At 35.3% G+C, this 72,089-nt stretch overlaps 1 pseudogene; it reads left to right on the forward strand.

Annotated features, from left to right (window-relative positions):
- Window positions 1–12,551: 12,551 nt before the first annotated feature.
- On the forward strand, window positions 12,552–29,672 carry LOC103087917 (serpin B6-like; annotated as a pseudogene).
- Window positions 29,673–72,089: the final 42,417 nt, after the last annotated feature.

Genomic DNA, 72,089 nt, shown 5'->3' on the forward strand with positions numbered 1-72,089 from the left:
TTCACTCAGAAATATTACTTGAGCCACAATTACACAGATGGCAGCCATCATGCTAGACACTAGTGAATTGAACCTGAAATAAACCAGAGATACATGGTGGCTAAATGCTGTAAAGCAGTGCTTTTCTAGATGCCTAGGGCGAATGATGGGATATTTTCCCCTCAATTCATTTCAGACCGATACTGTTACACAATGTAGAACTAGAAAAAATGAAATTAAAAACATAAAAATTACAAACAATTATTACATTCAACAAACATCCAAGCATTCTGTCAAATTGCTGGGCAAGATTCTAAATTCTTATTCTCCATTTTCTCTTCAAGATGGGCAACATGACATTTCTGCACTAGCAAATGAAGAGGACTATGTTTGAGAAGCATTTGTATTAGTCACAAAACACAAACACAGCAGGGACCAATTTCTTCTATTTCCTCTTACCTGTTAGTGTCAAGGATATTTCTTTCACCGACCCCAGGGTTCGCTTTAGAAGATAAGCTTGCTTGTCGTTGTCCTTGGCCATTAGAAGAAAGGATGTATTCAAATGGGGCTCATTAAAGTCTCCTACAAGAGTCTGGCATTCAGCTTCAGGGAGCTCATGGACAATGGAGGCAGATACTTTCAATTAACCGGAAATAATTTTTTTATGTCTTTATTGGTTTATTCATGAATTTTAGCAATTACCTGTGTATTTTCTTATGAAAGTTGAAAATATAACTTGCTAAGCTGTCCTCATCTCCTTTTCCTCAGTGTCCAAATTTTTTACTATATCTCTACCTTTTCTTCTTCTTTTGGCCTCATTATATAACAAACACACTCAGGTAGATTGCACATATATATACTAAAGTTTATGTTTCCTATTCTATCAGTTTTATAATGTCTCAGCTTCTTCCTTTATGAATTGATATATTAACATCCTGACCTGTTTAAAGCCTTCTCATTTTCTGCTTCTACTTGTTTAATTATCATCTGCATTTTTAATGAAATTATTTATATTAAGCTCTGGAATCATAATTACATTTTCTGCCCTTTTTTCTATATTTTGTTTGTAACGTGAAAATCACTATGTGATGAGTTATTGTTAGTTTTATAGCAAGAATGTTCATGATAAAGTCAGAATCCTAGGAATGCACTACCTCTTTTATAAATCCAATGCACAACCCTGTGACAATCAGGGGAGACAATTGCAAGTATTTTAGACTGTCCTTTAACCCCATCAAATATTCAAAATATGATATAGCTTGGTTTGCTTTATTGAGCAAACAACTTTCTTGTGCCTTTCTTTTGCTTATTAGTTAGTTTGCCCCTGACTTTTTTTTAAACTTTATTTCTCTTTGTTAGTTTTTCTTTATTCATCATATCAAGAATATCTTACATTACTGAGGTTATTTACTTTACTGAAACCATTCCATTTTTATCCTGAAAAACATGCTTCACTCGGGTTTGTGAATTTGTATCCTAATTCAGACCAAATAAAATATTTGCCAGGATTATCGACAGTAGCTATCCTGAGATTTCCTCACTAAAATCTGTGATTATAACCCAGGTGTTTCACTTTTGTGACAGTTATCTTGGTTAGCTACATCTTCAAGTATCCTCCTAAGAAAGTGTGTGTGAAACAGAAATGTATTCATTCTTTGCAGTGGCAACATTTTGAATACATATTTTAGGAATGCTTAAGCTGAAGTTCATGATCAAAATTATTTTTCCTCAGAATTTTGTAGACCCGATCTGCTGGTGGTTCACGGGCAGTGGGGACAGAAAGTTTTCACTAACTCTAAATATTATCTTTATTCCTTTATTTTTTACTCAGAAACTTTAGCAATCCCTTCTTATAAAATTTTCTTATAAAATTCAGCTTCCGATGTTATTGATAAGACATCTTATAAAAAGTAGTTCATATTTCTCCTCCATTCTAGAAGTTTTTTAGGACATTATTTTACTGTGTTAAATTTCATAGCAATATGTCTAATTGTGGATCATTACGAAATAACTTATCCTTAGTGGTATTCAGCCCTTTTAATCTAAAGGATCATATCACTTCCCAGTTGAGAAAGAATTATGTATAGTGACATATATATTATTATATCTATATATGAGTTATTTTAACCACTAAGAATTATTATAACTACATATTAATTATTTCCTCTGTGTATTTCCTATTTCCTTCCCCTTTAAATTCATATGTTGGAGTCATTCCCAATTCTTTAGTCTCTCATTTTCTCTCATAGTCTGCCCATTTTCTTTCTTATTTTTTTCTAACTATCTTTACAAAGACTACTCCTTGTTGTGTGTGTTCACAAAAGTCTCTGTTTTTTAGTCCCATGTTCAGCTAAAGTTTTGACAGAGATTTCATTCTGTGCCATGCAGTGCAATGGGTACTGACAAATGCATAATGTCGGATATCCACAATGGTACCATAGAGAATAGTTTCACCTCCTTAAAAATCCCTTGCAGAGTCATGTATTTTAAACTCTTATACTCCCTCAATTTGATCTCTACCCTCTGATACAAGTTCTGTGTCCTTTTATCTTAGCCTTTTCACATTAATGATTTCCTTCAAATGTACTTCAATCATTGTATGTCCACTTATATTATATTTAATTTATTTTATTGAACTAGAGTTGATGTATAGTATTATATAAGTTACAGATGTGTGATATAGTGATTCACAATTTTTAAAGTTTATACTCCATTTATAGTTATTATAAAATATGCTATATTCCCCATGTTGTATAATATGTAGCTTATTTTATACCTAATAGTTTGTATTCTTTATATATGTCTACTTAGATTTTAGAATGAGGGAATAGGAGTCCTACATATAGGAACTGTGGATACAACAGAATGCATAGACCTTATAGATTTGTATTAGTGGCTATGTGCACAGGGATCCTGGAATTGCCAGAAAAAGGCTGTATCTAATTTGGGATTCCAAATCCCACAGCACCTACTTCAATTTAGGTGGGATGGATCAGTTACCTCCTCAGATATAGTCCATTATCAAGTTGGGACTTTTACTTCAAAACTTTGTTGAAATCTCAGTGTGGGGTGGTGGTGTCAAGATGACAGAGTAGGAAGATGAGGAGTTTGCATCTCCTCACAACTATGGTAACCTCCAGGCACTGGTGGGGGACCTTGGACACCTAAGGGGATAGGAGGAACCCCTCATGACTGGGTAGGATGTGGGGGGGAGGGAGGGGAGGAGGAGTGGAGGTGGGACAGGACTGGTACCCCTGAAGGGAATCTGGGGGAGGGGAGGGTTTCCCAAACCCAGAGGGGCACACTCACAGCAAGGGAATCAGAAGGGATAGGGAGAAACCTTCGGGATATTGGGAGTTCAGAGGAGAATGGGGAAAACACTTCCCCCATCCGCTGGGGTCCCAGGCCTAAACCTCTGACCTCTGAGGCCACCTCTGGCCATGCTGATCCTAAGCCCCACACCTGCTACCCGCCCCAGAACCACTTCCAGCTGCACTGGTACTGAGTCTAGGCCTCAACTCCTGCCTAAACCCTGCCCACCTTAGTCGCGCTCACGTCTAGCCCTGCCCCTAACAGCCAAGGCCTTTTCTGGCCCCCCCTTTTTTTTTCCATGCTGTGTGGCTTGTAGAATCTTGATTCCCAGGCAAGGGGTCAGGTCTGAGTTCCTGTAGTGGGAGTACCAAGTCCAAACTGCTGGACTAACAGAGAACCTCAGACCCCAGGGAATATTAATTAGAGTGAGGTCTCCTGGAGGTCCTCATGTTGGCACCAAGACCCAGTTCTACCCATGCCTGTGAACTCCAGTGCTGGATGTGAACTCCAGCCTGTGAACTCCAGTGCTGGATGTCTTAAGCAAACAACGAGTAAGACAGGAACACAGTCCCCCATCAAAAAACAATGAGATGACAAAAAATATGTGACAGATCAAAGAGCAAGGTAAAAACCTACAAGACCAGATAAATGAAGAGGAAATAGTCACCTACCTGAAAAATAATTCAGAGTAATGATAGTAAAGATGATCCAAGATCTTGATAGAATGGAAGCACAGGTAGAGAAAATAAAAGAAATGTTTAACAAGGACCCAGAAGAACTAATGAACAAACAAACAGTGATGAACAACACAATAACTGAAATTAAAAATACAGTAAAAGGAATCAATAGCAGAATAACTGAAGCAGAGGACAAATAAGTGAGCTGGAGGATGGAATATTGGAAATAACTGCCAAGGAGCAGAATAAAGAATGAAAAGAATTGAGGACAGTCTGAGACACCTCTGGGACAACATTAAACATACCAACATTCAAATTATAGGGGTCTCAGAAGAAGAAGAGAAAGAGAAAGGGTCTGAAAAAATATTTGAAAAGATTATAGTTGAAAACTTTGACTATAATGGGAAAGGAAATAGCTACCCAAGTCCAGGAAGCCCAGAGAGTCCCATACAGGATAAGCCCAAGGAGAAACACACCCAGGCACATATTAATCAAACTAACAAAAATTAAATTGAAGGAAAAAAGACCCACAAAAACAAACCCAAAACAATTAAGAAAATGGTAATAGGAACATTCTTTGAATGTAAATGGATTAAATGCTGCAACCAAAAGACACAAACTGTCTCAGTGCATTCAAAAACAAGATCTGGATATATGCTGTCTACAAGAGACCCACTTCAGACCTAGGGACACATACAGACTGAAAGTGAAGGGATGGAAAAAGATATTCCATGCAAATGAAAATCAAAATAAAGCTGGAGTTGCAATACTCATATCAGATAAAAATAGACTTTAAAATAAAGACAGTTATGAGGGATCAGGATGGACACTATATAATGATCAAGGGATCAATCCAAGAAGATATAACAATTATAAATATTTATGCATCCAACATAGGAGTACCTCAATACATAAGGCAAATTCTAACAGCCATAAAGGAGAAATTGACAGTAACACAGTAATAGTGAGGGACCTTAACACCCCACTTACACCAATGGACAGATCACCCACACAGAAAATTAATAAGGAAACACAAGCCTTAAATGACACATTAGACTAGATAGACTTAAATGATATTTAAAGGACATTCCACCTGAAACTGGAAGGATACACTTTCTTCTCAATTGAACAGGGAACATTCTCCAAGACAGGTCACATCATGGGCCACAAATCAAGTCTTGGAAAATTTAAGAAAATTGAAATCATATCAAGCATCTTTTCTGAGCACAACACTATAAGATTATAAATCAATCACAGGAAAAAAAACTGTAGAAAACACAAACACATGGAGGCTAAACAGTGCACTGCTGAATAACTAAGAGAACACTGAAGAAATCAAAGAGGAAATAAAAAATTACATAGAAACAAATGACAATAAAAACACTACAACCCAAAACATATGGCACGCAGCAAAAACATTTCTAAGAGGGAACTTTATAACAATTCAATCTCACCTCAAGAAACAAGAAAAATAAACAATCTAACCTTACACATAAAGCAGCTAGAGAAAGAAGAATAAAAACAAACAAACAAAACAAAGTTAATAGAAAGAAAGAAATCATAAAGATCAGAACATAAATAAATGAAACAGAAACAAAGAAAACAATAGCAAAGATCAATAAAACTAAAAGTTTGTTCTTTGAAAGGATAAACAAAATGGATAAACCTTTAGCCAAACTCATCAAGAAAAAAAAGGAGAGGACTCAAATCAATAAAATTAGAAATGAAAAAGAAGTAATAACTGACACTGCAGAAACACAAAGGATCATGAGCAATTACTACAAACAACTATATGCCAATAAAATGGACAACCTGGAAGAAATGGACAAATCCTTGGAAAGGTACAAATTTCCAAGACTGAACCAGGAAGAAATAAAAAAATATGAACAGTCCAATCACAAGTAATGAAATTGAAACTGTGATTAAAAATCTTCCAAAAAATAAAAGTCCAGGACCAGATGGATTCACAGGCAAATTCTACCAAACATCTATAGAAGACCTAACAGCTATCCTTCTCAAACTCTTCCAAAAAATTGCAGAGGCAGGGACACTCCCAAAAATGTTCTATGAGGCCACCATCACCCTGGTACCAAAACCAGACAAAGATATCACACACACAAAAAAGAAAATTACAGACTGATATCACTGATAACACAGACACAGAAATCTCCACAAAATACTAGCAAACAGAATCCAACAACACATTAAAAGGATCATACACCATGGTCAAGTGAGATTTATCCCAGGGATGCAAGTGTTCTACAATATATGCAAATCAATAAATGTGATACACCTATTAACAAATTAAAGAAAAAAAACATGATCATCTCAATAGACGCAGAAAAAGCTTTTGACAAATTTCAACGCCAATTTATGATAAAAAAAAAAAACCTCTACAGAAAGTGGGCATAGAGGAAAACTACCTCAAATAATAAAGGCCATATATGAAAAACCCACAGCATGCAACATTCTCAATGATGAAAAACTGAAAGCATTTCCTCTAAGATCAGGAAAAAGAAAAGGATGTCCACTCTCATCACTATTATTCAATATAGTTTGGAAGTCCTAGTTATGGCAATCAGAGAAGAAAAAGAAACAAAAGGAATCCAAATTGGAAAAGAAGTAAAACTGTCATTCTTTGCAAATGACTTGGCACTATACATAGAAAATCCTAAAGATGCCACCAGAATACTACTAGAGCTAATCAATAAGTCTGGTAAAGTTGCAGGATACAAAATTAATGCTCAGAAATCTCTTGCATTCCTATACACTAACAACCAAAGCCTGGAAAGAGAAACTAAGGAAACAATCCCATTTACCACTGCAACAAAAAGAATAAAATACCTAGGAATAAACCTACCTACAGAAGAAAAAGACCTGTACTCAGAAAACTATAAAACACTGATGAAGCAGCCGTATAGCACAGGGAGATCAGCTCCGTGCTTTGTGACCACCTAGAGGGGTGGGATAGGGAGGGTGGGAGGGAGACACAAGAGGGAGGAGATGTGGGGATATATGTATATATATAACTGATTCACTTTGTTATAAAGCATAAACTCTCACACCATTATAAAGCAATTATACTCCAATAAAGATGTTAAAAAAAACCAAAAAACAATGATGAAAGAAATCAAAGATAACACAAAAAGGTGGAGAGGTATACCATGTTCTTTGATAGGAAAAATCAATATTGTGAAACTGACTATACTACCCAAAGTAATCTACAGATTGAATGCAATCCTTATCAAATTACCAAGGGCATTTTTCACAGAATTAAAAAAAAAAGATTTTACAATTTGTATGGAAAAACAAAAGACCCCGAATAGCCAAAGCAATCTTGAGAAAGAAAGAGCTGGAGGAATCAGGCTTCCTGACTTCAGACTATAGTACAAAGCTACAGTAATCAAGGCAGTATGGTACTGGCACAAAAACAGAAATATAGATCAATGGAACAGGATAGAAAGCCCAGAGATAAAGCCACACACATATGGTCACTTTATTTTTCATAAAGGTGGCAAGAATATACAAGGGAGAAAAGACAGTTCCTTCAATAATTGGTGCTGGGAAAATTGGACAGCTACATGTAAAAGAATGAAATTAGAACACTCCTTAACACCGTACAAAAAAATAAACTCAAATTAAATTAAAGACCTAAATGTAAGACCAGACACTATAAAACTCTTAGAGGAAAACATAAGAAGAACACTCTTTGACATAAATCACAGCAAGATCTTTTTTGATCCATCTCCTAAAGTAATGGAAATAAAAACAAAAATAAATAAATGGGACCTAATGAAACTTAAAAGCTTTTGCCAACAAACACACGAAAGAATGCTCAACATCACTAATCATCAGAGAAATGCAAATCAAAACTACAGTGAGGTATCACCTCACACAAAGACGATAGACAACCCTCAGAATGGGAGAAAATATTCACAAATGTAGCAATGGACAAAGGATTAATCTCCAAAATATACAACTCATGCAGCTCAATATCAAAAAAAACAACCCAATCAAAACATGGACCAAAGACATAAATAGACATTTCTCCAAAGAAGACATACAGATAGATGGCCAAGAGGCACATGAAAAGATGCTCAATATCACTAAATATTAGATAAATGCAAATCAAAAGTACAATGAGTTTGGGCTTCCCTCGTGGTGCAGTGGTTAAGAATCCACATTCCAATGCAGGGCACACAGGTTGGAACCCTGGTCCAGGAAGATCCCACCTATCTTGGAGCAAGTAAACCTGTGCACAACAACTACTGAGACTGTGCTCTACAACTCGTGAGCCACAACTACTGGGCCTATGTTCCACAACTACTGAAGCCTGCATGCCTAGAGCCTGTGCTCCACAACAAGTGCAGCCACTGTAATGAGAAGCCCGTGAACGGCAACAAAGAGTAGCCCCTGCTTGCCACAACTACAGAAAGCCTGCACACAGCAACAAAGACCCAACACAGCCAAAAATAAATTAATTAATTAATTTTTTTAAAAGTACAATTAGGTATCACCTCACACAAGTCAGAATGGCCATCATCAAAAAATCTACAAACAATAAATGCTGTAGAAGGTGTGCAGAAAAGGGAACCCTCTTGCCCTGTTGGTGGGAATGTAAATTGATACAGCCACTATGGAGAACAGGATGTAGGTTCCTTAAAAAACTAAAAATAGAACTACCATATGACCCAGCCATCCCACTCCTGGGCATATACCCTGAGAATACCATAATTCAAAAAAACACATGTAGCCCAATGTTCATTGCAGCACTATTTACAATAGTCAGGACATGGAAACAACCTAAGTGTCCATCAACAGATGGATGGATAAAGAAGATGTGGTACATATATACAATGGAATATTACTCAGCCATAAAAAGGAACAAAATTGGGTCATTTGTAGAGATGTGGATGGACCTAGAGTCTGTCATACAGAGTGAAGTTATCCAGAAAGATAAAAACAAATATTGTGTATTAACACATGTATGTGGAATCTGGAAAAATGGTACAGATGAACCTAGTTCCAGGACAGGAATAAGGATGTAGATGTAGAGAATGGACATGTGGACACAGTGGGGGAAGGGGAGGGTGGGACGAATTGGGAGATTAGGTCTGACATATATGCACTACCCTGTGTAAAATAGATAGCAAGTGGGAACATTCTGTATAGCACAGGGAGCTCAGCTCAGTGCTCTGTGATGATCTAGATGGGTGAGATGGGGCAGGTGGGAGAGGTCTAAGAGGGAGAGGATACGTGTATACATATAGCTGATTCACTTCATTGTACAGCAGAAACTAACACAACATTGTAAAGCAATTATACTCCAATAAAAAAAGAAAGGACAGAAAAAACCAACGTTGCTGAAATCTTTCATCAAATGAGGGACTACTTGCTCATTAAATTTCACATACATAAATTTATAAATTTTAAATTATTATTCCATTATTTCAATAGTGTCTTGGTAACCATGAAACTCAGTTTTGTGTGCAAGGTCTTCCGTGAGGTAAGTAAAATAATATAGTCTATACCAATTCATACAATACTCAGCACTCACCATATGCAAACCTGTGTTATAAATATTTTTGCTACCATATTCTGTTTCCTACGTGAATTCAAGAGTAAAAGCACTTATAAATTAAGACCTGTGGTTTATGTATTAACATCACATGTGTGTGTCATTTAGTGAAGGTAAGAAAAACACTGAGGGAGTTGTTATCAAGCAACTTTATACTTTGTCATCTAGAAGTATACCTTTATGTGCCATTGCCTTATAATTTCAAATAAATAATTTATTATTAGAATTACTTACCCCCATTTTATATGGGAAAAATAATATAATTATGATGAGATGTCAGCTGTTAGTCTTATCAGGGTTTCTATATACATGATGAGTGATTTTAATCTTGCTACTTTCAAGACTTTCTGTTTGTCCTTCAATGTGTTAACTATAATGTGTCTAGGTGTAGATCTCTTTGGCATTCATAGAGCTCCTTGGATGTGCAGATTGGTTACTTTTGTAAAATGTCAGAACTTTTCAGCCATTACATCTTCAAATATATTTTTGACTTCTTTGCCTTTCTCCTCTCTTTCTGTACCCACATTATGCATATGTGGGTGCACTGGTGGTTTTCACATTCTCTGAGGCTCTGTTCATTTTTCATTTGCTTTTCTCTCAGACTGCTTATTCTTGATCTGCCTTCAAATTTGCAGGCTCTGTCTTCTTCCATCTAAAATCTGCTATTGAGCCCCCCTAGTGAATTTTCCATTTTGATTATTATACTTTTCAACTGAAGAATTTCCACTTGGTTCCCTTTGTGATTTCTACCTCTGTTGCTATTATCCTTTTTATGAGACATTGTCATCACCTTCATTTAATTCCTCAAACAAAGTTTCCTTTAATTCTTTGAATATAGTTCTAAAAGTTGCTTTCATGTCTTTTCTACGTCCTACATTTGACACCCTCAAAGGAATTTTCTATTGCATGTATTTTTTTCCTGTATATGTATCACACTTTCTTATTATTTGCATGTCTCTTTATTTTGGTTGAAAACTGGACATTTTATTTTATTTTTTTATATCTTTATTGGAGTATACTTGCTTTACAATGGTGTGTTAGTTTCTGCTTTATAATGAAGTGAATCATTTATACATATACATATGTTCCCATATCTCTTCCCTCTTGTGTCTCCCTCCCTCCCAACCTCCCTATCCCACCCCTCCAGGCAGTCACAGAGTACTGAGCTGATCTCCCTGTGCTATGCAGCTGCTTCCCACTAGCTATCTACCTTACATTTGGTAGTGTATATATGTCCATGCCTCTCTCTCGCTTTGTCACAGCTTACCCTTCCCACTCCCCATATCCTCAAGTCCATTCTCTAGTAGGTCTGTGTCTTTATTCCTGTCTTACCCCTAGGTTCTTCATGACATTTTTTTTTCTTAAATTCCATATATATGTGTTAGCATATGGTATTTGTCTTTCTCTTTCTGACTTACTTCACTCTGTATGACAGACTCTAGGTCTATCCACCTCATTACAAATAGCTCAATTTCATTTCTTTTTATGGCTGAGTAATATTCCAGTATATATATGTACCACACCTTCTTTATCCATTCATCTGATGATGGACACTTGGGTTGTTTCCATCTCCAGGCTATTGTAAATGGAGCTGCAATGAACATATTGGTACATGACTCTTTTTGAATTATGGTTTTCTCAGGGTATATGTCCAGTAGCAGGATTGCTGGGTCATATGGTAGTTCTATTTGTAGTTTTTTAAGGAACCTCCATACTATTCTCTATAGTGGTTGTACCAATACATATTCCCACCAGGAGTGCAAGAGTGTTCCCTTTTCTCCACATCCTCTCCAGCATTTATTGTTTCTAGATTTTTTGATGATGGCCATTCTGACTGGTGTGAGATGATATCTCATTGTAGTTTTGATTTGCATTTCTCTAATGATTAATGATGTTGAGAATTCTTTCACGTGTTTGTTGACAGTCTGTATATCTTCTTTGGAGAAATGTCTATTTAGGTTTTCTGCCCATTTTTGGATTGGGTTGTTTGGAAAACTGGACATTTTAGATAATGGATTGTAACTACCCTCAATACCATATCCCAGCCCTTACCCCAATCCCCAATGGCCTGTTGTTGTTGTTTTGTTTAGGACCTTGTCTGCAGCAATCCGTGAAGCTTATTTCCCCCACAGTGTGTGGCTTCTGATGGGCTTGTGCACAGTCCTCTGACCATCAGGGATGAGTGTGATCCTAGTCAAGCTCTCTCATGGTCACTCTCTGAACTCCCAGTTAAGCTTTTAGTTGGTCTGCCTCTTTTGGTATCACACCCAGCTATTCCCCTCCACTCCTTGCTGGCTGATTGTTCTATTGTTTTTGACAACACCCTGGGAGCAAATTGTTCCACAATCTAATTCTAAATAAAGTGGCCATTTTGCATGAGTAAGGTGTTGCCTATCTCTAAGACATTCTCAGTCTCAGGAGGGGATTTCTTAGCTGTCTCTTTTCCTAGATCTCTTTGCATAACTTTGAGCCAGTATTTTATATCTTGCTTGTTGCTAATACTATCATGGAGCTACTAACCTTCTCTTCTTTGCTTACCACAAAGATGTTCCTTAGTCAAAAACTTTGCAAGATCTCTTCCAAATAAATTCAGCCCCCTTAGGGAAGGCTGCAGAAATTTCTGTTCTTACAGTATGTTCCATCCAAGGGCAGAATATCTATGCCATTGCACTGGGCCTGGAGCTGGGGACAACGGTCTGTTTTTCCCAGATGTGCATGCTGCTCTATGGGTGGAGTGTTGCATGGTGATGGTAGCCCCTGGCCTTCTTGGTTTGGTCCTGTCATCATGGAACTACAAAGTACAAGCAAGCTGGGACAAAGTGAATGAATTCCCAGTATTCTCAACCTGCTGTACCTGGGTTATAGCTTTTGCCTCATGAATGGGTGTTTGGTGGGCGAGGAAACTCATTCCTTTTGGTCCCACCTACCTGGACTAGAACTACAGTAAGTCCCTCGCATACGAACCTTCAAGTTGTGAACTTTCAAAGATGCAAATGTGTATTCGCATGTCCGATCACGTAAGTTAGTTCATGTGTTTGGCATACATTGTCATGTATGTGCATCCTCTACATGTGGTTGTGCTTTTGTGTATTTTACTGTACAGGACTGTATAGTGTACAGTAGTACAGTATCTTTATTTCAAGCCCAGGGTGTCCTGAAGCAAGCATAAAAGCAGTGGTGATGTACCTAGTACTACTGTACTTTTCAAGGTACTGTACTGTGAGATTAAAAATGTTTTCTTTATTTTTTGTGTTTGTTTGTCATTCATGTATTATTTGTGTGAAAAGTATTCCAAACCTATTACAATACAGTATTATTTAGCTGATTGTGTTAGTTGGGTACCCAGGCTAAGTTTGCTGGACTTATGAACGTGCTCTCAGAATGGAACTTTTTTGCATGTAGGGGACTTGCTGTATTGCAGTATATTGCTGAGGAGGATGAGAGATTCTGGCTGCATACACCTCCTGGAGTAAAACCATGGCTTTAGACTAGGTGCTGGGAGAAGAGGGTCCCCATGGCTTTGGCCATAGTCACCTAGTGAGTAGAGCTTCCTTCATACTGAGTTGGGTATGGCAGCCGGTACCAGAGCAGGTCATGGCTTAAGTCATACACACACACCCCACACACACATTCTTACTGTTCTTACAAATATTTGGTAGATTTTCTTGATTAAACATTTCTTCATTTTCTATGTGTTCCGAGGAAAACTTTCAGATACTTTTAATTTGTACTGTAATTTTTACCAATCAAAGGCTTGTTTCACTGGGAGGAGGGTTTGCTGAACTTCTCACATGGCCATTCTAGAGTGAGAAAGCAAATTTTTGACTGTAGAATTTATCCTAAGGGCAGTAAGATTTTGGAAAAAAAATAAACAGCTGTTTGCAGGCCTTAATAGCAGCAAAATTATTTATGAAGTACTCAGGACTAGAGCACAGTTTTGAAGATGAGATTGATATATACAGACCCCTGTGAAGTCAACACATGTGAATGGTCATTAAAGTCCTGATTAGCTGAGCTCCTAAATATTTGTCTTATTGGAAACCATTTATTTAGTATATATAAAATACCTATAATACATTTATAAGTAATAATTTTAATACCCTTAGAAACTTCAGGAACAAATCAGTTATAATTATTTATCTAGATTGTGAGAAAAAAAGGACATATACTTAAACAATAAGGAATGGATACAGTACACATTTTATTCACACTTGGAGGTTGAGGATGGTTCATTTAAACAAATATAGATGTCCATGTCTGACCACAACTCTGAGTTTGTGAACTGTGTAGAGGGTACAAAAGACAGTGGGTCTCTTGGATAAAAATGTGTACAGATTAATTCATTAATATTTCAAGATTAAATATGTGAAAGGAACTCAATATTTGCTTTCATTTTGATTGCAGTTCTTAGGATATAATCACCAATTATTTCAGTTACACAGGTGCTTTCACAATAGTTTTGTAGTTTGAGTTTGTGATTCTTCAGCTTGGCATTATTATCTTCTTTAAAATTGTGTTGAAGTATAGTTGATTTACAATGTTGTGTTAAGTTCTGCTGTACAGAAAATTGACTCACTTGTACATATATATATGTTCTTTTTTCATATTCTTTTCCATTATGGTTTATCACAGGATATTGAATATAGTTCCCTGTGCTCTACAGTAGAACCTTGTTTATCCATTCTCTATATAATAGTTTGCATCTGCTGACCTCAACCTCCCACTCCAACCGTTCCCCAACCTTCCCCCACACCTTGTCAACCACCAGTCTGTTCTCTATGTCTATGAGTCTGTTTCTGTTTCATAGATAGGTTAATTTGTGTCATCTTTTAGATTCCACACATAAGGTATGTGTCTTTCTCTTTCTGACTTACTTTGCTTAGTATGATACACTCTAGGTCCACCCATGGCATTATCATCTTTATCAGTTTGATAGACTATCTTCCTAAGATTTCTCTTCTTTAGTTATTACTACTAATTTGATGCAAGAAAAGCTGATTTTTCTTACTGTCATGGTTTTTAATTCTTTTTTTCTGGTAGCCCAGCCATTGATACTACTCTCTACGTGACATCTGAAACTGAAAACATTCTCAGGTGAAGAGCATCCAGTTATTTGGATTTGGTTTCCTTGTGGCTAAGTCATGGCATTTTCAGAACACCCACTGTGCTTCTTCCAGCCTGATTCCCTGAGGCAGCCACAGTTACTGATTCCAAAATACCTACTCCTATGGATTGAAATCAACACTTGATTCCTCATCAAAAACTCTGCCTCTCGACTAATTCCTGTGACTACCTTGCTGCCTTCACTTGCCACTGTCTGAACAACAGAAACCTTGCCCTCTTCCAGCTACTTTTGAACACATTGAAAGTAGGATAAATAAATGCATTCTTTTTGTAGTTTCTTTGCCTGCTCTCAATAAAATTCTGTGTCATATTCTAGTTATAACTTGCCTCAATTTATTGAAACTGTGAGATGGAACAACCATAACCTCTCAAAGAACAATTGTCTGCAGATTCATGACAATTGGAGAAAATGCTTCTTTTCCATACTGCAAGATACAAATGACAGATAGGGCTTTAGGTCCCCATAAGTCTCTAATTGATTAGAAGAAAGATTTAAAACCAAGTGGGTCTGAAACATACATTCTGATATGCCATATTAAAATTCATTTTTGTACCTCGAGGAGCTTTTGTCACACATCAGACAGTGAGGTAAATGTAGTGACTAGATTGGTTGGTTATCTCTCTGTATAAACCATATTACTCTAAATTAAAGTAATAACTTTCAGGATAACTCTAGTACTTCAGGTGACCCTCTTCAATAACTAATTTTCCTCCTACACTTCTTGCCCTTTTCCTTGCCTGCATTTCTCCATGATACCATGCTTTCTTTATATTAGAAATATGCAGTGTAACTGTCCTGTTCAAAACTTCCCCAGAAACACCTTGACCCAGTTTTTTCTAATTTTATTTTATCTGCATTTACTGATGAAGGCCTCATTATTTCTTGAAAACTTGGCATATTCAGTCTAAACCTCAGTTTAAAGCAACTCCAGAGGCCTTTAAAATATAAAGATGGATGGACAGAACGAACAAAGATAGCTCTCTTTCTTCAAGCAAGTGAATTTATTTTCCAGTTATATAAATGGGTTCACTAGAAAAAGAAGAAGAAGAAGAAAAAGAAGAAGGGGAAGGAGGAGAAGAATATAAATTTATAGATGCCCTAGTAAAGATCTAACCTCCCAAATATCCTAATCTGACATGGCCTTTGGCAACCTTTGAGACTTAGTCAGCCAACAATCCACTAGACTATACCCATGGGATTAGCCGACTAGGAAGTCTGTTTTAGATTGGTTAATATCCTGGAGAGGTTTTACAATATCCTGCTGGAACCATCCACAATGTAATATAGAAGGTACAACTTCTGTCACGGGTAAGATTCACAACCGCAGCCCCCACCCCCTCACCATCCATGCAAGAGGAGAAAAGCCTCCTGGGCTGGCGTTTGTCCATTCTAAAGAGTTGTGCCTGGGATCACTTCTAACCTCTCTTCTTGGGAACTATATTCATCAACTCAGGCTGAGAATACCACGGAGTTGGTGGCTTAAACAACAGAAATGTATTTCTTACAATTCTGGAAGCTGGAAGTTCAACATCAAGGTGCCGTCAGGGCTGTTTCTGCAAATACCTTCCTGAATTGCAGATGGCCACCTTTTGGGATATCTTAACATGGCCTTTCCTCTGTGCATGAGTGGAGAGACATCTATCTCTTGTGTCTCTTCCTCTTCTTATAAGGACACCAATCCCATCAGATTCTGACCCCACCCATGTGACCTCATTTAACTTTAATTAGCTCTCTCAAGGCCCTATCTTTAAATATAGTCACATTGGAGTTAGGACTTCAATATATGGATTTGGAGGGCACACATTTCAATCTGTAACAAGGTGGTCCTTGGCTGCACAAGGAGGATAGCTCGCTTCCTCCCTTCTCTAGTTCCTAGTCAGACAGAAAATCACTTAAATCCATTTCCTTCGATCAATCAAATAATTAAAGGATCTCTCAAGACTGCCTTAATTCCCTTTCCCAACGTTTATCTTAGTTTCATTTCTAGTGCTGAGTAAGCAGGTAGAAAAGAGCTGGGAGGAGGGGGTTCACCAATTAAAAACAGCATGGTAACCTGTTTAAAATCTATAGCTAAACTCAGCCATGCAGTTATATTTTAAATCACTGTGTGCCAACATTTCAAATTATATTACAAGCAGAGTCCATCTCTTCAACAACACTATGGAATGTGATGGTGAACACATGAAGACTGGAACACTACACAGTGTTGTTTTTGCTTTGGAACGCCTCCCAGAGATCACTAACCATGCACAGTGGTAGGTGCTCCAAAGATGGGTATTGATGAGAATGGAGCCTGGCATTAATATACCTCTGATGAGAGAACATGAACTTCATATACACAGATGGAAGCAATTAAACTTTGGGCATCGAACATTTATTCATTCACATGTTTATTCAACACCTTGGGATTTCATTTCATTCCATTTACTAAATATATCTATTTATTATCATAGAGATGGTAATACAGTTTATCACTTGGGGTCATTTTTTTGTTTGTTTTTTAATTCTATAAATTGTTTTTATCCTCAGTTTTGCATTTTGCTTTAAAATCCACTAGAGTTCAGTGGTTACAGTTGGAAAATATTAGTAATACAAATGCACAAAATTAAAGATGAGAATAAAGTTGATAATTTTACAAACTTGCCACAAGATATTCTAAAGGTACCTTAGACTCATTTATTTGATCAAACTAATTTACTACCTAACTCAGAATATCTCTAGTACTACAAAAACCTGTGCTAGGTGGTGAAGATATAAAGATAATTATGACTAATTATTTTTTAGTGAGAATACATTTATCAAACCTATGTTATTTCTAAGCAAATAAATTATTTTTATTAAATAAAAGAAATATTAAATATAAAATTTTTAATTTAAATATAAAATAAAGAAAATGCTTATTTTTTATTATTTATGAATAAATTTATTTTTTTATTTATAAAAAGAACTCAAAAAGTCAAAAAAGAACTCAAAAAGTCAAGAGCAAAAAAAAAAAAGTCAAGAGCACCTTTTGCCTGTTTGATTAACATTTAGTCTATAGTTTAACATAAGTTTGGATCTGCATAGCAAAACAGCAATTAATGCTTAAATGTATTTCCTGACAATACACGCTCATGGAATAATAAATAACTCAAAGTAGTATTTATAATTAAAAATTATACAGTTTTCCTTTGCAATAAGAATATTAAGAATTTTATTTAAGTGAATTCTATAGAAAAATTATTATTAATATACTTAGCTTAAATGTTATTTATTTATATAACTTTTTGTGACAGGCACTATTTAAAATGCTTTAAAATTTAATAAAATGAATCTACTTAACAATATCATGAGATAGGTACTATTTCATTTCCATTTTAAAGATGAAAAAATAAAGAAAATAAAGGAGAGTTCAAAAAACGTATCCAATTATTTCTGTATCACACAATAATAATTTTATTGTTAAATCCATAAGATATTTATAAATAGAATAAAGCACAGTGAGAAGGGTATTGGAGCCAAAATTATTAGGGAAAAACTGGATTTAGATGATCTCATATACCCATTTAGGCCAGAAAATGTCATGATTAATGGATTCTCTGAACTTCTCAGCTTCAAATAAGATAATGTGGAAAAAAAATTAAGTCTTCAGATATGGCATTCTCTGCTTTCTTCTAGAATGTTAGATACCAGATGACAGGCACCCTGTTTGTAAGAATATGTTTCTGTCCTTTATTTTCAATAGACAGATATTAAATGTGTAAGTACTGTATTTAACTAGAAGGAAGATTTGAGAATTTTCCATAAGGGTAAGGAATAAGGGTCATACTACAGGAAAGTTTAACTCTAATTTGTGAGTACACAGCATCCACAACTAATGAAGGTCCTCACAGTTTAGGTCCAAGAATTAACAATAAAAATAATAACATAATGCACAAAAACAGCCCATACAGAAAAATAGAGATGGTACCTTCCACCACAGGGCAATAATCCAAAGTTTAGATTCTCCACGTCCAGGGAGGGTTGATTTTCCACAAACTATCATCTAGCATCATAATGTTTCAAAAGAGGCACACTTTTACCACAAACAAAACAAAGCAAAGAAAAAGGAAAAAATATTTGAAGTTTTGTTTTGGGCTGTGTTTCATTTAACTAAAAGAAAGCAAACAACATGTATGGCTAATGATGTATAGAATTGGCAGGTATTTTACCAAGTGATGAGATGCTACAAAACTCTGACCATAGTTCTGTTCCTTCCTTTGGTTAACTACTCTTTTGGATATGTTATTTAATTTCACAAAATATACAAAAAAATACCTCTCCACCTTTGGGGGATTTTATTGGACAAAAATTTGAAAATTTTTGCCGTCTTAAAAAATATAGAACAAAACTTAGTAGGTAGTAGCACTAATAAGTAGAAGGACTAATTTCTTTCCAGGCTTATTAGGACAATTTCTGTTTTTATTCTAACTAGTTTGGAAATAGTTTAAATTTGTACAGGGAAATGGACATGTGTTTTTGTTTTGTTTTGTTTTGTTTTGTAGTTGTGTGTGTATAATCAACCACCAGAGCACACGGGATATATATAGGAAATACTTTAAAATTCAAGTCTACAAACATGTTAGTTTCTTTATGTTAGTCTATTTCGAATAAATCTTTAGGATTACCCATTTTGTGCACTATTCTTAGTAAAATCAGAAATTCCCCATCCTCTGGGAACTTACAGTCATGAAGATGAGAAGCACAGAGATAATTCTAAGATAATGCTGACTCTAATATTAGTCAGGGTATGGTAGAAAATATTTGATGTATAGATGGTCTGTATCAGGCAACTGTCCTAATTAGTAATTACATGATGGCTGCAAACATATCCACTGCTCCAAACTCATAGGAAAAGAAACTTAGGGATTTTGAAAATCCTCTTGAAAAAGGTGAACACTGAGCTGTTGAACTGTTTGTTGAAGGATGGGCAGGAGTTAATCAGGCAAATGTTAGAGGGAGTTTACTTCATGCAAAGACAAAGAGAACAGATTTGGGAGCATGAAGACACTGACATACATATAAAATTGTAATGTTACATCATTCTTGAATTTTCTTTTATATAGCTAGGCATCCCGCTCTCTCTGTCTCTGTCTCTGTCTCTGTCTCTGTCTCTCAATGTGTGTGTGCCTATACGGATTTGAATTTTTTGAATTTGTCATAATTCAATCATGTTAGGACATAATTTGTGTTAATGTCCTATATTCCAGTTGACTGTCAAAGCATATGACTCTAGGATTTCCTCTAAATTTCTTTGTCCATCTACTTAAACTCTGTTGCCTATAAACCAGCTTCAAAGGGAACTGTTTCTCTACAAAAAAGATCACCACCATTATTAGTACTCATAAAATACTTTTTGTGAGAAGTGGCAAGAAAGTACAAAATCAGTGACTGGAGTATATGTTAAATATAAATATTTATTTACTATTACATTTTATTTTTATATATAAAAAGTACTCTAGCAATAGGCTTAGTTTTTTAACAATTTAATTCCTGCTCCTTCCAATACACAGGAATGTAGCTGTCAGAAACCAGATAGCATTACAGTCTCTTACCAACATGCATCAATTTATTTTTTGTTTATTGATGCCATGGGTAATATAAATTATTATTTAGGAGTTGCTCATAACATGTAGAAGAGAAATTCTAGAAGTCTTAGGTTTTTCTGAGGAGTTAAAAGTTAATAGCATAGATTTGGGCAAAGATAATCCTGTGTTAAATTTTTGTTCTGATTTGTTCTGATAAATTCTAGCTGAGTGACATTGGGTAACTTTATTTTACTTATCTCAGTTTCCACACTGAATTCCCAACTGAAATGAGAATTTTTGTGAGATTTGAATGGAGTTATAGAGATGTATAAAATAAGATATTTGGCTTAAAATGTGTATAGAGCATGGACTTCAAATGCTGTGGGCTGTGTGTGTGTGTGTGTGTGTGTGTGTGTGTGTTTGCAGGTACATGTATATATATGCTTACCCAGAATATATTAAGGACAGAAAAAAGTTAGGAAAACCTATAGAGAAGAGCATGACGTAGGGCCTAACAAAGAAATCAACAAATATATAAATATGTTTTATGAGTGAAAAATAAATGTAAATCTACAAATACAATAAGTAATTTTAAAAAAATAAATAAATAAATGAATTAGTGTCCCATAGAGGGAAGTAGCAAGAACCCTATCTGTTGTTATTTATGTGTCATCTTCTTTTTTTAACCTTTCCTTTAATCTCTCTAATCAAAACTTCACAATTGACATGTTATCATTCATGCAAGGAAGATCTCACTAAAATTTGCAATCAAGAGGAAGAAGCAGGAAATATATGAGGGGTGGGGAGGGGAATGTAGGTTGTCACCATAAACACTAAGTCCATAAAAATTATCAAACTTTGAGTTGTCTGTGGTTTCTTAGTTGACAGTTGCTACTATATAATTACTATTATTATTATTATTATTATTATTATTAATTATTCCATTAATCAGAATATTTAAGTACGTCTGAGGAATCTGTACTTTTAACGATCCTTCTGAATCATTCAATAAAGTACTACATTTTGAAAAACAATGATGTAAATCTCATACAGAAAATTAATCTACAATGTAAGTCCTATGTGGTACTAAGAAAAACTATTTCCACAGAGCATATCTACCTGTTTGGTTGGCAGACTCTTTGGGTCACCAGACAGAGTTGGTTAGCGTCAAGTTGTAATAAAGGAAATTCACTGATACGTAAATTGATTTGTTACAGTAGAGAGCAATTTAGAAATCCTGAAGCTGAGTGGGGAGAGACTACTTGAAACAGACACATTAACGTACACACAATGACAGAAAATGTTAAATACTATAAACTCACAGTTGAATGAGAATATTCAGTGCCGGGGCAAACCATATAAATAAATGGGACCCTTGAATGTCTTATTAAATATAGATTTGTACAAGTATGCTTTATTTTGAAAAACATGACAACTTTCCAATTTACTGTATTTGCTAAAACTTTATTGGAAAGAGAAAAACTTAAAGGCAGTCTCAGCTTTCAAGATGCTTACAAATTAAGAGGTAGAGGAAGTCACCAACAGTTAATTTGAAAATCAGGCTGCTGATTAGCCATACAGACAGCAAGAGAAGAGATTTCATAAGTAGTAAGTGATTAATTGTCCCTTGAATTACACTGACAGTAATTGATAGAGGACTTAAAAGCAGGGAGAATTTATCTGATGACGCTGAGTCATTCCAAGGTGAACCAATGCCAAGTGCCTCTTGGTTTTAAAAGAAGGCAGAAGGATAAAGCACTGCAAAGTCCTGTGAAAGATTTTACAAGATTAGACAAAGAAAATTGATACTTTCTATGTGATTGGAAATGTGCTATATACATTATAGATCTATATACATTTCTTTAATCTTTACACCCTGAGAATTAGATACTAGCATCTAGTTTACAGATGAAAAAACCAAGATTAACAAACTGAGTAACTAAGTGATCCAAATTCATGGGATGACTGAATACAAGATTTAAATCGTGGTTGATGACTCCAAATCTTGTTCATATTACATTGCACCAAACTAATATCTGCTCTACCTGCTTATTTGGAAGAAATAATGATGTGAAACAGGTGATTATGTCAGACCAATGAATTTTAACTATAATTACTTCCAGTTGGGGCGCATTTTGATGCTACCAATTTCAGGCGTTTAGAAGTTTGGATTTTCCTCTCTCTGTATTCTGTTCTCTGACTCAGTTTTTTTTTTTTTTTTTTTTACCACCAATTTAACTATTGTTGCAATTGCCTGCAATTTCTATGTGACTTTATCCTTGCTAAGATGCTTAAGGACTATTTTCAATTGTGTTAATTTCCCTATCGTGTCATTGTTCACTATATTGTAGGGATTATTTGATATGAGATGAAATAGGAAGATTTACTTAACAGCAGCAACAACAAAGTCTTGACAGAAGAAACAAGAATGCATTTTTCTTATTTTATTTTGTGCTTTTATTCAACTTTTAATACCATAAGTAATACTTTGTTTTAACAGCCAATTTTCTCTCGTGTAAGATAGATGAATATTTGTGGTACTGTTAGGACTATGGATTGTGATCAAAAGTTTGAAATAATGTCTTCTTGTCTCATCCATGTTGAGGACATTATGCTAAATGAAATTAGCAAGTAGGAGAAGGACAAATACTGCATGATTCAGTTATATGAGGTCTTTAAAATAGTCAAAATCGTTAAAAGCAGAAAGTAGAATGGTGGCTTCCCAGGGCTGGGGGGTGAAGGAAATGGGGAGATGCATTTCAGTGATGCAAGATGAAAAGTTCTAGAGGTCCACAGTACAATATTGTAGGTACAGTTAACAATAATTTGCTGTACATTTAATATTTTATTAAGTGAGTGAACCTCATCCTATGTATTTTTACCACAATAAGAAAAAGTTAAAAATAGGAACCCACATCAGAAAAGTATTCCCTTTAAGAACTTCTATGACAAGTTATGGACATGATGAGTATTTGAAAACAAGTTCAAGGAGATGAGCAGAATTCAAGTGCTCGATTTTTTTAACTTAGAAAAATGCCAGTCATGTCTGTGCCTCTAATGTCTCTGATTGCAAAAGGCAAAAACTAATCTGAAACATAAATCCAAAGATAAATAAATAGCATAGATATTTTAGAAATTATAAGTTTGCCTATTTTATTTTTTCTGAAATTTACATTAGAGTACTTCAATATAGAGTTCCACTACTGCTTACAATGTAGGAACCCACAAGAGAACATTGCTCCTACCCTATCCATTAAAAAAAATTACAGTTTTCCTTAATTCCATTAGAGAGTTGAGTCTACAGGGCAACAAATTCCATTAAATTCTAAAGAATGCTAGATCTATACAAGGAGACATGGGACACCAAATTGTTTCCCTGTTGACAGAGCACAAGAGAAAGAGGTGGCTGCTGTAAAAATAGGTAAAAATAAAACAGCCACAATTTTAATGATTTCTTGTAAGTTTAATATGGGCTGGCACGACAGGTTAGAATAACTGAGAACACTGAACCCAAGGGGTGTCTATATTCACACATGAACTATTTTACATCGGCCTCCACTGGCTATTCAAGAGAATGTTTGAGGGCAGAATGGAAGACCTGCTGAGATCCCTCTAGTGACTTACAGAACCCAAATCCCACTATTCCCCATGTCCTTCTCTTATATTAAGCAAAAGACTTAAGCTGGTGGGAAAGGGGCAGGAAACCTTCCAGTTCCCAAGGCCCAAGCAAACATAGATGACTAAAAGAGGAAAAAAAAATCTTTCTGCCACTGGACGTGGACATGAGAAAATCTGTGGAGTACATGATTCTGCATGATACAAAGATAAGTCAACTATCAATTATAAATGCTACTGGGTGAAGGTCAGGAAGCTCATTCCCTTCAAAACCACTCCCCTTCCCAAACACTAGGCAGACTCTGGCTGCAATAAAGGGCAAGAAACACAGAAAAATTCTTACTCCTGTAGTCCAAGATCACAAGACCTCTCTAAGACTGAGATTAGAACTGTAGAACCAAGCAAGAACACTCCCTCTGTATAACTTGATGCAGTTATAAGCAGAAGTAAGCTAGTGCTAGTACAGTGGAAGTAGAGTAAAGGGAACACCCATGAGGTAGGTGTGCAATGGCAGTCGACAGCTGAGGATGGTAATATAATTCTCAAAAGACTGTATTATGGAGCCCCAGGTCCCACTCTAAGCATTACATACTTGCATCCCAATCCTGTAGATGTTTGAAATCTGTGGTGCCCTGAAGGTAGCAAAAACAAGTCCCAAATACAGCTAAAATACTGAAATTCAATTCCCCACATAGAGAGAAGATGGATGAGAAAATTATTTACCTCGGTCTTTACTATTCATCTGAACACAATATCCAGAATTCCATAAAAATGACAAGAAAAAAAATGAAGAGAAAACAAGGCAGACCCAGATGTCACCTAAATTTTGGAACCATCATAGGAGCTTTAAAATACGTATGGTCAATGTTAAAGGATCTAACGTGATGATGGTTCAGCAAACATGAAGACAGATCATATCTGTAATTCAACTTGAAGTATATACAAACCAATGGCTACATTTTTGAAAATAAGGTAAGTTCTAGATTGGGCTATTCTGGGTATCCAGTGGCAGAAACCTTGGGTAGGGTATTTGAAAGGCCTGTGGGGGTGGAAAGTGGGGGCTGGAGATGAGACATACCTTGTGTTCCATGCTGCCTGGTGTTGTTGCAAGAGCAGCAATAATGAAACAGGAAGTCAAGTGGTCTGAGCACAGCACTTAGTTGTGTTTTTGAAGGAACTGTCTTCCTTCTCCCTCTTTTGGAAAATTGTGAAGTCTTTGACTAACTAAATACTGAGATGGATTTCAGTTTATTGTATTCCTGGGAGCTGAAATGCACAGTTTGTTTATTCTTATCTTCAGCTGCTTTTTTGTTTGTTTGTTTAAAGTCATACACAATTTAATAAAAATACCTAATTTCAGAACCTTAGGAAAGTGTTGCCAGGGTGTTTAGTTTAAAATAATAAAACTTACTTGCTCATTACTATAAAGAGAAATACTGATACTTGTTTTACTTTTCAAAATTTGCCCACCTCTATTTTCAGAGCTAACATTAACCTCCAGAAACCATAAGGGCAGCATGGCTCACCACTCAAGATTGATGGAGTTTTTTCGTTTGTTTGTTTGTTTTTAAGTATAGTTGATTTACAATGCTGTGTTAGTTTCAGGTGTACATCAAAGTGATTCAGTTATACATAAATACTTTTTCAGATTCTTTTCCCTTACAGGTTATTACAAAATATTGAGTATAGTTCTCTCTGCTATATAGTAGGTCCTTGTTGGTTATCTACTTTATATATAGTAGTGTGCATATGTTAGTACCAAACTCCTAATTTATCCCTCCTCCCATCCCCCTTCCCCCTGGTAACCATAACTTTGTTTTCTATATCTGTGAGTCTGTTTCTGTTTTGTATATAAGTTAATTTGTGTCATCTATTAGATTCCACATATTAGTGATATCATGTGGTATTTGTCTTTCTCTGTCTGACTTACTTCACTCAGTATGATCTTCTCTAGGTCCATCCATGTTACTGCAAATGGCAGGATTGATGGAGGTTTGAACTGATATAGTCTCAGAACAGGTCTGTAAACCCATTCTATGTTTATCCCCCAGTTCTTAAGCATATATTGATAGTTGGAATAAGTATAGTCATCATCTAGCAGAATGCTTATCTTGGCTGTAACTCATGAGGTGAGGGTACTTAAATTCATAAGACCAAAGCTTAAAATACCGAAGCTTAAGCCTACAGAGCTTTGGCAGCCTACAAAGATATTAAATTAAAGCAAAAAAATTTCATCACTGGGGAAATTAGGGGAAAAAAAGATTGATGTTAAGATCGTGGTAATTCCCAAAGGCTAACTAAGGACTATCATGTAACTAGGAGCTTCAGGAATCTATGTATAACATAATTTCATAGTGCCATAAGGTACCTTGGAAGAGGATTTTCTAGCCCAATCTCCTGACTTTTAATTATAAGAAAATCTATTGAAATTTTTAGCAGAGCCTGGACCCTTTCATAATTACTGATTTTAAGTCCCTGAGACATGAGTTGGTACAGGACATATTTTATGATGTAGGTTCTCCCTAGCTCCATTTTATAGACAAGTATATTAAACCCAGATCACAGATTTAGTAAAGCAGGAAGCTGAGATTCAAACTCAGGTCTCTTTGACTCTAAAATCTGGGCTTATTCCATTGCATCATACAGGGACCTCTTGGAAGTATGGAACAAAATTGAAAGTTTTCCTTTTTTTCCCTCTTAGTCTTGTATTCTTATGGTTGGGGAGCAGGCAAGGATGGAATTCTTCTTGTCTTCAGGTACAGGGATGTACATTAACCCCCTTGTGAATGGGTGAGTGTGGAATCTTTCAGTTGGATTTCTCTGAGTGTAAATGTGAATGGTGGGCTGTTGTTCTGCCAGTATGCAGGTGTGTGTGTTTTGGTGGTGGCATTGGGATAGCCAGCAGGTCTCAATGGGGGAATGGAGGGCAAATAACAATTAATATTCATAATAGCAATGATGACAACTAAAATTTATTGAACATTTCCCATGTGCAAGAGGAGAGAAAATCACCCCCTCTTTATAATCTCTGCACTAGTCCTAGGTTTCATTACTTTTACACTCTCAGAAGATAAAACCATGAGTAAATTTGTGACTCTAATAATATTTTAACAGTACTCAGAGAAAGTGATTGTTGCATTAGTTCAACAGAATTAATGAGTAAGTATGAAAGCAAGGCTTAGAATAAGTATAAAAGGAGCCTTTCCACAAGACCAGGAGAGATGATTTACATTTGTACTTAGTATTTACCTAATAAAATCCCATTTGTCTTGGATGAAGGTCTCTATTAAATAATAGCAGAGAATAAAATGACAGCCATACATCTCTTTTCCCTTATCTGTGCTCAAGAGAGAGGATTAGTATGGAAACAATGCCTAAAAGCATCTAGCTCCTGTTTGATGTAGCAATTTCCCCCCTGCAATAAGTTGCTACAGTAAAGTTAGCTATGATCACCTTTTCTTCTCCTTCTTTGTATTGTTAAATGTTGAAAAAGCACCTCTGCCCCAGTTCCCAGGAGCTAAAGAAAGCCCTTCTTCCTTGTTTCTCCTCTTTGAAGCCAGTGAGAGGTCTTCAGAAAAGAGAAAGAATGAGAGATTTGGCCTCAGATAAAAAACGTAGTCTCAGTGGTTTAGTAACAAAGTTGACAGCTTGAGGGGAAAAAAATCCCATGTGGCAGATCCATATGTGGCAAAGTCTTCCCAGAATGAATGAATGTATTATAAATCATTTCTGGAGTTTTTCCACATGTTGATTTAAAAGGGACTTCATTTCACTTTTATTTTAATATACTTTAGTGTATCTAGTGGATAATTAAAATACAATATGAAACAATGACACTCAGAGAAACACCTGAAGGTAGAATATTTTTCTTCTTGATAAAAAAATGTACTTGGAAAAAAGCTCAAAATCATTACAGTAGTAAACCTTGTTTCGGGGTGGGGGGGATGGCAGGCGGAGGACCCATAAGACCATGATTAGTACACTTTTAAATGAGTTTACCTTTAGGAGGCTTACTGATTTTCTACTGAACCACTTTCCAGAATCTCTTTTTCAATTTTCAATCATGTAAAATAAACATCTTATCCTGGAACATGAACAGCAGGTGGAGGATTTTCTTCTCTGCAGTGTATGCAGGTTTCTAGTTCAAATGATAATATCTGCTTATAAAGATTTTTTTTTCAATAAAGGTAATGATATTCTTGGCAAATATTTGAATACAAAGATTAATTGTATTTAATTATGTGTTGTGATGGCTAAATTTATATGTCAACTTGACTGGGCCACAGGGTGTCCAGAAAATTGGTCAAACATTATTCTGGATGTATCTCTGAAGGTGTTTCCAGATGAGATTAACATTTCAATAATTGCTCTAAGTAAAGGAGATTGGCCTTTCTGCTTTGGGTGAGCCTCTTACTAAGTAACAAGACATGAATAGGACAAAAAGTGTGAGTAAGAAAAACTCCTCCTGCCTGAATGCCTTCACTGGGAAATCAGTCATTTCTTGGCTTTGCCCTGAAACTGAAACATTGGATCCTCTCTTGTGGGATCTCCAGCCTGTTGGCTTTCAGACTGGAGCTACACCATCAGCTCTCCTAGTTCTCTAACTTGGTGACTGCAGATCTTGAGACTTCTCAGTTTCCATAATCATATGAGTCAATTCCTTATTCCAAAAGACATATATATATATATATATATATGTAATTATGTTATACATAAGTATATTATAATATACTTCTGACTTGTATAGATATTGAGAAACATGTTTTTCTACCCCATGAGCATCTTCTCTGCCCTGGTCATAGTTTTCATGGGAGCAAGTGGAATAACCACAGCCCAGGTGTCCCAGGCATTTCTTTAAGTAAAAGCAGAGGCAGAGGTGAAGATGGTCACCAGGGTTTCAAGTTACCCCTCACCAAGCTTAAAAGAACTGGCACACTGTACTAGCTTAGAACAGCCAACAGTCTCCTTGGAGAAAAGGCCTGTGATTTCCTCTCATCTTTCAGAGTTTCCTGTTGCAAATTCTACCAAGCAGAGATGGAAGAGTCGACTTGAGCAACATTTCAGAGGAGTCCAGAAACCACATAAACACCAGGATAGCCAAAAGTTAAAATTATAGAGTTGCTGTCTCCAAATTCAGTTAATTCAGTGACTAATCTGATTCCTGTGAATGCCATCTAATTCAAAGGAAACTGGGATCATCAACTTAACAAAGTGCAGACCAAAGAAAGACAATGGAAACTCAGTAAGAATGAAGACAAGCCTGTGCAAATGATGTTTAAGGAATATACCTATAAAGGAGAACTATTCACCAAAATTTTGGTACTTCCCCATATTGGCAAGTAGCTGAATATGTTCATCATGCTTCCAGATGAAAACATCAGTTGGAAAAGGGTGGAAAAATAACTTACTTATGAGAAAATCATAGAATGGACAAAACTAGACATGATGAATGAAGAAGAGGTGGAAGGTTTCCTCCTGAGATTTAAACTGGTGGAGAAATAGGACAGTCAGGATGCTCTTTGCAGTATGGGAATGACAGATGTCTTGGAGCAGTCCAGGGCAACTCTTCTGGAGTGTCATCCAAGAAAGACTTCTTTCTGCCCAAGGTCCTGCACAGGTCCTTGGTGGATGTCAATGAAGAAGGCATGGAGATAATGGCCACCACTGCTGCCATCATGATGATGCCATCTGTAAGAATGACCCCCAGGTTCTGTGAGGACCACTCCTTCCTTTTGTTTATCCAGCACAACAAAACCAATTTTATTCTTTGTGTGGCTGATTTTCCTCCCTATAAGGAAATGGTTGGTGCAGCTGATAGACATTCTCCTGTCTCCTACTGACCCACTTTTCCTCTGAAACTTCACAGTGTGTCTCCAAGCCAAAATAACTTTGGTGAAAATCGAAAAATAAAGGGTCCAATTTTGAAAAAAACAAATATGTAAATAATTAAATATAAGTGATTCTGTTTCTCTGGAGAGCCCTGACTAATACATGTGTGGATTCACTTAAACATAAAATGGGTGTGTTTAAGTGTATACAGATAATTATTTACCCACATTCATATATACAATATATTATGCATACTGTAATAAATATTTTAACCATATCATATATTATATACAGAGGACAGAAGAATAGAGAAAGGAAGAGGAATTAAAAGGTGATAACTAAAAAGTCATCAGAAGTTACAAGAAAAGTAGAGAAGGAACATTAGTCTGAAAGTCACATTTCTGGATTCCATTCTTAGTTCAACATTTACTAGTAATCAAAACTCAGGTATCTTGTGGGGAGGTTGGACAGGGTGTATAGAGTCATCTCTTTCAATTCTATGTCAAAGTAGGACATTTAAAGGAATTCAAGTTGTTGGAGGATCCCAGCATTGGGAAACTGAATAGTGAGAACATCTTGGGCAGTTAACATTGGTCAGCATTTTCCGCAGATAGTAGAATCCAGGTGGGAATCCATAGAAGAAATAAAGTAGACACAGGAGAAACAAGAGGGCAGGGACTTCCCATCACCAACTGAGGTCAGAATAAGGCTTTGATGCCAGAGGAAACCAAGGAAAGCAGAAAGGTTTCACAACGTAATTATGCTGCTTGGGAAAATATTGAGTCCTGAAGCCTGAATTCAATGTTTAGCTAATTGGGAGAATAGTAAAAAATTGCATAGTTTACTAGATTCCAGATGTGGCCAATTCCAGGTCATGATTTTCACTCATAATTATTATCTTTTTCATGAAGAAATTCTCTTTCTTTCTGGTTAGAATTGACCATTTATTTCTATTTAAGATGCAGCTTCACAACAAATGCTAAGGGAACTTCTCTAGGCAGGAAAGAGAAGAGAAGAAAAAGACCTACAAAAAAAATCCCAAAGCAATTAAGAAAATGGTAATAGGAACATACATATCAATAATTACCTTAAGGGCTTCCCTGGTGGCGTACTGGTTGAGAGTGCCTGCCGATGCAGGGGACACAGGTTTGTGCCGCGGTCAGGGAAGTTCCCACATGCCGCAGAGTGGCTGGGCCCACGAGCCATGGCTGCTGAGCCTGCATGTCCAGAGCATGTGCTCCACAATGGGAGAGGCCACAACAGTGAGAGGCCCGCATACCACAAAAAAAAATAATAAAAATAAATAAATAAATAATTATCTTAAATTTAAATGGATTAAATGCTCCAACCAAAAGACATAGACTGGCTGAATGGATACAAAAACAAGACCCATATATAGGCTGTCTACAACAAACCCACTTCAGACATAGGGACACACACAGACTGAATCTGAGGGCATGGAAAAAGATATTCCATGCAAATGGAAATCAAAAGAGAGCTGAAGTAGCAATTCTCATATCAGACAAAATAGATATTAAAATAAAGACTATTACAGGGGACAAAAAGGGACACTACATAATGATCAAGGGATCAATCCAAGAAGAAGATATAACAATTGTAAATATTTATGCACCCACCATAGGAGCACCACAATACATAAGGCAAATGCTAACGGCCTAAAAAGGGGAAATTGACAGCAACACAATCATAGTAGCGGACTTTTAACATCCCACTTTCACTGGTGGACAGATCACCCAAAATGAAAATAAATAAGGAAACACAATCATTAAGTGACACATTAAACAAGATGGACTTAATTGATATTTATAGGACATTCCATCCAAAACAACAGAATACAATTTCTTCTCAAGTGCTCATGGAACATTCTCCAGGATAGACCATATCTTGGATCACAAATCAAGCTATGAAAAATTTAAGGAAATTGAAATAATATCAAGTACCTTTTCTGATCACAATGCTATGAGACTAGATATCAATTACAAGAAAAAATCTGTAAAAAATGCAAACACATGGAGGCTAAACAATACACTACTAAACAACCAAGAGATAACTGAAGAAATCAAAGAGGAAATCAAAAAATACCTAGAAACAAATGACAATGAAAACACAATAATCCTAAACCTATGTGATGCAGCAAAAGCAGTTCTAAGAGGGAAATTTATAGCAATACAATACTATCTCAAGGAACAAGAAACACCTCAAATAAACAACCTAACTTTACACCTAAAGCAATTAGAGCAAAAAGAACAACAACAACAACAACAACAACAAAACCCAAAGATAGCAGAAGGAAAGAAATCATAAATATCAGATGAGAAATAAATGAAAAAGAAATGAAGAAAACAACAGCAAAGATGAAAAAAACTAAGAGGTGGTTGTTTGAGAAGATACACAAAATTGATAAACCATTAGCCAGACTTATCAAGACAAAAACGGAGAAGACTCAAATCCACAGAATTAGAAATGAAAAAGCAGAAGTAACAACTGACATTGCAGAAATACAAAGAATCATGAGAGATTACTACAAGAAACTATATGCCAATAAAAATGACAACCTGGAAGAAATGCACAAATTTTTAGAAAAACACAAACTGCTGAGACTGAACTAGGAAGAAAGAGAAAATATAAACAGAACAATCCCAAGCACTGAAATTGAGACTGTGATTAAAAATCTTCCAACAAACGCCCAGGACAAGATGGCTTCACAGGTGTATTCTATCAAGAAGAGATAACACTTATCCTTCTCAAACTCTTCCAAAGTATAGCAGAGGGAGGAACACTCCCAAACTAATTCTACATGACCATCATCATCCTGATACCAAAACCAGACAAAGAGGTCACAAAGAAAGAAAACTACAGGCCAATATCACTGATGAACATAGATGCAAAAATCCTCAACAAAATACTAGCAAAGAGAATCCAACACCACATTAAAAGGGTCATACACCATGATCAAGTGGGGTTTATTCCAGGAATGTAAGGATTCTTCAATATAAGCAAATCAATCAATGTGATACACCATATTAACAAATTGAAGGATAAAAACTATATGATCATCTCAATAGATGCAGAAAAAGCTTTTGACGAAATTCAACACCCATTTATCATAAAAACTCTCCAGAAAGTAGGCATAGAGGGAACCTACCTCAACATAATAAAAGCCATATATGACAAACCCACAGCTAACATTGTTCTCAATGGTGAAAAACTTAAGCCATTACCTCTAAGATCAGGAACAAGACAAGTTTGCCCACTCTCACTGCTATTATTCAACATAGTTTTGAAAGTTTTAGCCACAGCAATCAGAGAAGAAAAAGAAATAAAAGAAATCCAAATCAGAAAGGAGTAAAACTGTCATTGTTTGCAGATGACATGATACTCTACATGGAGAACCATAAAGATGCTACAGAAAACTACTACAGCTAATCAATGAATTTGGTAAAGTAGCAGGATGCAAAATTAATGTACAGAAATTTCTGGCATTCCTATACAATAATGATGAATAAAATGAAAGAAAAATTAAGGAAACATTTCTCTTTACCACTACAACAAAAAGAATAAAAAACCTAGGTATAAACCTACTCAATGAGACAAAAGACCTGTATGCAGAAAAATAAGACACTGATGAAAGAAGTTAAAGAAAATACAAACAGATGGAGAGATATACCATGTTCTTGGATTGGAAGAATCAACACTGTGAAGATGACTCTACTACCCAAAGCAATCTACAGATTCAATGCAATCCCTATCAAACTACCAGTGGCATCTTTCACAGAACTAGAACAAAAAATTTCAGTTTTTATGGAAACACAAAAGAACCCAAATAGCCAAAGCAATCTTGAGAAAGAAAAATGTAGCTGGAGGAATCAGGCTCCTGTACTTCAGACTATAATACAAAGCTACAGTAATCAAGACAGTATGGTGCTGGCACAAAAACAGAAATAGAGATCAATCTAACAGCATAGAAAGGACAGAGATAAACCCATGCACATATGGTCACCTTATCTTTGATAAAGAGGCAAGTATATACAATGGAGAAAAGACAGCCTGGGAAAACTGGACAACTACATGTAAAATAATGAAATTACAATGCTACCTAACACCATACACAAAAATAAACTCAAAATGGATTAAAGATCTCAATGTAAAGCCAGACACTATAAAGCTCTTAGAGGAAAACATAGGCAGAACACTCTATGACACAAATCACAGCAAGATCCTTTTCGACCCACCTCCTAGAGAAATGGAAATAAAAACAAAAATAAACAAATGGGAGCTAATGAACCTTAAAAGCTTTTGCACAGCAAAGGAAACCATAAACAAGATGAAAAGACAGCCCTCAGAATGGGATAAAATATTTGCAAATGAAGCAAGTGACAAAAGATTAATCTCCAAAATTTACAAGTAGCTCATGCAGCTCAATATCAAAAAATCAAAACACCCAATCCAAAAATGGGCAGAAGACCTAAACAGACATTTCTCCAAAGAAGATATACAGATTGCCAACAAACACATGAAAGGGTGCTCAACATCACTAATCATTAGAGAAATGCAAATCAAAGCTACATTGAGGTATCACCTCACACGAGTCAGAATGGCCATCATCAAAAAATCTACAAACAATAAATTCTGGAGAGGGTGTGGAGCAAAGGGAACCCTTTTGCACTGTTGGTCGAAATATAAATTGGTACAGCAACTATGGAGAACAGTATGGAAGTTCCTTAAAAACTAAAAATAGAACTTCTATATGACCCAGCAATCCCACTACTGGCCATATACCCTGAGAAAACCATAATTCAAAAACAGACATGTACCACAATGTTCACTGCAGCACTATTTACAATAGCCAGGACAGGGAAGCAATCTGAGTGTCCATCAACAGATGAATGGAGAAAGAAGGTGTGGCACATATATACAATGGAATATTACTCAGCCATAAAAAGAAATGAAATTGAGTTACTTGTAGTGAAGTGGATGGACCTAGTGTCTGTCATACAGAGGGAAGTAAGTCAGATAGAGGGGAAAAAATGCTGTATGGTAACACATATATGTGGAATCTAAAAAGAAAAAATGGTTCTGATGAACCTAAGGGCAGGACAGGAATAAAGATGCTGATGTAGAGACTGAGCTTGAAGACACAGGGAGGGGAAATGGTAACCTGGACAAGTGAGAGAGTAACATTGACATATATACACTATCAAATGTAAAATAGCTAGCTAGTGGGAAGGAGCTGCATAGCACAGGGAGATCAACTGCTGCATTGTGACCACCTAGATGGGTGGTATAGGGAGGGTAAGTGGTAGACGCAAGAGGGAGGGGATATGGGATTACATGTATACATATAGCTGGTTCACTTTGTTATACACACAGAAACTAACACAACATTGTAAAGCAATTATACTCCAATAAATATGTTTAAAAAAGAAAACACAATTCTTGGGATTCTATCAGTTAGAAAGAAACACAATTTTCTGAATTGGCTTTCTCTCCTAATTACCTTTGTAACTGCCTTCTCCTATTATTTTGTATCTTTGTAATAAAATACCCTCTTAACTGGTGTCTCTAACTTTTGTGTCTCCCTTCCCCAGTCTTTATTCCACATAGCAAATAAAAAATTATGTTTGTGAAGCACACACACACACACACACACAAGATATGTATCTTAGAATCCATATGTGTGGATTTTATAACATATAATAGTCTATGTTGTAACAGCATGTACTTATTCTATTACATATTTCATGACTCTCACTCTGGAAATATTTTATTTTTATTTTGCATTAGTTTTCCTTACATTTTCCTACACTTTACTGTAAGTCACAAAGAACAAATATTATCATATATATATATATACATATGTCACCTTCTTTACCCTATCAATGTGCTTCTAAAATTTTATTTTATCCAAGAGTTACATGAATGGCTTAATAAAGCTTAGGTTGCTGGACCCCACCTTCAGAGTTTCTAATTCAGTAGGTATGGGACAAAGGCACTGGAATTTACATTTCTGAAAATTTCCCAGGTCATCTCAGTGACCACACACTGAGAATGACTGTCTGTCAATACCTGACAATTAGTAAGGTCAAAATTATACTCCTAATAAATGCATAGAAAAATGATAATCCCGGTAAAACATGTTCTTTGGATCTAGGCTCAGAAACCAAGGTCAGTGTGTGTTATTGAGTAGAGAACCTTTGAACATTATTTGAAGGAGCTTGAATAGAGCAGAGAAGGGAAATTGGTTAAGGAGTGAAGCAGTGATTGATAATAATATTTTCTTATTATCTATTAATTTTATTAACACCTTGAATTTGTGCTGAACCTTTTTACCAGTGAATCAGTAAATAATTTTTGGAGCACCTGTTCTGAGAAACAACTAGTATTATACCCACTGCAGGGTATGGCTAATTTTCTACTAGTCAGACAACTTTTGTATTGCTTTTCTTGCATGTTAACTTGCTTGCATCTTCTAACATTGAGTCCTCTGGTTATACACTACTGCAAATAAGAATGATCATACTTTTTAAATCTTTCTGATTAATGCAGTGGCTGTAATTTATAATAAATTTAAGGTATTTTTTTTAACAGCCTCTGATTTGTGCATTTATCTAGAGCATTAAACAGAAAAAAAGAATTCATATGCTGGGGGGAATGGTCACTGTAGAAACAGCAGGTGAAAAAATAAAACAAATCGGTAAAAGAAATTGCTTTTGGAGAGTGAGGCTAAGGTGGGGAGAGATGGAAATACATCAGAAGACATTTTAAATGTTTGTTTTGTAAACATGTGCATGCATTGCTTTGATTATACAAATACAAAAGTAGATACACCCAACACTTTGAACATATATAAATATTTACGCCAATTTTCATCTACTTTGGAGGTTTCATGATCACTTCCTTTGTGGAAAAATTGGTATTTTCTTTACCACCTATTTACCATTTAATCATATTACTTGTCATTTTATTTTCATTGATGTAAATTTTTAAGATTTTTATCTTGCAAACTTTTTTGGAAATATTTATTAATGCAAAAAGAATGGATACTTATATGGGTACAACTGAATCACTTTGCTGTACACCTGTAACTAGCACATCACTGTTAATCAACTATACTCCACTATAAAATAAAACTTTAAAAAAAAATTCTGAACAATAGGACAATGAAAACCCATTTACCTTTAACCTAGATTCATGAATTGCAAACTTTCACCACATTTAATTTTCTTCCCCCTCTATTCACTTATAATTTGCATGCACACATGTGCATGTATGTATGTAGTGTTATATTTTAAGTTGCAGATATTACATTTTACCTTTTATACTTCCATGTGTTCCTTTTAAGAATAACTTCGTACATAACCACAGTAACATCACCACACCACTAACATTTCAATTAAATTCTGTTCTCACCAAATAGAAGTTCCACATTTGCATTTCCTCATTTACTCTAAAAGTGAATTTCATTGTCTTTTTAAAAAATGCAGTATTCAATAAAAGATTATATGTTGTATTTGATGATTGTCTCTAATCTCTTTAATTCTAGAACATTCCCCATGCTTCTCATTATGTGACTCTTTTGAGGTTTCAAAGCCCATTATTCTGTGTAATCAGTCATATTCTGAATTTTTCAGATTATTTACTCAAGGTTAGTTTCATATTAAACATTTTTTTTGGCAAGAAAATTATGTAGAGTTTTCTTTTTGATGTAGAGTACACTTTTTGCATTGTGTCAGGAGACATGATTTCAGATTGTCCCAAAATTGGTGATGTTAAATTTGATAAATTGGTTAAGCTGGTAAACACCAGATATCTCCATTTTAAAGGTATACTGTCCCTTCATAAGAACAATTTGTAAGCAGTTTATGGGGTGATATTTTGAGATAACATACTTGTCTTGTTCTCTACCTATTTTAAACAAGTGATTTTGCATGCATGAAGATTCTTGCCTAAGTATTACTTTAATGGTTACAAAATGATGGTTTTCTTATTACAGCATATTTTCCTTTTAGGTATGACCGCATTAGTGTTTGTGTACCTGCTTGCTTTATGGCCAAACAAGGAGCTTGAAGCTGGTACTATATTTTTCCTGTCCCCTACTCAAAATAACCTACTTTTGTAATGGTTCAGTAACTTTTAGAAGGAAATGATACTTAGAACAAACATCTGTGTTATGTGAAAATTCTAATGTTTCATTGGATAGAATTAGAAAAAATATATGTATTTTTATACTTATAAATATTTGAGTTCATTTTGGCATTTCTAATTCAGATTTACATTTCTTCACTTTTTAATTTTCTCTTATAGAGGAAACCTTTTTTCCTATGAATATTAATATATTTATCCAACTTATTTCATATTACAATGTTCATAAAATAATTACAGAATTACAATACCAGTATCACTTTTACAAATAAACGAACTAATTGAAGTTTAAGATTTCTTCATAGTTATGTTTGTCCTTAGAGTACATCTCACTAAGGATATGAAATCATTATGCCATTTAAAAAAACTGGTTGAGAGGACGTTTTCACCTCAGAGATGTAGAGAAGGCAAGCAAAAGCATTGCTGTCACTTTTAAAATAAGAAAAAAGCTGGACAAAGTGCAAATAATTACACTTCTGGAATCCATCAGAAAAGTAAGGTTGAAGGGTAAACAACTAACATTAAATCTGGGAAGAGATAGGAACCTACAGGGATACACAGGACCTGAGAATTTGCTTGCTTGGGCAGATGCTGCCAGACTATGCAACCTAATAAGGAGATTAAGCTAGAATTTGCTTTTTAAACACCTTTATTGGAGTATAAGTGCTTTAAAATGGTGTGTTAGTTCTGATTTATAACAAAGTGAATCACCTATACATATACATGTATCCCCGTATCTCCTCCCACTTGCGTCTCCCTCACAACCTCTGTATCGCACCCCTCTAGGTGGACATAAAACATTGAGCTGATCTCTCTGTGCTATGAGGCTGCTTCCCACTAGCTATCTATTTTACATTTGGTAGTGTATATATGTGTATGTCACTCACTCACTTTGTGCCAGCTTACATTTTCCCCTCCCCATGTCCTCAACTCCATTCTCTACATCTGCATCTTTATTCCTGTCCTGCCCCTAGGTTCTTCAAATCCATTTTTTTTTTTTTACTTTCCATATATATGTTAGTATATGGTATGTGTTTTTCTCTTTCTGACTTACTTCACTCCATATGACAGTCTCTAGGTCCATCCACCTCACTACAAATAACTCAATTTCATTTATTTTTATGGCTGAGTAATAATCCATTGTATATATGTGCCACATCTTCTTTATCCATTCATCTGTCGATGGGCACTTAGGTTGCTTCCATGTCCTGGCTATTGTAAATAGAGCTGCAATGAACATTGTGTACATGACTCTTTGAATTATGGTTTTCTAATGGTATATGCCCAGTAGTGGGATTGCTGGGTCATATGGAAGTTCTATTTATAGTTTTTTAAGGAACCTCCATACTGTTCTCCATAGTGGCGGCATCAATTTATATTCCCACCAACAGTGCAAGAGGGTTCCCTTTTCTCCACACCCTCTCCAGCATTTACTGTTTGTAGATTTTTTGATCATGACCATTCTGACTGGTGTGAGGTGATACCTCAATGTAGCTTTAGCATTTCTCTAATGATTAGTGATGTTGAGCATTCTTTCATATGTTTGTTGGAAATCTGTATATCTTCTTTGGAGAAATGTCTGTTTAGATCTTCTGACCATTTGGGATTGGGTTGTTTGTTTTTTTGATATAGAGCTGCATGAACTGCCTCTATATTTTGGAGATTAATTTTTTCTCAGTTATTTCTTTTGCACATATTTTCTCCCATTCTGATTGTTGTCTTTTCATCTTGTTTGTGGTTTGCTGTGCAAATCATTTAAGTTTCATTAGGTTGCATTTTTTTATTTTTGCTTTTATTTCCATTAATCTAGGAGGTGGGTCAAAAAGGATCTTGCAGTGATTTAGGTCACAGAATGTTCTGCCTACGTTTTCCTCTAAGAGTTTTATAGTGTATGGTCTTACATTGAGGTCTTTAATCCATTTTGAGTTTATTTTGGTGTATGGTGTTAGGGACTGCCCTTATTTAATTATTTTACATTAGCTTCCAGTTTTCCCAGCACCACTTATTAAAGAGGCTGTCATTTCTCCATTGTATATTGTTGCCTCCTTTATCAAAGATAAGGTGACCATATGTGTGTGGACTTACCTCTGGGCTTTCTATGCTGTTCCATTGATCTATATTTCTGTTTTTGTGCCAGTACCATTCTGTCTTGATTACTGTAGCTTTGTAGTATAGTCTGAAATCAGGGAGCCTGATTCCTCCAGCTCCATTTTTCTTTCTCAAGATTGCTTTGGCTATTTGGGGTCTTTTGTGTTTCCATACAAATTGTGAAATTTTTTTGTTCTAGTTCTGTGAAAAATGCCATTGGTAGTTTGATAGACATTGCATTGAATCTGTAGATTGCTTTGGGTGGTATAGTCATTTTCACAATGATGATTCTTCCAATACCAGAACATGGTATATCTTTCCATTTGTTTGCATCAGCTTTAATTTCTTTCATCAGTGTCTTATAGCTTTCTGCATACAGGTCTTTTGTCTCCTTAGGTAGGTTTATTCCTAGGTATTATATTCTTTTAGTTGCAGTGGTAACTGGAAGTGTTTCCTTAATTTCACTTTCAGATTTTTCATCATTAGTGTGTAAGAATGCAAGAGATTTCTGTGCATTAATTTTGCATCCTGCCACTTTACCAAATTCATTGATTAGCTCTTGCAGTTTCCTGGTAGCATCTATGGGATTCTCTATGTATAATATCATGTCATCTGCAAACAATGACAGTGTTACTTCTTCCTTTCCAGTTTGGATTCCATTTATTTCTTACTCTACTCTGATTGCTGTGGCTAAAACTTCCAAGTCTATCTTCAATAATAGCAGTGAGAGTGGGCATCCTGGACTTTTCCTGATCTTAGAGGAAACAGTTTCAGTTTTTCACCATTGAGAACGATGTTGGCTGTGGGTTTCTCATATATGGAATTTATTATTTTGAGGTAAGTTCCCTCTATGCCTACTTTCTGGAGGGTTTTTTTTTTATCATAAATCGGTGTTGAATTTTGTCAAAAGCATTTTCTGCAGCTACTGAGATAATCATATCCTTTTTCTCCTTCAATTTTATAACATAGCTTCTCACATTGATTGATTTGCATATGTTGAAGAATACTTGCATTCCTGGGATAAACCCCACTTGATCATGGTGTATGATCCTTTTAATGTGCTGTTGGATTCTGTTTGCTAGTATTTTTTTGAGGACTTTTGCCTCTATGTTCATCAGGGATATTGACCTGTAGTTTTCTTTTTTTGTGACATCACTGTCTGGTTTTGGTATCAGGGTGATGGTGGCTTCATAGAATGAGTTTGGTAGTGTTCCTCCCTCTGCTATATTTTGGAAGAGTTTGAGAAGGATAGGTGTTAGCTCTTCTCTAAATGTTTGATAGAATTCACCTGTGAAGTCATCTTGTCCTGGGTTTTTGTTTTTTGGAAGATATTTAATCACAGTCTCAATTTCAGTGTGATTGTTCTGTTTATATTTTCTATTTATTCCTGGTTCAGTCTCGGCAGTTTGTGCTTTTCTAAGGATTTGCTCATTTCTTCCATGTTGCCATTTTTATTGGCATAAAGTTGCTTCTAGTAATCTCTCATGATGCTTTGTATTTCTGCAATGTCAGTTGTTACTTCTGCTTTTTCATTTCTAATTCTGTGGATTTGAGTCTTCTCCCTTTTTTTTTTTTTATATCTGGCTAATGGTTTATCAATTTTGTTTATCTTCTCAAAGAACCACCTCTTAGTTATTTTGATCATTGCTGTTGTTTCTTCATTTCTTTTCCATTTATTTCTCATCTGATCTTTATGATTTCTTTCCTTCTGCTAACTTTGGTGGGGTTATTTTTTTCTCTAATTGATTTAGGTGTAAGTTTAGGTTGTTTATTTGAGATGTTTCTTGTTTCTTGAGCTAGGATTGTATTGCAACAAAGTTCTCTCTTAGAACTGCTTTTGCTGCATCCCATAGGTTTTGGATCATCGTGTTTTCATTGTCATTTGTTTCTAGGTATTTTTTGATTTCCTCTTTGATTTCTTCAGTAACCTCTCAGTTATTTGATAGCATATTATTTAGCCTCCATATGTTTGCATTTTTTACAGATTTTTTCCTGTAATTGATATCTAGTTTCATAGCATTGTATTCAGAAAAGAAACTTGATATGATTTCAGTTTTCTTATATTTTTCAAGGCTTGATTTGTGACCCGAGATATGGTCTATCCTGGAGAATGTTCCATGAGCCCTTGAAAAGAAAGTGTATTCTGTTGTTTTTGGATGGAATGTCCTATAAATATCAATTAAGTCCACCTTGTTTCATGTGTCACTTAATGATTGTGTTTCCTTATTTATTTTCATTTTGGATGATCTGTCCATTGGTGAAAGTAGGATGTTAAAGTTCCCTACTATGATTGTGTTATTGTTGATTTCCCCTCTTATGGCTGTTAGCTTTTGCCTTATGTATTGTGTTACTCCTATTGTAGGTGCATAAATATCTACAATTGTTATGTCTTCTTCTTGGATTGATCCCTTGATCATTACATAGTGTCCTTCTTTGTCTCTTGAAATAGTCTTTATTTTAAAGTCTATTTTGTCTGATATGAGAATTGCTACCCCAGCTTTCTTTTGATTTCCATTTGCATGGAGTATCTTTTTCCATCCCCTCAATTTCAGTCTGTATGTATCCCTCAGTCTGAAATGGGTCTCTTGTAGACAGCATATATACAGGTCTTGTGTTGTTTCTTTTTTTTTAGCGGTGCGTGGGCCTCTCACTGTTGTGGCCTCTCCCATTGCAGAACACAGCCTCTGGACGTGCAAGCTCAGCAACCATGGCTCACGGGCCAGGCCTCTCCATGGCATTTGGGATCTTCCTGGACCGGGGCATGAACCTGTGTCCCCTGCATCAGAAGGCAGACTCTCAGCCACTGTGCCACCAGGGAAGCCCCAGGTCTTGTTTTTGTATCCATTCAGCCAGTCTATGTCTTTTGCTTGGAGCATTTAATCCATTTACCTTTAAGGTAGTTATCCATATATACGATCCTATTCTCATTTTCTTAACTGTTTCAGGTTTGTTATTGTAGGCCTTTTCTTTCTCTTGTTTCTCCTGCCTAGAGAAGTTCCTTTAGCATTTGTTGTAAAGCTGGTTTAGTATTTCTGTACTCTCTTAGCTTTTGCTTGTCTGTAAATTTTTTAATTTTTCTGTCGAATCTGAATGAGATCCTTGTTGGGTAGAGTAACATTTCTTGTATGTTTTTTTCTTTCATCACTTTAAATATGTCCTGCCACTCCCTTCTGGCTTACAGAGTTTCTGTTGAAAGATCAGCTGTTAACCTTATGGGGATTCCCTTTTATGTTTTTTGTTGTTTTTTCCTTGCTGCTTTTAATATTTTTTCTTTATATTTAATTTTTGATAGTTTGATTAATATGTGTCTTGGCATGTTTCTCCTTGGATTTATCCTATGTAGGACTCTTTGCACTTCCTGGACTTGATTAACTATTTCTTTTCCCATATTAGGGAAGTTTTCAACTATAATCCCTTCAAATATTTTCTCAGTCCCTTTCTTTTTCTCTTCTGCTTCTGGGACCCCTATAATTCCAATGTTGGTGTGTTTAATGTTGTCTGAGAAGTCTCTGAGACTGTCGTCAATTCTTTTCATTCTTTTCTCTTTATTCTGCTCTTTAGTAGTTATTTCCACTCTTTTATCTTCCATGTCACTTATCCGTTCTTCTGCCTCTGTTATTCAGCTATTGATTGCTTCTAGAGAAATTTTAATTTCATTTATTTTGTTGTTCATCATTGTTTGTTTGCTCCTTAGTTCTTCTAGTTCCTTGTTAAACATTTCTTGTATTTTTACCATTCTATTTCCAAGATTTTGGTTCATCTTTAATATCATTGCTCTGAATTCTTTATAAGGTAGACTGCTTATTTCCTCTTCATTTGTTTGGTCTGGTGGGCCTTGCTCCTTCATCTGCTATGTATTTCTCTGTCTTCTCATTTTGGTTGATTTACTGTGTTTGAGGTCTCCTTTCATAGGCTGCATGTTCGCCATTCCTGCTGTTTTTGGTGTCTGCCCTCAGTGGGTAAGGAGGTTTCAGTGGGTTGCGTAGGCTTCCTTGTGGAGGTGACTGATGCCTGTGTTCTGGTGGATAAGGCTGGATCTTGTCTTTCTGGTGGGCAGGACCACGTCCAGTGGTGTGTTTTGTGGTGTCTGTGAACTTATTATTTTAGGCAACCTTTCTGCTAATGGGCAGGGTTGTGTTTCTCTCTTGCTAGCTGTTTGGCATAAGTTGTCCAGCAGTGTAGCTTGCTGGTTGTCAAGTGGAGTTGGGTCTTAGTATTGAGATGGAGATCACTGAGAGAACTTTCTCCAGTTCATATTATGTGTGGCCAGGAGGTCACTGGTGGATCAATGTCCTGAACTCGGCTCTCCCTTCCTGAGCACCAAGAGTCTGAGACTCTGTCAGCCACCCAGCTCAGAAGAAAAGGGAGAAAAAAATAAAAATAAATAAAGAAAAATAAATATAATAAATTATTAAAATAAAACATTTAAAAATATTATTAAAAATTAAAAATACAGGGCTTTCCTGGTGGCACAGTGGTTGAGAGTCCACCTGCCAATGAAGGGGGCACAGGTTCGTGCCCCGATCTGGGAGAGTCCCGCATGCCATGGAGCGGCTGAGCCTGTGCACTGTGGCTGCTGAGCCTGTGCGTCCGGAGCCTGTGCTCCGCAATGGGAGAGGTCACAGCAGTGAGAGGCCTGTGTACCGAAAAAAGAAAAAAAAAAATTAAAAATACAAAAGTAGTAAAAAATAAAATAAAAAAGAGAGCAACCAAACCAAAAGACAAATCTACCAATAATAAGTGCTAAAAACTATACAAAAAAAAAAAAAAAAGCAGATAGATTGAACCCTAGGACAAATGGTAAAAGCAAAGCCATACAGACAAAAATCACACAAAGAAGCATACACATACACACTCACAGAAGGAGAAAAAGGAAAAATATATATATATATATATATATTTAGAAAAAGGAAGAGAGCAACCAAATCAATAAACACATCTATCAATGATAATAAGCTCTAAATACTAAACTAAGATAAACATAAAACAGAAACAAATTAGATGCAGAAAGCAAACCCCAAGTCTACAGTTGATCTCAAATTCCACCACCTCAATTTTAGGATGTTTCGTTGTCTATTCAGGTATTCCACAGATGCAGGTACATCAAGTTGATTGTAGAGAGTTAATCTGCTGTTCCTGAGGCTGCTGGAAGAGATTTCCCTTTCTCCTCTTTGTTCACACAGTTCCTGGAGTTCAGCTTTGTATTTGGCCCTGCCTCTGCATATAGGTTGCCTGAGGGCATCTTTTCCCCTCCCAGTCACAACTGAGTTAAAGTAGCAGCTGATTATGGGACTCTGGCTCACTCAGGCCGTGAGGATGGAAGGGTAAAGAATGTGGGGTGAGCCTGCAGCAGCAGAGGCCAGCGTGACATTGTAATAGCCTGAGGCGTGCCATGTGTTCTCCCGGGGAAGTTGTCCCTGGATCACGGGACCCTGGCAGTGGTGGGCTGCAGACTTCTGGGGGGAAGTGGTCGTGTGGATAGTGACCTGTCCTTGCACACAGGGTTCCTGGTGGCTGCAGCACCAGCCTTAACGTCTCATGCCCATCTGTGGTGTCTGCACTGATAGCCATGGCTTGCGTCCATCCCTGGAGCTCATTTAGGCGTTGCTCTGTATCCCCTCTCCTCATGCACCCTGAAATAATGGTCTCTTACTTCTTAGGCAGTTCCAGACATTTTCCTGGACTCCCTCCTGGCTAGCTCTGGTGCACTAGCCCCCTTCAGGCTGTGTGCATGCAGCTAACCCCAGTCTTCTCCCTGGGATCTGACCTCCAAAGGCGGAGCCTCAGGTCCCAACCCCCACCCATCCCGGCGGCTGAGAAGACAAGACAGCCTGGTGAGAACTAGTTAGCACCAATCATCTGTGTGGGAATCTCTCCACTTTGCTCTCTGCACCTGTGTTGCTGTATTCTCCTCTGTGGCTCCAAAGCTTCCCTCCCATTCACCCCATCTCTGCCAGTGAAGGGGCTTCCTAGTGTGTGGAACTTTTCTTCCTTCACAGCTCCCTCCCAGAGGTGCAGGTCCCATCCCTATTCTTTGTCTCTCTTTTTTCTTTTGCCCTACGGAGGTACGTGGGGAATTTCTCACCTTTTGGGAACTCTGAGATCTTCTGCCAGTGTTCAGTAGGTGTTCTCTAGAAGCTGTTCCACATGTAGATGTATTTTTTATGTATTTGTGGGGAGGAAGGTGATCTCCATGTCTCACCCCTCTGCCATCTTGAAGCTATCCCCCTAGAAATTTTTAATAAATTGCTAAAGCCCAATTGTTGGCTCACATGGAGACCTTGGATAAAGAGGAATTTGACCCTCTCATAAGCTTTCCCTTACAGGGAAAATTGGTAAGAATTTTGAGAAAGATTCTCTCACCATGATGGCTGGGAGTGGACTTCAGCCCAGATCAACCTTGTTTCTATCTGTGAACCAAAAACCTTATTCTGCAAAGGAAATCTAAAATAAAAATAGTAGCTTCTGGATCCAGAGGAAACACATTGTCATTAAGGTATGGTGAATAGGGTAAGAAAAATAAGAGAACTCTACTCACAAGGCAATGCAGGAATATATGCTATGACCAGCATCCCAACTGAAGGAGGGGTAAGAGCATGCTCAAATGCCACAAGCCCAAAATTTCACAGTGCCTGCCTTAATTTAAGACTTGGTAAAAATACCAAAGAATTCTTCTCTGTGCCACACCACCACATTGGCAAGAAATAAAGGAAATAACAAGAAAAAGTTACTGTGAATGCAGCTTTGAGAAAAGCAACAGGTCAATTCTATTTGAGAAGCAATACAAAAGAAAAATCCAAAGCAAAGCAGAGATGCTCAAAGACAAGAAGGAAGAAAACTTTGTTACAAATTCTCTGACAAATTAGTCCACAAACTAACACAAGGTATCATGAGCACAGATAACACAAATAAATCACAAGCAGAATATGAAGCCTGGAGTGCACTTAGGATAATGTGATCAATATCAAATTTTACATTCATCTGAACTACTGATTATATTGAATATTAATATAAATTTCCATACTAAATCCCTGGGAGAAAGGCTAGCTTAACTTCAATCATAGTGGTATCTAATGTTCTCTACCACATGTCCAGCTTTTAATAATTAAAAAAAAAAAAATTAAACCTAGAGGAAAAAACTACAAGATAAAACAGAGTATGAAAAAATAACACCATCATTGGAACAAAATTAAGACACATATTTGTAAGAGGGATAGATATTATAAGAAAGAATTTTTTAAAAATCTGTAATGTGATAGTCTTCTGACAGAATCATCAGTAGACTCAATACAGCTAAGAAAGGAGTCATTGAAATTAAGGGATATGTCAATAGAAATTATTCAATGCAAAAAGTAAAGATAACATAGGTGAAAAGCACAAGAGCTATATAAACCATTCTAAAATCCATGTAGCTGGAATCCCCAAAGAAGAAAAGAAAATGGAGCAGAAGAAATATTAAAGAAACTATCCCCAAATTTTTCCAAAATTAATGTAGATTCTAAACCACAAATTCAAAAAGTTAATAGAACACTAAGCAAAATAAACATAATATTTTTTGCATAGACATATTCAAACTACTAGAAAATGAAGAAAAATTCTTGAAATATAATGGAGTTGGATTCATTATTTACAATGGGATGGAATAAGAATTACAAGTAACTTATAGTCATAACTTATGTAAGAAGAAATTTTTTTTAAAAATTAAGTACTGAAGGAAAAAACACTGTCAATCCAGAATCATATATCCAAAGAAGGTAGTCTTAAAAAATTAAGGAAAAATAAAGATTTTCTAAGACAAATAAAGAAAAAAAAATCTTAGGAAATCCACTGACAGTAGACTACTCTACAAAGAAGGCTTAAGGAAGTTGTACAGGGAGAAGGAATACAATATAGATCAGAAACTTGGATTCATACAGTGAATGACATGAAATGAACATATTGATAAGTAGGTCAATTCTTCAAGAATATATGACAATACTAAATTGTTTTACACACCTAAAAATAAAGCTTCATATATGATACCTATAATAGATCTGAAATGTGATATACACATATGCACAGTATAGTTGGAGGTTGCTATACTCTTCTCTCTGTAATTGATAGAACCATTAGGGAGAAATACAGTATGTTGTAGAGAACTAAACAAAGCCAATAGGGAACAAGAAAATATTGCCAGGTATAGAACACTCAACAAATACTAGAAAAATATACAATCTTCTTAAATATACAAGAAACATGGATCCATATAGTTGATATTGTGAGCCATGAAACAAATCTTAGCAAATCTGAAAAGAATTAAATGATATGAATTAATTTTTAGTTCATAACAGAATTAAAATAGAAATCAAAACAGAAACATATCTGGAAAATCCCCAAATAGTTGGAAATTAAATGACACACTTTAAAATAACTCATAAGTCAAAGAGAATCTCTCAAGGGAAATAAAATTTAGTTTGAACTTGATGAAATGAAAATACATCATGTCAAACTATTTGAACTTCAGGTAAAGCAGTGCTTAGAGGAAAACTTCATGCACTAAATTATTATAGTAGAAAAAAAGCACAATTTAAAGTAAATAACCTAGGCATTTACCTTAAGAAATAGGAGAAAGAAAAGCAAATTAAATTCAGAGCAAGTAGACAATAAAAACAAGAGCAAAAATAAATGAAATTCAAAACAAAACAATAGATAAACTGTTTGAAAGAATCAATACAATGTATGAACTTCTACCAAGACTGACTAGGAAAAAAGATAAAGATACAAATTTCAAATATCAAGAAGAAAAGAAAAGATAACACTACTAACCCTACAGATATTCAAAGGGTAAGAATTAAATACTACACACAATTCTATGTCCATAAGTTCAATAAATTCAATGAATGGAAAAAGTCCTTAAAATACACAAGTTAGAAACTCAAGAAAAAACAGGTAACCTGAATTATCTATAATTATTTTTAAACTTTGAATTTGTAAGGGCTTCCCTGGTGGTGCAGTGGTTGAGAGTCCGCCTGCCAATGCAAGGAACATGGGTTCGTGCCCCAGTCTGGGAAGATCCCACATGTTGTGGAGTGGCAGGCTCCATGAGCCATGGCTGCTGAGCCTGTGCATCCAGAGCCTGTGCTCCACAATGGGAGAGGCCACAACAGTGAGAGGCCCATGTACCACAAAAAATAATAATAATAATAATTTAAAAAATGTTTGAATTTGTAGTTTAAAGCATGCTCAAAAACATGCTTCCACTTATCGATTTCACTATACTTGTAAGAAAAAATAATAACAACCCATAAAATATTTGAAAAGAATGCAAAGATTTTTAAAAATTGAGAAATGTACCATAATTATGAGATAGAAGATACAATATTGTTAAAATGTCAATTATCTCCAATTTGATCTAGAAGAGTAGTAGACTACTATTCAAATTGCTACAATTTTTTGTGTGTACTTTAACAACCAATTTTAAAATATACATGGGAAAGTAAAGAAACTAAAATAGTCAGATAGTTCTAAAAGGAAAACAAGTATTCGAGACACACACTATCCTTTCATCGGTATTAATATGAAGCTACCATAATAAAGATTATGGCTTTGGTGAAAGGATAGATCCATAGATTAAGTAGAACAGAATAAGGAGCCCAGAATTTGACCCACAAAAATAGTGAACAGATTTATGATAAAGGTGCCAAGACAATTTAATGGAGAAAATGTATTATTTTCAGCAACTGTTACTAGAATAATTGGACATCTATCTGCAATAAGTGAGTAAATATATATAAAAAAATATCTTTGGCTTATATCTCACATCTTATACAAAACTTCACTCATAATTGATCATAGACATAAATGCAAAACATTCAGCTATAGAAACCCTAAAGAAATTATGAGAGCAAATCTGATGACCTTGAATTTGACAATAAGTTATTACAACAAAAGCATTATCCATAAGAGAAAAAAATGACAAGCTGGATGTATCAAATGTAGGAGATTTTACTCTTTAAAAGAAATTGTTACAGTTGAAAAGAAAAGCCAAGACTGGGAGAAAACATTTGCAAATTATATCTTAAAAAAGACATATCTAGAATATTGTCTTAAAAACCTAAATCCCAAAAATAAAAAAGTAAACAACTCACTAAAAAATGGACAAATACTTCACCAACAATTAAATTTGTGTGGAAAATAACTATGTTAATTGATTCTCAGTACCACTTATCATTAGGGAAATGCAAATTTAAATTCCAAGTAAATGTCATAGACACCAACTAAAGCAGCAAAAGCAAAAGAAAACAAAAGAAACAGTAACATAAAACATTCACAACAGCAAATGCTGGTGAGGATGCAGAGCAACATAAACTCTTACTCATTTCTGGTTCCAGTGGAAAATGTCACTGTCATTTTAGAAAATAATTTGGCAATTACTTATAAAGTTACATTTACACTTACCATAGGACCCAGCAATACCACTTCTAAATTGTTTTTTATTTTTTAATTAATTAATTAACTTATTTATTTTTGGATGAGTTGGATCTTCAGTGCTGCGCCCCAGGCTTTCTCTAGCTGTGGTGAGCGGGGCTACCCTTCATTGCGGTGTGTGAGTTTCTCATTGAGATGGCTTCTCTTGTTGCAGAGCATGGGTTCTAGGTGCTTGGGCTTCAGTAATTGTGGCACATGGGCTCATTCGTTGTGGCTCACAGGCTCTAGAGTGCAGGCTCAGTAGTTGTGGTGCATGGGCTTAGTTGCTCTGCAGCATGTGGGATCTTCCTGGACCAGGGCTGTAACCCATGTCCCCTGCATTGGCAGGCAGACTCTTAACCACTGTGCCACCAGGGAAGTCACCCCCCTCTGAATATTTTTCCAAGTGAACTAAAACATATGCATACCAAGACCTATCTGAAAGCATTTATAACAGCTTTATTTGTAATGACCCCAAACTGGAAACAACCTAGATGATTTTCAGCAAGTGAACATATATACAAACTGTGGTACATCCATACAACAAAACACCAGCCAGCAATAAAAAAGAATAGACAAATACATTTTTATTAATCTACATGGTTATATTGTAAATGCATTTGATAAGTGAAAGAGCAAGCTCCAAAGACTTGCTGTTCATGCTGTGGAGTATGTGAGCCGTTTAGAGAAATATAAATTGAGCAGTGCTGTGATAGGTATTGTGTGATGCCCTTTATCTGGTATTCTGGAAAGGTACAACCATAACCAACAGAAACAAAGGTCAGTTGTCACCAAGGGTCAGGGAAATGGAAAGAGATTTCAACAGAGATCACAGAAGGAGATTTTTGTGTGATTGAATGAACCATTTTTATGTTACCAAGGTGGTAGGCAAATGACTCTATACATGTTTTGTTTTTGTTTTTGTTTTTGTTTTTTTTTGTGGTACACGGGCCTCTCACTGTTGTGGCCTCTCCCGTTGCGGAGCACAGGCTCCGGACGCACAGGCTCAGAAGCCATGGCTCACGGACCCAGCCGCTCCGCGGCATGTGGGATCTTCCCAGACCGGGGCATGAGCCTGTGTCCCCTGCATTAGCTCTATACAACTCTATACATTTTTAAAACCAATAAAATGGTGAATTTTATGCAAATTTTAAGAAATCAACCAGGGTGTTGTGGAATCCCAGGATGAGATGTGAACTGTGACAAGTGAATCTGCTCTTTGAACATGCATGGCACATTCACATGTGCCATGGAGAGGTAAGTAAAAAGGAGCTAGCTTGGTAACTTTGGAAAAGAGTCTTTTGACTGTATTCTATAAGACAGACAATAAAAACAACTGTACATAAATTCTCTGCTTAATAGATAACTTTGTTTCTCACAGGGATATGGGTTAGCAGTTTTGAAAATGCTTTTCATTACCAGAAATGATCAAATCAGCAAATAAATTATGGAAAAAGGGAGCCAGGTATCCTATTACATAAAAGTTATAAATAAACAAGGGGGGAGGAGGCTAGAACAAATACTGTGGTACTGGATTAAAATCAGAAATCAGCAGGCACTCCAGTTTATTTTGTTCTACATACATACAGAGATATAAATAAAGATCTGTCTACATGTTTTTTTACATACATTTTATATTTCACATATGTATAACATGTTAAATTACATACATGTTATATGTATGTAAAATAACCCATGATCTCTCTCTGCAGAGATGGTCTAGAAACAGATATAACAAAATAGTAGTGAGCAAAACTTGGGGCACAGATTTTGTTTCTAAACACTATTCACCAGTAAAAGGAACTGAACTATTTAGAGAAATGGCAAATTAGCAAATGAGCAAGGAAAATATGAGTCTGGCACATCTAGTTCTAGAATGTAGGAAAGAAAAATAAAAAAGAGACATGTGAGACAGCTCCTAGTGGCTGAAATTGGAAAAGTCTGAGTAGCAATATAAATAATAATAGAATTATAATGAATTATAATCCAAATAACAAGTATCAGGGAGTTGATGCTGGTATAAATAAATGGCAGCATAAGTAAATAAATGAATGGGGAGAATGGATGCATTGCCTGGAGAAAAAGTCCCAATTATAAATGGAGAAGGACTGAGGGATACAGAAAATCACTGTAATTACTGCTGCAGGCAAAATACACTGATGAATGTTATAAAAAGTGTGGGAAACTTTATGACAAAGAAAAAGGCTATTTGAATAGAATCCAAATATCCCCTAAAATTATCTATTAATTAATGTGTTGATTTTAATGTATGTCCACTAATTGTTTGGTAACCATCCCTCTAAAAATGAAGTTTAATTCACTCCTCTTTGGTGTGGACTGTACCTCACTTGTAACAAATAGCTTCTGGCTAGATAAAAAAAATTTTTTTTCAGTAGAGAAACTTGGCAGGTACCACATTAACCAAGTGTTCAATATCAATATCACCATAATTAACTCATACTGAGATCATATACCCCCTGTTTGATACAGCAAGGAGGGCACTTGACGTTTGTGAGTTCTTCCCCAAAATCCATAGTCTCAGTTGAATCATGACAAAACCTTAAACAAACCCAAATTGAAGGATATTGTGAAAAATAGCTGACCAGTACCTTTCAAAACCGATAAGGCCATGAAAAACAGGGGAAGACCAAAAAAAATCACACATTAACCTTGAATACAGAGTCATGAAGGCAAACTGCAATGGGTATAATGGATTGGATTCTATAAAAAAGGGCATAAATAGAAAAACCTGTGAAATTTGAATAAAACTGTTGATAGTATTCTGACAACATTATTTTCACAGTTTTTGTAAATATATGATTATTATATGAGAAAACACTAGGGGAAGTGGGGGAAAAGAAATACTATTTTGTAACTTCTCTGTAAATCTAAAATGATTTCAAAATTACTTAAAAAATAAGCAAAAATTTTGTTAGGTAATTTTTCTTTTCTGTAGTTTTATTATCTGTTTTACACACCTAGGTTTCTTATTTTCCAATTTCACCTTCATAATTTAATTTTTAAAATTGTAAATAATTTATATGCTTCAAAACCCAAAACTATAAAAAGTAATATGTCTATGTATATGTCTAGTATATGTCTAGTTCTCTCTCTTTTACCCTATTCCCACCTACCCCCTCAATGTAATGATTTTTGTTAATTTCTGGTTGATCCTTCAAGTATTACTCTTTTTCTTTACTGTTTTGTTTAGTTTTCTGGTATTCTGGTATTTAGAAAAATCTGGTATTCTGGTATTTAGAAAAATCTAATTTTATAGTTTCATAGTTTAATTTTCTATGACAACGTTTTACCAATATAAAACAGTTAAAGTTTCCCTTGGCCTTTGATTGGAAAAGTCATCTTTGTTAGATTTCTTAGGATGGGTTAATAAATATGATATTCTATAAATAGTTGCATGTTTAAAATTGTTATTGTACAACTTGGATGATTTAAATCAATTCATCTGGATATGACATGTATTTTTAATTAACTTAATTTCTTACTCATCTTTTCTCCCTATTTTTTATTGTCCTTGCTACAAGCATATCACAACATGGCACAATGCAGAACAGTCAGTTTCTCCTTGAAAATCATTGAACTAATTGCCTTTATTTTATTTTCATTGTACTGAACCATGTCCTGCAGAAAGCATCTCTTATATTGTTACATACAAGCTGTTCACTATGTAAGAGTTATTACGGATGATCAAGATGAGGGTGGGCATTGGACCATGTGTCTACCATTCCACCTCGTGTATTTCAGTTTTTCTTTTTCCTTATTCCCCCCCATTTCTCCACATTCTTATATTTAAAATATATATATTCCTTTTATTTCATCCTCACTTTTTCCTCCCAAACTCCAGAATTAGAAGTTTATCTCACTGTAGTTCTTTGTAACTTGTAATGCTCAAAGTACATTCCTGTTTGATTAAACAATATTAGCTGTCCTGTAAATGTTTATTATAGAAATCAAGCAAATGTACAATGATTCAATCAATCAATGGCTTACTTAATTGAAAAAGTGTACAACATTGTAAGTCAAAGATACTTCAATAAAAAAAAAATTTTAAACATAATCAGGTAAAAAGAAAAAGAAAACAAGTGGTGGTGAAGCCATTCACCTCTGTTTTTCTTTGACACCTGTGTATCCTCCAGAGACCCAATAAAAAGCATCTTATACTTTGTTAGAATCTATCAAAAATTTTGTCTAATTCCTTAATTAGTTGATGCATATTTATGCATCCAGTCATTGAAAATTTTACTGTGTTTTCTTAATATGTTGTACATCCAGGGGACATGGCAGTGAACACAAGGAAAAACAACAGCAACTTAACCTCATAAATAGAAGCAGCACATGTCAAAAATGAAATCAGGTGAAGTCAACACTGAAAGCATTGTTTGTATTTTAGAGATACAAACTATGTATTAGGTTCCCATGCAAAGCTCCTATTTTTAAATCAAAGGAGCAGAGGAGAAAGCTCAGGAATGAACAGGGGTTCTGTAGTAAGAGCCTGTGTAAGGAAAGTAGATTCCACGTATTACCATACCTCCAGGTGGGTGTGGATTCATGAAGAATCTTCACGTGCACTGTTTGGACAATAAAAAATATATAAGAGCCTCTCTTTTCACATTGTCATATATGTTAACTGGTAAGTCAATATATTTTACATGGGCCCATTAAATCTATTATATATATATAATGTATTTATATTATATATATATTATTTATAACATATATATGTATATAATGCACATACATATAATATTTATGTATATAATGTATACCCATATACTTTTTTATTTTGAAATAATAGCAGTTTTGTAGAAAGTTGTGAAACTGTACAGAGGGGTCTCCTCTACCCTTCATCCAATTTCCCCTAAGTGTTACATTTTGCATAATTATAGTACAATATTAAATCCAGGAATTTGACTTCAAAGGATTGTAGGTCCAATTTTCTTTTCATGACATGCGTATGTTCATGTAACTACCACCACACTATGTCAAGACACGGAACTATTCCATCACCATAAAAGTTTCCCTCATGTTATCTCTTTATTGTCATACACACACTCTTCCCCCAAAATCTCATAACTCTTGGCAACCACTAATCTGTTTGCCATCTCTATATTTTGTTGTTTCGAGAATGTTATATAAATAGAATCACACAGTGTGTGATGATTTTAAGACTGGCTTTTTTCATTCAACACAAATGCCCTTGAGATACTTTCAAGTTGGTGGATGCATCAACAGTTCAGTCCACTTTATTTCTAAGTAGAATTCCAGGGTATCACAGGGACTTCCCTGGTGGTCCAGTGCTTAAGAATCCATCTTGCAATGCAAGAGACACTGTTTTAATTCCTGGTCAGGGAACTAAGATCCAACATGTCAGGAGGCAACAAAGCCTGTGTGCCACAACTAGAGAGAAGCCCATACACTACAATGAAGAGTCTATGTGCCACAACTAAGACCCGATGCAGCCAAAAAATAAATAAATATAAAAAGGCATTAAAAAACAAAAGAATCCCAGGGTATCACGGATGTTTAACCATTCACTTATGGGTTGTTTCTAGCTTTGACTACTCCAAATAGAACTGCTATGAACAACAATGTGTAAGTTTTTATGTGGACATAGATTTCATTTCGCTGGGATAACTGCCCAGTAGTATAACTGTTGGTCACATGTTAAGTGTAAGTTTAATATTTTTTTTAAGAAACTGCCAAAGTATTTTCCAGAATGGTACTGCTATTTCACATTCCCACCAGCAATGTATGAGAAAGCCAGTTTTTGTGTTTCCTTGCCAGCATTTGGTATATAGTCATTCTTGATAATTTTAGCTCTTCTACAAGGTCTGTGGTGATATCTAATCGTGGTACAAATTTGCCATTCTCTAATGGCTAATGATGTTGAACATCTTTTCCTGTTCTTATTTACCATCTATGAATCCTCTTCAATGAAATGTCTCTTCATGTATTTTCTCATTTCCTAATTGGATTAGGTTTTTAATTTTGATAAAGTCAGATATCTATTGTTTCATTAATGGATTGTGGTTAATGCCCTAAGTCTAGAATATTTTTTTCCTATGTTATCTCTTAAAAGTTTTATGTTTTTACAATTGTACATTTAAATCTATCATCCATTTTGAGTTAATTTTTCTGTGTAAGTTTTTAGGTTCAAGCTGAGATATAATTTTTTACTATGAATATCCACTGCTCCAGCACAAATAGTTGAAAAGTCTTTTCACCTTTGTCAAAAATCAGTTGGTTGTATGTGTATGGATCTGTTTCTGAATTCTCTACTCTGCTCAATATATCTGTCTGTCTATCCCATTGTTAATACTACACAATCTTGACTCCTGAAGCTATGTAATAAATCTTCAATAACCCTGTTATTCCACTTTTTCAGAATAATGGCTATTCTAGCTCCTTTGACTTTCCATAGAAATTTTAGAATAAACTGTCCTGTATCCAAGAAATAAACAAAAAAACTTGCTCAGATTTTGATAGGAATTATATTAAACCTGTCTAATAATTTGCAAAGAGTTGACATCTTTACTATGTTGAGTCCTTCAATCCATGGTATGTCTCACCATTTATTTAGGTCCATTTTGAGACATAATGTATCTCATCATTTAGATCCTGTTTTGTTTCCTTCATTAGCATTTTATAGTTTTTAGTTTACAAGTTTTGTTAGATTTAAAACTCTGTGATTTTTTTTTTGAATGGTTGTAAATGGTATTGCCTTTTAATTTTTGGATTCCACAAGTTTATTGCTAGTATATAAAAATGCAATTAATTTTTATGTGTTGATCTTATGTCTTGAGGTCTTGCTGGACTCATTATTAATACCTGAGATTTCTTTTTTTTTAAATGGATTCCTTAGGGATTCTTTTGTAGACCAAATTCCCATCTAAGCAGCCACTTATATCAATCTGGCTAGGAAGGGGCAGAGAGGCCTTTTTACTGTTCTGCATGTGGCCTCCACTGATACCATGGAGAAGGTAGCACTGTTCTCACTAAGTGTTAGTAAAAATTTGGCTCTCCATAAGACATTCTCCAACATCCCTCCAAGCAGGCAGGGAAGAAGCTTCTTGTTACCTATGGGTAATGTGTACAGTTCCCATATGGTACCATGGTATCCACTTAGTCTGAACAGATGGGTAAGCTTATTAAGACTCCTTTGTGATGAGAGTGCTGGCTCTCTACTATGTCTTCTCTGACATCACCCTGACTATGAGTTTGGGACTCCTTGTACAATTTTGGATTTCCACTCAGTTTTTATGGTGGAGTTGAGAGTGGAATTCCTGTTTTTTGCTTTGTTTTGTTTTGCTTTTTGGGTTTTTTTTTTTTTTTCTTGTGGTGTTTGGCTGGAGTACAGTGGTTATTTCCAAAAGTTTCTGTCCTGCTAGGCTGCCTTTTTCTTGGTCCTTTAGCAAAGAAAGCAGGCTTTTCTTGTTGTTTATTTTTTATTTATTTTTCTTAAATCTGTGCCCACTGATATTTCCAGGTTGCTGGCTTCACAGTCTGGGATATATGAGAAAAAATGAAAGCCCAGGAAACTACTACCTTGCCATCCCTCCAATACCAATATTCCTAGCGAGGCTGTCTACTTTTCTTCATGATTCAGCATCTTTCTATGTTTGTTTTATATAATAACCAGGATTTTCAGTTGCATTCACCAGGAGAAATAGGAAAGATATGTTTAATGTATCTCACTGGAAGTCTGTGATATATTTTTCATCAAACGATTTATAGATAGAGGCCCACAAAAATACTTGCCTGGATCGCTGAATGACTGAGGTGTGGCCCAGTCCAGAACTGTGCAATATTGCCATACCTAGCAACTAGATAGGCTGGAAGAAAGCATATTTTTAGCAAAGTATAATGCCACCCTAATTAGAACTGGGGTTCTCTTAGTAAGCACAAAGAGAAAATGGGTATTTAATAGGCAACCTGCTGTGTCTGCTACAAACTCCTATTTTTTAACAACTTACTTACAAATAGCATGTGCTATAGGAGGCCCCAAAGAACTTCAGTTTGAAATTTAAATATATATATATATATATATATATATACATTTTTTTGAGAAAATACACATATATAAAACATGTTTATGCCATGTTGTAATGTGAAATAAACCAAATTAAAATGTTGGAAAAGTCTAAGAGATCCAGTGTATGTCTTTGAGCAGCAAGAATGACAGGGATGATCTCAGTCTGAGAGTCCAGGTGACCTAGATAGACAGATGCATGGTTAACTGTGCAAGGTTAACTGATGTAAAGCCCTTGGGTTTATGAGCCTCAGAAACCCCCACTTCACTCAAGTGTAGTATAGTAATAAAGGAAGCAGAGAATGTCATTCTGAGCTTAGCAAACTACAAGAAAAATGGAAGGAATTGTAGAAATATTGGAAAATTGGAAGACACTTGATAAATATGTTTGGTTTGTATGTAGATCAATGAATATTTCTGACAACCTAAGGGAGTTCCAGAAATTTACCAGGAATTTTGGAACGGTGATAGTAATAAATAAGAAGTTTGATTGACTGATGGATCTTTAGAAGGAACTCTTTAATTAAATGATACTAACCATTAATTAGGTTGCTTTAAAAACTTCATTAGCCTTTATTGAATGACTACTCTATATACATTTTACATCAAAATACATTGTCAACAAAATTTTCCAATATTATGTTTTTACTATGTTATTAAAATTCTAAATAGACATAATCTAAAAAATGGAAAATATTTTTAAAGATTTACATTGAAAAACAAATCTCCCTTTTATTCCTGTAACCCAGTAACTCAGTATCTTTCCTCAAGGATAAAAACTGTTTATGTTTTTTTTTACATTATCTTTCCAATAATAATCATACTTGTTTGCATGAGTATATTTCATTTTACTCAAATGGCAGCATAATCAATATACAATCATTTATATCTCTATAGCTTCATAACAATGTATCTTGGAAATTTTTCTTACCCCAGCATTGAGGAGCTCTCATTTTTTTTAACATTTTCCATTTTTTTTTCATATTTAAGAAAAACTTTATGTGGATAGTATGAGGTAACATACACAAGGAAATGGCCTTTCTTTTCTACCTTCACATTCAGTGACATGTGTTATATTAAAGTTTCAACAATTATTGTGCTATAATTCAATAATCTGGTTACAATATGGTTACATAATGTTTTTTCACTAGCATGTTTCCCTACTCGGTTTCTTGAGACTTTATATTGTGTTTTCATTATGGTTCATTTCCTAGCATCTGATATAATACTGGAATATAATAATGACATCAATCGCCATTTACTGAGCATTATGCACTAGAAACATGGTGAGGTGCTTTGTAAATGCTATCTTATATAACCTGCTAAATAAATCTAACAAAGAGGAAAGTTATTATCCTATTTTTAGAGATGATGAAAACAAGGTTTATGGAGATCAATCACTCTTTTATAAATGATGAGCATTTGTTTGTTGTACCTCTTCCCTTCAAAAGTTTAATCCTAAACCCTGATCTTTCTGGAATTTCACTGTACTTCCTACATCATTTAAAAAACAAATAAATAAAATATTGAAGGGCCAGAATCAGTTTCGGTCAAATCATGAAAACTCCATTTACATGTGTCATTTTATTTCTCACCTGTATTTTTTAATAAAGATAATTTTTAAAATAACTATGAGATAAATATCATAGCAGTAAAATTTACTCAGAAAGTTCTAGGAAAACATTTTCTATAGATTCACATAATAACCAGTTTATCTGAAAGTTAAGTTTGGGACTTCCCTGGCAGTCCAGTGGTAAAAAAAAAAACCTGCTTTCCAATGTAGGGGATGTGGGTTTGATCCCTGCTCGAGGAACTAAGATCCCACATGCTGCAGGACAAATAAGCCCATGCGCCACAACTGCTGAGCCCACATACCTCAACTGCTGGGCCCATACGCCTCAACTAGAGAGCCTGTATCCTGCAAACTGCAGAGCCCATGTGCTCTGGAATCACGTGTCACAACTAAAGAGAGAAAACCCACATGCCACAACAAGAGAGAAGCCATGCCGCAATGAAGAGCTCACACCACAATGAAAGATCCCACCTGCCACAATGAAGATCCCGTGTGCTGCAACTAAGACCTGACACAGCCAAAAATAATAAATAAATAAACAAATAAATATTTTAAAAAGAAAGAAAGTTAAGTTCAAGAAGAAGCTTTTTCTATAGATTTACATAATACCAGTTTATCTGGTTCCTAGTAATTCAAAAAAGAGGCTCATTTTCCTCACACAGTACATTTCAATTTAAATCTTATATTTTTTATTAAATTTCCATAAAGTTTGTATATTTAGTTTATTGCATAAATCCAAAGTTTTTATGAAATCAAATACGTCACATAGAACTCTAATTTGCAGTTTTTCATTTTGTCATAACTCTTTTTATCATCACAGGAAAAAATACATGGAATTATGTTCCTTTCAGCCAAGTATGCCTTCTTTAGCCTGTCCTTCTGGCTAAGCAACTGTACAAACGATGCAAAAAATCAACTATATGAGGACACTTATGAGTAAATTGTAGATAAATGTCAAAAAACAGAGAACCACCTGGTATGTGGGTGAGGTTCTCATTTTTTTTGTTTCTTTTACAGCTTTGCTTTGAGGGAACTCTCCAGTCATGAGGCTATGGAGCAGTGGGCATGCTGTCAGCTAAATCTCCAATTGAAATCCCATCTTTCTAGCCATAGGAATAAAGAAGATGAGACTGCTTGTTTCAAAGAGGGCAGTGGGTATCCATATTTGATTTTTACCTTTCCTTTTGTGCCATTTCCACTGGTGAAACTCAATTAGGGAGCTCCATGACTTGGGTGGTAAATATTTGGGTAAATATATGACTATTTTTTTCTTAAGTTCCTTAAATATACAAATAAATATTAAAAATAAAAATTACCACATTTTCAGTAGATTTTTATTGTATATAGATGTAATATTTTTGACAACTATAAAATAAAGGAGAGTGGTAATGGTAAACAGTCTTAGATGTTTTTAAGACATAAGTTTAATGTGAAGTACTAAAATATTAAACTAAATAGTCTGTAAAAGCCTAGGCACATGTATGTTGTAATCCCTAAAGCAACCACTGAAACAATAAAAAAAGTATATCACAAAAAAGCCAGGATATAAATTAAAATGAAATGCTAAAATTTATTTATATAATCAAAAATAATAAAGAGGGAACAGAGACACAAAAAACAGAAAACAAAAAAAGGAAATGAGTAATAAAATGATCTAAAGATTTTGATATAAATCACTGCATTAAAAGTAAATGATCTTTAATATCTTGCTGTGATATATGTCAAAGAGTGCCCTTCCTATGTTTTGCTCTAAGAGGTTCATAGTGTCTGATCTTATATTTAGGTCTTTAATACATTTTTAGTTTATTTTTGTGTATGGTGTTAGGGAGTGTTCTAATTTCAATCTTTTATGTGTAGCTGTCCAGTTTTCCCGGCACCACTTATTGAAGAGGCTGTCTTTTCTCCATTGTATATCCTTACCTCTTTATCAAACATAAGGTGACCATATGTGTGCGGGTTTATCTCTGGGCTTTCTATCTTGTTCCATTGATCTGTATTTCTGTTTTTGTGCCAGTACCATACTGTCTTGATTACTGTAGCTTTGTAATATAGTCTGAAGTCAGGGAACCTGATTCCTCCAGCTACGTTTTTCCTTCTCAAGATTGTTTTGGCTATTCAGGGTATTTTGTGTTTCTATACAAATTGTGAAGTTTTTTGTTCTAGTTCTGTGAAAAATGCCATTGGTAGTTTGATAGGGATTGCATTGAATCTGTAGATTGCTTTGGGTAGTACAGTCATTTCATAATGTTGATTCTTCCAATCCAAGAACATGGTATATCTATCCATCTATATCATCTTTAATTTCTTTCATCAGTGTCTTATAGTTTTCTGCATAAAAGTCTTTTGTCTCCTTACATAGGTTTATTCCTGGGTATTTTATTCTTTTTGTTGCAATGGTAAATGGGAGTGTTTTCTTAATTTAACTTTCATATTTTTCATCATTAGTGTATAGGAATTCAAGAGACGTCTGTCCATTAATTTTGTATCCTACTACTTTACCACATTCGTTGATTAGCTCTAGAAGTTTTCTGGTAGCATCTTTAGGATTCTCTATGTATAGTATCATGTTATCTGCAAGCAGTGACAGCTTTACTTCTTTTATGATTTGGATTCCTTTTATTTCTTTTTCTTCTCTCATTGCTTTCGTTAAAGACTTAAATGTAAGTCAAGACAGTATAAAACTCTTAGAGGAAAACATAGACAGAACACTCTATGACATAAATCACAGCAAGACCCTCTTTGACCCACCTCCTAGAGAAATGGAAATAGAAACAAAAATAAACAAATGGGCCCTAATGAAACTTAAAACCTTTTGTAGAGCAAAGGAAACCATAAACAAGATGAAAAGACAACCATCAGAATGGGAGAAAATATTTGCAAATGAAGCAACCAACAAAGGATTAACCTCCAAAATTTCCAAGCAGCTCAGGCAACTCAATATCAAAAAAAAAAAAAAACAACACAATCCAAAAGTGGGTAGAAGTCTTAAATAGTCATTTCTCCAAAGAAGATATACAGATTGCTACCAAACACATGAAAGAATGCTCAACATCACTAATCATTAGAGAAATACAAATCAAAACTACAATGAGGTATCACTTCACACTAGTCAGAATGGCCATCATCAAAAAATCTACAAACAATAAATGCTGGAGAGGGTGTGGAGAAAAGGGAACCCTCTTCCACTGTTGGTGGGAATGTAAATTGACACAGTCACTATGGAGAACAGTATGGAGGTTCCTTAAAAAACTAAATATAGAATTACCATACAACCCAGCAATCCCACTACTGGGCATATACCCTGAGAAAACCATAATTCAAAAAGACTCATGCACCACAATGTTCATTGCAGCTCTATTTACAATAGCCAGGACATGGAAGTAACCTAAGTGTCCATCAACAGATGAAAAGATAAAGAAGATGTGGCATATATATATACTGGAATATTACTCAGCCATAAAAAGAAATGAAATTAAGTTAGTTGTAGTGAGGTGGATGGACCTAGAGTCTGTCATACAGGATGAAATAAGTCAGAAAGAGATAAACAAATAACATATGCTAACACATATATATGGAATCTAAAAATTAAAAAAAAAAATGTTTCTGAGGAACCTAGGGGCAGGACAGGAATAAAGACGCAGACATAGAGAATGGACTTGAGGACACGGGGTGGGGGAAGTGTAAGCTGGGATGAAGTGAGAAAGTGGCATAGACTTATATATACTACCAACTGTAAAATAGTTAGCTAGAGGGAAGCAGCCACATAGCACAGGGAGATCTGCTCAGTACTTTGTGTCCACCTAGAGGGGTGGGATAGGGAGGGTGGGAGGGAGATGCAAGAGGGAGGAGATTAGGGGATATAAGTATATGTATAGATGATTCACTTTGTTATAAAGCAGAAACTTACACACCATTGTAAAGCAATTATACGTCAATAAAGATGTGAAAAAAAAAGTAAATGATCTAAATAGCAATCTAAAGACAGATCTTATCTGATTGTGTAAAGAATAAAAAAGACTAAACTATATGTTGTATAAAATAAGCTCAGTTATAATATAAAGACATATATATGCCAAAAGTCAAAGAAAATGTAAAAATCCATACCATGCAAATAAAAATCAAAAGAAAGCTGGAATGACTATAATAATATGAGAAATAGTAGGCTTCAAAACAATGAATACTACCAAGGATAGCAAGAGATAAACAATGATGAAAAATCAATTCTCCAATAAATGTCATGATTCCCAAATAACATCTAATAACAGAGTTTCAAAATAAATGACAGAAATCTGATAGAACTAAAATAAGAAATAAACAATTCCACAATTATAGTTGGAAACTTCAACATCTCTTTTCACAATCAATAGAGTGAGTAGAGAGAAAATTAGTAAAGGTATGGAAGTTTGAATAACACTATCAACCAATTGAACTAAATTGACATTTATACAACTTGACAATGACAGCAAAATAAAAATTCTTTTCATGTACACTTGGGACATTCACCAAGATAAATAATATTCTGGGCCATGAAAAATACTAATGAATTTAAAAGACTAGAAACTATATGACGTGTTTTCTTAGACTATAATCTCTAATAATACTAATACAAATCTAACATCTGCTAAAGCCTAAAATATTTGGGGATTAAATACTTCATTTCTAAATCACTGAAGGGTTAGAAAGGAAGTCACAAGGGAAATTATAAAATAATTTAAACCAAATAAAATGAAAACTCTATATATCAAAAATGTGGAATATAACAGAAGCAGTGATTAAAGGGAAATTTATAACATTAAATACTTAACTTAGAAAAGAAAAAGGGTATTAAATCAATGATCTAAGCTCCCAACTAAGAAACTAGGAATAGAAGAAAAAGCTCAATACAGAAAAAGAAAATATTAAAAGAACAAAAACTTATAAAATTAGGTGAAGGGGGTCAGCATAGGAAGACCCTGAACTCACCTCTTCCCATGGACACACCAAATCTACAGGTACATGTGAATTATTCCTCTCTGAAAAATAGATAAACTGCTTCTCCACAAGAAAGGGATAAAAACCACATCCAGACGAGTAGGAAATGTAGAGACACAGTCTCACTAAAATCCCCACACCATAGGGAGGGATCTCACCAGTCTGGTGCTTCCCCTAGATGAATGAGGGGTTGATGCCCCATATCAGGCAACCCATCTCCTAGGATCTGTACTGCGAAGATGAGCTCTCAAGACATCTGACTTAGAAAACCAACAGAGTTGATGTTCAAGAGAACAAGAGTGCTTTTAAAGGGCTCATATGCAGTCTCACTCACCATGAGACTCAGTGAAAAAAATAGTTTGAAAAGTGCCTAGACTATATGTGAAGGAGACTCATTTGTTGAACTAAAAGCATCTCTGGAAGGGCAGGGGACAGTTGAAACTCTCCTTGGAGACAGAGCTGCTGGCAGGTGTCATTATTTCACTCTCCACCTGTCTTACTAGCATAGGTGGATAAGCTCAGAGGTAACACCCTTTCACAGCCTTCCTAAGACAGGGAGGGGTGAGTGATTGGGACACAATCCTGCTGCCTTACTGAAGCTGGAGAGCACCCACAGTTGCATCACTTCCCCACTCCCTGGCTGGAGCTTTCCAGCATGCCTGGTAATGGCATTCTCCTAAAATCCACATCCAGCCTAAAATCTGCATGTTCACAGGCAAAGCACTCACCCACTGCTGCATTACTGAAACCCACAGGTGCACAACAGTCAAGACATTTTCCTGCTGTCTTTCTGAAGCTGGGGAGCATGCCCCACCCCCTACACTCTCCAGCTGCCTTGCTAAAACCAGTGGACACATGCAATCCATACAGAGGACATTAGACTGCCTGGGTCTGGTGGCCAAGAAAGCTGACATTCCTGAGCTCCTCAGACTGTAACAGTTAGAAAGCCAATTCTTGGCAGGCTACCACCCCCAGGGTACTGCACAGACAGCAGACTGAAACACAATGTCAGTATTCCTATGAAAAAGCCCTATTTACTTAGCCTGGAGCTTCAGCTTGAGGAGAAAGCTTCAGTTTTCCCATCAATATAGAGGCTAAGGAGTCACTCCAGAGAATGTAAGCCACAAGATACCATCTTTTTGAACCACTATGCCCACACTAGAGCTCAACAAGACCTCTCAGAAAGGTGCTCATCTACTTGTTTGGAGTCAAAACTTTTGCAACTCCCATCCAGGGGACATTTCCAGATCTCCTGGGCTGAAGGTCAGTAGGGATTGCAACTGAAACTCCACAAGACTGTATGTATTTCATACTTTAAAAGCTGATGCCTGAGGATATGGCTTCTAATCAGCCTGAAACTAAATGCTAAATGAGATTCCTCTTCTTGGAGAACTGACAGGTCTTAGCCCACTGTCAAAAAGAGGGACATATCAAAAATAATCAAGAAATTTAAACAATCACAAAGGTTTCAAAAACAATCAAGAGCTATGGCAAGGTTGAACAAGAAGGTTCATCTCCTATGTAAGACCACTCCTTCAAGACTAAGAGAGGTAGCTGTTTTGCCTAATACATAGAAGAAGAAAAATAGAGAGAGCCAAGCAAAATAAGGAAACATAATAATGTTCCAAAAGAATGAATTTTTAAAATCTTAAAAAAAGACCTTGATACAGAGATAGGTAATACACTTGATAAAATTCAAAACAATGTTAACAGGGATACTCACTGAACTTGGGAGAAGGCTAGATGAACACAGAGACGATTTCAACAAAGAAATACAAAATATAAGAAAGTACAAAACAGAAGTCACAGAGCTGATGAATACAATAACTGAACTGAAAAATAGAGGGGTTCAAAATTGGACTGGATGAAGCAGAACAGGTCAGCAAGTTGGAAGACAAAACAATAGAACTCACCCAGACAGAGCAGCAAAAAGAAAAAAGAATTTTTAAAAATGAGGATAACTTATGCGTCAGCTTCAAGTGGAGCTGAAGTCAAGTGAAGTGGAGCTTCAAGAGAGAAATACAAGGACAGACAACTTATTTGAAGAAATAATGGCTGAAAGATTTCCTAATCAAGGGAAAGAAATAGACATCCAGGTTCAGAAAGCACAGAGGGTTCCAGGTAGGGACTTCCCTGGCGGTCCAGTGGTCAAGAATCTGAGCTTCCACTGCAGGGGTCACAGGTTCGATCCCTGGGGAACTAAGATTCCACATGCTGTGCAGTGTGGCCAAAAAAAACTGTACACCAAATAAAATGACCCCAAAGAGATCAACACCAAGGCACATTATAATTAAAATTTCAAAAGTTAAAGAGAGAATCTGAAAAGTAGAAAGAGAAAAACAAAGTTTTACGTACAAGACAAACCCCAATAAGTCTATCAGCACATATCTCAGCAGAAATTTTGCAGGCCAGATGGAGTGGCATGACCTGTTCAAAGTGCTGAAATGACAAAAACAAACAATTTCCAATCAAAATACACTGCCTGGCAAGGTTATCATTCACAATTAAAGGAGCAATAATTTTCCAGACAAGCAAAAACTAAAGGAGTTCAATACTTTACACCAGCCTTACAAAAAATGATAAAGGGACTTCTTTAAACTGAAAAGAAATGGCACTAATTAATTACAGTAAAATATATGGAAGTGAAAATGTAAATATACAGTAAAGTAGTGGATTGATCACATAAAGTTACTATGAAGGTTAAAAGACAAAAGCAGTGAAATTAACTAAAACTACAGTAATGTCATAGGGATGCATAAAAGAAAAAGATGTAAAATATGACATTGAAAACATAAAACATGGGGAAGAGTAAAAGTGTAGAATTTGGGGATGTGTTAAAATTTAAGTTACTTTCAACTTAAAATAGCCTGCTATATACATGGAATGATATATGGGAATCTCAACGTAACCAAAAAGCAAAAACTTATAGTAAACACATAAAAAATGAGGGAAAAAAGTCTAAACACAACACTAAAGAAATTCATCAAACAAGAAGGGAAGAGAAAGAGAGAAAAAGAAAGGAACAGAGAAACTACAAAAATAGCCAGAAAAAAATTAACAAAATGGCAATAAGTACAAACCTATTCATAATTATTTTAAATGTAAATGGACTAAATTTACTGAAAGGATAAAACACAAAGATACATCTATGTATAGCCTACCAGTGACTCATTTCAGAAGTAAGGACACACACAGGGTAAAAGTGAAAAATGGAAAAATATATTCTATAAAAATGGAAATGGAAAGAAAGCTGGTATAGCTATACTCATATAAGATGAAATAGTCTCTAAAAGCAAAGATTGTAATAAAAGAGAAAGAGGGACACTACATAATGATAAAGGGGTCAATTCAGCAAGAAATAAAACATTTATGAATGTATATGCACCCAAAAAAGGGACACCAAAATATATAAATATTAACAGATTAAGGAAAAATTTGACAGCTATACAGTGACCACACTTACATCAGTAGATAGATCAGCCATACAGAAAATCAATAAGAAAACATTGACCTTAAATGACACATTAGATCAAATGAACTTAAGAGATATATACAGGACATTCCATCTAAAAGTAACAGAATACATATTCTTTTTAAGTTCATATGAACATTCTTCAGGATAGATCACATGTTATGTCACAAAATAAGTCTCAGTGAACTCAAGCTGATTGAAATCATATCAAGTATCCCTTTCAACTAAATAGTATGACACTAAAAATCCATTACAAAAAGAAAACTAGAAATATGTAGAGATTAAACAACATGTTACTGAACAAATATGGGGTCATAAAAAAATCAAAGAAAAGATAAAATATACCTAGAGACAAATGCAAACAGAAATACTACATACTAAAATCTATGGGTTGCAGCAAAAGTGGTTCTAAGAGGTATATTCAAGACCTACATCAAGAAACAAGAAACATCTCAAATATAAAAGGAACTAGAAAAGAACAACAGCACCCAAAATTAGGAGAAGGAAGGAAATAGTAAATATCACAGCAAAAATAAATGAAATGAAGACTAAAATGACAATAGACAAGAATAACTAAACTAAGAGTTGGTTCTTTGAAAGGATTAAGAAAATTAAAAAAAACTTTAGCTAGATTCACCAAGAAAAATCAGAAGACTCAAATAAATAAAATCATAAATGAAAGAGAAGTTACAACTGATAACACAGAAATACAAAGAATCATAAGAGACTACTATGGACAATTATGTTTCAAAAATTGGACAACCTAGGATACATAGATAAATTCCTAGAAACAAAAAACCTTCTAAAACCATATCATGAACAAATAGAAAATCTGAAAATCTACCAAACATTCAAGATGAGGAAAAAAAGGCACAGGGTGGTTATGTAATGTGTCCAAGTTCATACAACCAGAAGTGGTTGTACTGAAATGCAAGCCCAGAATCTAAGTCCAAAGTCTTTACCACAAGATACTCACTGGAAGAATTCCCCTGTGAACTCACTCATGATTTCTCCCATTCAGATGTGCCAGTTATTTTGGAAATCTGTTATATAGACTTGTGATCTGTAGCTGCAGCATCCTCTTGCATGACCTTCCTGTGTCCCATTTGAACACTACTACCTTTAGAAGCTCTTCCATATTGGTTATCCATTTAAAATATAGCAGTGTGTACATGAACTCCCAAACTCCCTAACTATCCCTTCCCACCATGTTTCCCCCTGGTAACCATAAGTTCATTCTCTAAGTCTGTGAGTCTCTTTCTGTTTTGTAAATATGTTCATTTGTATCATTTCTTTTTAGATTCTGCATATAGGTGATATCATAGGATATTTCCCTTTCTCTATCTGACTTACTTCACTCAGTATGACAGTCTCTAGGTCCATAGCACAGGGAACCCTGCTCAATATTATGTAACAACCTACATTGGAACAGAACTTGAAAAAAAATAGATACATGTATATGTATAACTGAATCACTTTGCTGTATGCCTGAAACAAACACAACATTGTAAATCAATTATACTCCAATATAAAATAAAAAGTTTAAAAAGAAAAAGGAAGAATAGAAGCTCTTCCACACACTCCATAAGGGCTGGTTTTATCAGCATTGTGCCCATCCAGAGCACAGGTCTCCAAGCTTTAAAATACCTGGTTCTTGCTTCAATGATATGCTGCTACTATCTTGAAATTCACAATAATTTTCAAAAAGGCATTTCACATTCTCATTTTGCACTGGACCCCACAAATTATATAACCAGTCTTGTGTATTATGTCTCATGAGTCCTCCTGTCTTTTGTGTTATCAGTGCTAGAAATAGGTTTTTCCCATTTCTTGTTTCTTTTATTTGATTCAGAGATTTTAAAAAAGTAACATGGTATACTACTTTGTCATTTTTGAAACAAATCTAAAATTTTAAATAGTTTCTCTATGGTCAGAAAATTATAGGTGAGGATTCGAACCAGAGGGCTTTATTTCAGAGAGCTTGCTCTTTTCACTTTACCACGATGCTGTCCTAAGTATAAAGACCTTGTAGAATTTAAAAACTGACTCTGGAAAATAGCCATGTCAAAATAATATATAATTAAATCATAGCTTTGACCCAGATGACTGACTGAGTACACACACGTCTTTCCAAATCCACCACATTGAGATGCTGAATAAATTAAAATGACAAAAATTATTACATCACTGAGCTTGAAAGATAGGCAGGGAAAATCTTCCTGAGCTAGAGAATAAGAAAATAATTAATAGCTATATAAATGTCACCCAGTGCTGTCCATGCTTAAGACGTTGTCATACTACATATTTAGCCCAAGACTGGGGTCCAAGGGCTGGAACAGGAGACTCTGGTGGACCACCCAACACAAGGAAGCTATACCTAGGTGCCTCTCAGAATCTGAAGCCTCAAAAAGATATTCATTCTCATAGAATAGAAAATTCTCAACTCAAAGTTAGAGAAATACTGAGAAATCTTGACACTTTTCTACAGCTTTGTGTAGAAAAATAAAATGTTATCAATGAGAAATTGAAAACACAAGCATTTCTTCATTAAGGTTTGCAATCCAAATTGAGAATGATTTTATTATGCATGAATCCCAAGCCTCCACATTACATGATCCTGGATTATTACAATGTCTGGAGGTTTGACTTGGAATAAACTTAAAACTGCTTCATAATAAACTGTTCATTTTCTAGGCTTTGTAACATTCCACAGAATGAGCAAATTCCAGTGAAGTAAGTTCACAACAAAATAAAATCATAAATGAAAATGAAATTTTATTTGGAAGGGTTAGTGGGCTAAATAAACAGAATTAATGCACCAAAAGAATGAGAAATAATGAAATCATTTGGAAAAGCTACAACATCATGGCTTAAATGATTAAATAGGCAAGAGAAAAAAAATAACATGCATAATGAAGGAATAGGATGTGATATGAGAAAGAAAACTTTAATTGGAAATGAATCAACTAGAATAATTACAAAATGAAAATTCAGCATTTGAATATATAAAACACATTAAATGGGATAACCACTGATTACACTCAGCTGAAGAAAGAATTCAAGAACTGACTGATTCAAAGAAATTATTGTAAGTAGATAAAGAAATGGAAATTATTAGAAAAGGTGTTAAGAGACATGAAGGATGGAATCAGAGCTCCAGAGGAGTGGTTAAGGACAATGAAATGAAACAAATGCAATATTAAAGAGTTCAAGTCTAGGGATAATTCAGAATTTAAGAAAGAGATAAATATCCAGATTAAAGATGTACACCATATCCCAGGCAAAATAAATTTAATGAACACCTAAACACATCTCACTAAGATTGCAGAACACCATAGACAAAGACAAAATATTGAAACAAAACTGTCAGATTCCACATTCTAGTCTGACATGTAAAGACTTTGTAGGCACAAATCCCATACTCAAATAAGAAAAAAATCTGAAAAATTTAAAATCAACATCTCTTCTTAAATTTTTCAGAGAATTGATGTAACAGTGTAAACCACTACCCCCAAACCTGGAAAGACAGAACAGAGAATCACAGCTTTCTGAGATCAGAACCTGCTGCTGGAACATAGTAAGAATACCTAAATGGTAACTGACTAATTTCTGGAGATCAAGCATGGAGTTGGAAGGATAAAATCTCCTGCGGGGCCAGCCTTAAGAGG

The sequence above is a fragment of the Lipotes vexillifer genome, unplaced genomic scaffold (assembly GCF_000442215.2).
Source record: "Lipotes vexillifer unplaced genomic scaffold, Lipotes_vexillifer_v1.1 scaffold3, whole genome shotgun sequence".
Lineage (NCBI taxonomy): Eukaryota > Metazoa > Chordata > Mammalia > Artiodactyla > Lipotidae > Lipotes > Lipotes vexillifer.